Genomic DNA, 72,089 nt, shown 5'->3' on the forward strand with positions numbered 1-72,089 from the left:
CCCATGGGGTATTTCCTTGATGTGGTGCCCTCTCCCTTCCCCTAGGTGTGGGAGTCCCTGAGAACCAGATTACTGTAAATGTTGTTGCTCTTCTAGGTCCAGCCACCCAGTGGGGCTGCCACATTCCAGGCTGGTGTTGGGGAATGTCCTCAAGGGACCCAGAGATGTGACCTGTCCTCAAGTCTCCCAGCAGCAGATACCAGCACCAGCTCTGTTGGGGGTGGCAGGGGAGTGACATAGACTCTGCGAGATTCTTTTGTTATAGATAGCCTTGATGTGTTGGCTTTCTCAAATGCCAGTTGTAGAAGTGATGAACTGGTCATATGGACAGACTCAGGACCTCCTGGTTAGCCAGGGTGGTGCAGGCAAAGGTGATAGCTGAGGTCACACACAAGTTTTCTGCCTCCTGGGTGCTGTGTTGTTATACCTGGAGATACTATAATGGATTGCATTGGTTGGCTTCCAGCCAAGAGGTGGCACTTGCAAAACAGCACCAACTATGGTAGTAGTGGTGAGATTTGTGCTTGCCTTATGTTACCCAGGGACATAAGAGTACCCCGGGAAGGTACTCTGGTTTCTCAGGCAATGGGTGGGGCCATAGAGCTCTCAAAAGTTAGTTTTCTTTGTGTTAAGCTACCAGAGTGTGTGGAGGGGCAAAGCCAGGTTGGGGCTGGGTCAGTCAGGTTCATGCTCTGTGACAAGCAGTGGTTCCTGTTGGAGTTGGGGGGAGGTTTTCTGGCCGCTGGGGTAATGTTCCAAGAGCCTAGCTGCTTCTGCTGCGCAGAAGAGTTTGCACAGGGAGTTGGGAGTAGCAGGTGTCAGTAAGCCCTACCATGCTCCTACACACTTGGCAAGGCAAGTCTCACACCCACAGTTTTCCACTAGTAGCAGTGAGCTAAGTTCCAGGTTGTCTATGCTCAGAACTCACAACTACCCCAGGCCATAAACTTTCCCCCACAGAGATAGCAACCAAAGCTTTCAGACCACACCCCTCCCAGACACTCAGCTCCTACACTTGTGGCTGCAGCACACTTCCCACTTACTCCCTGGTTTTGGCCAAGGGAGTTCTTCTCTACTCAAGATTATGTCATGAAATTCAGTTGGGAGTTTCTTTTAACCTGCAGCCACTGCCTGAATTAGTTAGTTGGGAGACTTCTATGAAATCCCCTGTGAGGCAGAATAAGGAATGGCTTCTCTTGGTTAGTGCTGGAGACTGGGAACACATGCAAGGTACTTCTCACTGCCACTTCTACTTTTAAATTCTTTACCACTCACTAAACCAGTTCCAGCACTGGGCAGGGTTAAGGCTTTCCCTTGTGAGCTGTATTTCCAGGTTCCCTTGTGGGGCTGTATATCACTCTCTCACTCTCTGGGGACTTAACAGTTTTTTGCCTGGCTTACAATGTAGGCTGCAGCCTCCTCCTTTCAAAGGATCTGTGGATTTCAGTTTTCCTGTTTAGTGCCTGTGTTGCTTCTTGGAAAAAAAAGTTCACAATGTAAATATCTACACACGATTTTGTCTTTCTGAGTCAGGGAAGCATGCACACATTGCCTCCATTCCTTCATCTTGGAAAAACAGCAACAACAACAACAAGAAAATGGTTTTGTTCTTTATTTTATTCTTCTGCTATTGTTTTTTAATCATTTGGTAGAATTCCCATGTGAAGCCATCTGATCCTGAACTTTTCTTTCTAGGAAGTTTTTTTTTTTTTTTGATTACTAATTCAATCTCTTTAATCGTTATAGGTCTATTCTTGTTGAGCCAATTTTGATAGTTTTTGTCTTTCTAGAAATTGGTCCATTTGATTTAGGCTGTCTAACTTGTTGATATACAGTTATTCACAGTATTCCCTTAGAATACTTTGTATTTCTATAATATCAATAGTGATGCCCCCTCTTTCATTTTTAAATTTTTGTATCTTGAGTCTTCTCCCTTTTCTTCTTGGTCATTCTAGCTAAAGGTTTGTTGATTTTATTGATCTTTTTAAAATAACCAACCTGGTTTACTCTTCTTTTTCTAGTTTTTTTTCAAGTGGAAAAAAACTATTGATTTGAGATTTTTCTTTCTTTTTAACATAGTCACTTACAGCTATAAATTTCCCTCTAACTACTGTTTTACCTACATCTCGTAAGTATTGGTATGTTGTATTTTCATTTCATTTATTTCAAGGTATTTTCTAATTTCCCTTGTGATTTCATTTTTGGATTACTTATTATTTGGGATTGTGTTGTTTAATTTTTACATATTTATAAATGTCCCAAATTTCTTTGTCACAGGTTTCTAGTTTCAATCTATTAAAAGTTGAACATAATTTGTATGATTTCTACCCTTTTAAATTTAAGTGTTGTTTTATGGTCAAGCATATGGTCTTTCCTGGAAAATGATCAATATGCACTCTGGAAGAAAGTCTATAATGCTGTGGTTAGGTGAACATTATATAGATGTTTCTTAGTCTAGTTGGTTTATAGTATTATTCCAGTCTTCAGTTTCCTTCTTGATCTTCTGCCTAGTGGTTCTATCCATTATTGAAAGTGAGATATTGGAGTTTTCAACTATTATTATTGAATGTTCTGTTTCTTTCTTTAATTCTGTCACTTCATGGACATAGGGTCTTTGTTGTTAGCTGTGTATAAATGTTTATAATTGTTATATCTTTTTCTTTTTGTGATAGAGCCTTGCTCTGTCACCCAGGCTGGAGTGCAATGGTGCAATCTCAGCTAATTGCAGCCTCCACCTCTTGGGTATAAGAGATTCTACCGTCTCAGCCTCCCAAGTAGCTGGGACTACAGGCTCATGCCACCATGCCTGGGTAATTTTTATATTTTTAGTAGAGATGGGGTTTCACAGTGTTGGCCAGGCTGATCTCTAAGTGGCCTCAAGTGATCCACCTGCCTTGGCCTCCCAAAGTGCTGGGATTACAGGCATAAGCAACTACACCTGGCCTTGTAATTGTTATGTCTTCTTGATAAATCAACACTTTTATTATTTTAAAATATCCTTTTTTATTTCAGTAACAATGTTTATCTTAAAGTATATTTTGCCCAATATTAGTGTATCCATTCTAGCTCTCTTTTGCTTACTGTTTGTTTTTTAATTCTTTTACTTTCAATCCATTTGTTTCTGACTCTAACAAGTATGCCTCTTGTAAATAGCATGTAGTTGGTTTACAGTTTTTAAAATCTATTCTGTCAATCTCTGCCTTTTAATTGGCATGCTTAAACCACTTACATTTAATGTAATTGCTGATAAGGTATAATGTACATTTGTCATTTTGCTATTTGGTTTCCATATGTTTTATTTTCTTTTTGTTCCTATATTCTGCCATTAACTGGCTTCTTTTGTATTAAATAGATATTTTCTATTATACCATTTAAAAGTTCTTGTCATTTCCTTTTCTATGTAATTTTTACTTATTTTGTTGACATGGGGATTACAGTTAACATTCTTAACTCATAACAATCTAATTCAGATTGATGCCAACTTAAGTTGAATTGGATATAAAAACTTTTCTCCTAGTTCTGTTCCTGAATCCTGCTTTCATGCAGTTATTGTCATACAAATTACATCTTAGTACTTTATTTGCCCATCAACAAAGAGTTATAATAATTGCTCTTTACAGTTGTTTTCTTAATCAGATAGAAGGACAAAAAATATACATTTGTACTCCATTCTTATATTTATCTATGTAGCTACCTTTATTGATGCTTTTGATTTTTTTTTTCATGTGGATTTATGCTACTGTTTAGTATTCTTTGATTTTAGCTTGAAGGACTCATTTTAGCATTTCTAGTAGGGCCAGCCTGCTAGTGATAACTTCTCTGTTTTTTATTTTCTGTGAATGTCTTAATTTCTTCATTTTTGAAAGATAGCACTGCTTAGTATAGTATTATTGGTTGACATTCACAACCAAGAATATATAATTGTTAAATATGTTAAATTTTTATATGTATTATTATTAAATTGTTTTACATATGTTAACTTGTTACTATATTAAGTATTCTTGGTTTGAATGTCAACCAAGAAAACTATATTAAGTTTTTAGGTATTGGTTTTTAGGCTTTTTTTTTTTCCTTTTGTTGCAGCACTTTGTGTTTGTCATTCCACTGCCTCTTCAGGCAGCCATGAAGTTAAACAATTGCCCACAATTGTTTAGACAAATGCCCTCAGGGGAAAAGCTGTTTGCACTTGGGGAGCAATGAATTAGGTGAAATAGACAGCAAATGAGGTCTCCCAGGGAACCACTAACCAGGTCAAATGATAATTCTCTGGAATGAGGTTCAAAGGAACTCTAGCCCTGTTCTTTGTCCTCTGGTGACTGCCAAGTGCTAGTTTTCAACATGAGTTTGTGCTGTTAAATTTTCAAGGCTACTGTGGAGCTGAAGAGTAAATTATGGGACAAATTAAAACACCACAAAGCTCACTCTTCTTACTGAGATTCAGCTGTTTTTCTTGAATAAATGCTCCCAGATTGCTGCAAGCCTTTTGTTAATATCCTGATTTCTGGGAAAGTTGATTTTGGCAATCCAATTTTTGCCAGTTTTCTCATTAATTTTATGGATTAGAGAAATTTTGGAGATTTTTACTCTGCCATTTTCACTGACATTACTTGCTGTATGCTTTTTTTTTTTTTTTCAGGGTCTCACTCTGACACCCAGGCTAGAGGTGCAGTGGTGCAATCACAGCTCACTGCAGCTTCAATTTCCAGGGCTCAGGTAATTCTCCCACCTCAGCCTCCTGAGTAGCCGGGACTACAGGCACCTACCACCAGAGCCCAGCTAATTTTTTTTAATTTTTGTAGAGACAGAGTTTTGCCATGTTGCCCAGGCTGGTCTCAGGCTGCTCGGCTCAAGCATTCTACCTGTCTTGGCCTCCCAAAGTGCTGGGATTACAGGTGTGAGCCACTGCACACAGCCCACTTTGTGCTTTTGAACTCATTTTCTCTTCCTGGATCACCCTTCCATTCCTAAACTCCTGCACGAATTCTTTCCACATTTCAATTATTTGTCTGTGTCTTTCTCAACATTAAAATGAACGCTTTCTATTTTATGAGTTTGCAACTCTTCAGTGTGATGCCAAGTTTAATGTAAAGAAAGGTGTTATCAATGTTCTATAGCTTAAGTTAAATGCACACACCTATCTTGGGAGACTTCACTTAAGGCTTTAAAGGAGAAAATGCAAACTCCACTAACCAAAAGAGTAAAACTAAGTTATTGATAAACCTCTACATAATAAACAGATATGTCAATGATATATTCTTCTGCCTACCATACCTAGGAGTCTTTCTGGGTGTGGTTGGGCCTTAGACAATTCAGGGTTACAAACTATGTGAAGAAGAATCACTGTGTGCCCAGCTTGGGGATAAAAACTATTATAAATCCCTAGTAATTTCAGCTATGGCTGTGTAATCTCAGCCTGAAATATTTAGAGAAGATGTTTGGTTGAGAAGACTTCTAGAAGTGGTTAATCAAAAGTAGTTATGGTGAGCTGTACTGGGCAACCAAGCTAAGGTACAAAGAGCTGCAGATGTGGTTGACCTATATGCCATGTCTTTCATTTCCTTTTTGATATAGCCTTTAAATGACTTATTTGCTGCACAGTGTTATTCAATGTTACTTTTTAATCTGAAATCATTTTTATCTCTTTTAATGATTGAGGCAAAGTTAAACAGCTGGAAGCTGAGGATGTGTATAATCTTGCTCTTAATTGGATGTTACAGAAGAAACCAGAATCTGAGTAGTCCTTGGTGCCAAAAGCCTAGAAGCCTCCTGTGCTAATGACTGGCTACTCAGTGTTGTAATATGGCAAGAATTCACCAAGTGATAAGATCATTATTTGAAATAAAGCCACATGATCCAGGGATAAATGCCTGCTCTTTACTCCTGGTTGGTAGTGTCCTGGCTGCTTATGACTGATAGGGTTTCTCATGGTGATAGGGGGGAATGAATTGGGAGGTGGCTGTGATAGGCATTGCATTACGGAATAAGATAATTTAACCTACATATTATCTAGTAGGACTTTGTTAATAGCCTTTCTTTGAATAGGGCTTGAAATGTCAAGTTGCCCCTTCTGATACTAGAGTACAAAAATGAAGACAGTAAAAGTATCCTACAGTTCTGCAAATCAAACTTATCTCTATTTTTATGCCATTTTCTGATGACCCCAAGGAGGCTTGGGTACTGGGGCAGAAACTTGGTAGTGAGAAATATTGTAATGTTTTTATGATACATTTAGAAAATAAAGCCAAATGTAAAACAGCTATTTCAATTGGTGCCGGTCATTTGGCACTTTGTTTCATGAGTTATTTTTATGAAACGTTTAACAATACAGACTAATTGCTGTTTAGGTATCAAACGTCATTCATTTCTATTCTTTCCTATCATTGTTATTGTTGTGTCTGGATAGGTTGAACTTGACCACTTTTATTGATGGAGCTCCTGCCCAAAAGGCCAAATTTTATTTTCTCAACATTGATTGTAGATTATAAACTCCCATAAACCTATGGGAAAAAGCCATGTTCTCTTGGTATTTGGTTTCCTCAATCATGTTTCAAGAACAAATATTGTGGTTTCTGAATAGTGAAACCAAAATGTGGGATCTGAGTGTTCCTTTTGGTGATAGTGACTCCAACATTCACTATGAGAGGTTTTATTATTCTCCGAGGAAGGACGGGGTATTATCTCCAAGGTAAATTTTGTGAGCTTTTTTAGCTTCCCAAGGTCCTGAGGGAAAGCTTAGAAGAAATCTTTTGATTCCTAATTTGGATGCCTGAATCAGGAACTTTACGTTATCATGACTGATCACCAGGAGACTGATTTGAAGAGTACCTGCCAGGTCTTCTAAAGAAAAATAATAAAGGAGGAATTGAAGTGGTGGTAGTAATAGTTAGCTTCCTATGATACTAGGATTGAGACTCCTGAGTAAAGAGGGAAGATAAATCTGTCCCCAGCTTCTGGTGGGCGTGGGAAGTGTAGCAGAAACATGTCCTTAAAAAGCAAAGAACTCACCTTTCAGAAAATACCAGCTGAAAGGTTGTTGTCCCTGCCTGAGGTAATTGATTGGTGGGTGGTAAGGAGTGCAACAAAGGGTGGTACCATTAAACTGTCTTTGTCTAGCTCTGGGAAACCCAAGTGAATTCTTCAACAGAGGTATAGTAGTCTGTGTGGGCTGCCATAACAAAATACCATAGCCTGAATAACTTAAACAACAGAAGTTCATTTTCTTACAGCTCTGGATGCTAGAAATCCAAAATCAGGGTAATTTCAGGCTTGGTTTCTCCTGAGACCTCTTTTTTTGGCTTTAAGATGGCTGCCTTCTTGCTGTGTCCTCATGTGGCCTTTCCTCTGTGTACATGTGTGTCTGTCTTCCTCTTATAAGGACACCAGTTTTATTGGACTGGGGCTCTTATGACCTCATTGAACCTTAATTACCTCTTTAAAGGCCTTGTCACCAAATACAGTCCCATTCTGAGGTACTGGAGGTTAGGACTTCAACATATGAATTTGTGGGGACGTAGTTCAGTTCATAACAAGAAGAGACAGTAAACTTCACTACTGGGAGGAGAAAGCAGGGAGCACACAACAAAGGAGCTGTGATTGACGTGGGAGCTAATGACCACTGAAGTATAGTCATGAGATCTCAAGTGTAGGCAAAAGAACTGAAACCGGGCAGGTAGGTTAGGACCTTTATCCCAGTTTAGCTTGCTCCTGATGCAGCAGGAGAAGGGGACAGCAATAGTGAGCACATGATATAAGGAGAAAAGCTAATGGAAATGAGAAACCTGTCAACGTGTCCAATTAGCCAGAGATCTGTGGAGCACTCAGGAAAGTATTGAGAGGTGTAAGACGTGGACACAGACATCAGAGAGCACACAGCACAACGAGAGAACATGTGAAAAGTTATTAAATGCAGAGAAACGATCCAAATAATTACTGATGTTTTGTTGAGCCCTCTTTGTGCTCAGCAGTGGGCCAGGCATGGAAGTGCACTGGTGAGCCCACCAGACCTGGCTCCTGGCCTCTGTGGCCTCCACTCTAGGGGTGGGAACAGACCTTTGTCTAACAGCCACACAGATTATTTCAAATGGTGACAAGTGCTCTGAATGCAAAGGACAGTGTGACAGAGTTGAGTGTGGCAGAGAGAATGAATTCTGATCCCTCTCAAAGGAATTCTGAGGGACTGACATGTAGGTTGAGGCCTCACAAATAAGGAATAGTCAGTCAGGTAAGAATTGAAGGCACTCTGTTCCAGCAGACAGGGTTAAATGTGCTAAAGCATTAAGTGAAAACTAGCTTTTAAATAAAAGATGAGAAAGCTTTTCTGATTATATAAATGAGACATACTTATAGATAATGTTTTTTTACACAAGAAAGCATTTTAAAATTACCCGAAATTCTATTTTCTTGAGATAACTACTATGAGAATATATGCTGTTTTATGTGGCAATTAGCTTTAAGCCTTCTTTCCAGTTTCTTCCCATCCTTCCTGCCTCCTCCCTGTCTCCTACTCATAAGCCAATTGTGCCTCATTTCTTACTAATATTAACCATGTGTGTATATTTCCATACTTTTCTGTTATTATATATAATATAAAATATATTTATAAAGATATAACATTTATATATAAATATTTGTCTTACATGTAATAATTTATAAATATAGAAAATTATTTTTATAAACATTCAGATATATTAAATGTATAAATATATAATATATACATAAAATATATATAATATGTATATAAACTATATATACATTATATAGTATATATTGTATAGATATAGATATAGATAGATACATGCACAGATGAGTTTTTAAATATGTCATTATTTTTAAATATGTGATTGTATTATGTACCTTCTTGAGATCTTTGACAGTTTGCTTTGGACATTCTTCCAAGTTAACTGCCACATATCTAACTCAATGACTTCTGTCCTAACTGACCCTTAAACACTGATTTAATTGGTTTGGGGTGGGGCCTAAGCACCTGTGGTTTTCAGAAGCTCCCCAGATGATTCTATGTGTAGCCAAAGTTGAGAACCACTAATCCAAATCATTCTTTTAAACAGTTGCACAATATCACATTTTATTCAACCATTCCACCATTGATAGGCAACCTCTTTGTCTCTATTATAAAAAATGCTATAATAAATGTTACATATGTATGTCCTTGTACATGTATTTTAGAGCTGATTTGTAAAATGGAAAAAATAATAGTACTTATCTCACTGGGTTGTCATGTAGATAAGATGAGTTAATATTTGTAAAATATTTAAAACAGTACCTGGCATATCAAATGTGCCTAATATATATTAGCTATTATATAGCAAGTTTCATCATCGTTACTTATATCTGGTCGTTTATTTCTTTGGGTAGGATTCCCAAGGGTAGGATTACTGAGATAGATAGATAGATAGATAGATAGATAGATAGATAATCTCAGTGATCCATAGTGTGATTTTAACTAATTTTTTTCAAGAGTAAACACATATAATTTTGCTGGATATTGCCAGATTATTTCTGAACAAGGTAATAATGATTCACATTTATACCACCCGTGTTTCAGAAGTACCAATTCCCCTACATCCTTACCAGCAGCAAAATTTTCTACTCTTGAATATTTGTCCATCAGATAGGTGAGAAGTGATATTACTTCTTTAATCTGCATTTCCCATACCATAAGGGAATATAAACTGAACATTTTTCCTATTTTATTGGTCATTTTGAGGGGTGTGTTTGTGTGTGTGTGTGTTTGTGTGTGTGTGTGAGAGAGATTCTCCTTTTTTTCTTTTCTTTTTTTAATCTTTGATGTTTCTTTTTTAATAGGCCTAGCAGGAAAGTCTCATAAATATGCAGTCACTGTTCATGACATTGACTAGTCCTTGTTTTCTTGTCATCCCCTACAATGTCAAATATACACATAAGCAGTCCAAAGCTGCTAATCTCCCTTGTTAACAGCTTGTAATTTGGTACAGGTTTAATTCTATTAAGTCATTGATTGAAGGTAGATACTCATCTCTCTTAGCAATCCCTAGGTTGGTCTATATATATATATATATATATATTTTTATTATACTTTAAGTTCTGGGTTACATGTGCAGAACGTGCAGGTTTGTTACATAGGTATACACGTGTCATGGTGGTTTGCTGCACCCAACAGCCTGTCACCTACATTAGGTATTTCTCCTAATGCTATCCCTCCCTTAGTCCCCCACCCCCTGCAGGCCCTGGTGTGTGAGGTTCCCCTCCCTGTGTCCATGTGTTCTCATTGTTCAACTCCTACTTATGAGTGAGAACATGCGGTGTTTGGTTTTCTGATCTTGTAATAGCTTGATGAAGCTGGAGATTCTCCTCTTATGATCTTTTGCCTATATTTTCTATGGGAGATTTACCCTTTTTTTCTCATTTGTGAGAACTCTTGATTGGCACATATAGTGACCCTTTTTATTTATTTACATTATGAATATTTTATCCCGAAATATTATTTATCTTTTCACTTATGTGGTATCTCTTGTTCACATAATTAGTTGTAATGTTTATATTTTCAAACATATCTATCTTTTCATGCATAGCTTCTGGATTTCTTGATTAAGAAGTTCATCCTAATCCCTAGATTATACATAAATTATTTTACAATTTATTTCAAGATTTAAAATTTTCAAATGTATTTTACATTAAAACTATAGTGTGAGGTAGATTTTAACTAACTTTGCTTCAAGATGGACAGCCAGTTTTTATAGCACTATCCTTTCTAGCTTGATGCTTTTGGAGAAATAATTTTTTAAAAAAGGTCAATAGGTCAATAGGGCTAAAACTTTAGAGGTGTGGGGAAGATAATAGTGGGAGTTGAGAGTTGAAAGGCAGGCAGAAATCAAGTCATGAAGGGTGACGGGAGCATAGAAAAGGACTTCAGAACTTAACAGAGTAATTCCATTTAAGAGGCTTTCAGCAGGAGAATAACATGATCCAATATACATTTTAAGACTACTCTGATTCCAGTGTGAAAATGCTGCATAGACAGAAGTGAAGAAGTGGAGGGATACATAGAAGGCATTGCAATAGTCCAGAAAAGATATGATGATGACGTTGCTTTTGAGACACAATGGCTGTGGTGGTCAGGAGGAATAGATAGATACACTTAAGAGCTATTTTAGAGGTGGACAGGATTGAATGGAAGATTGAACGTGGGAGGCCTGAGAAGGACCCAAAGATGACTTTAATTTGGGGATAATGATGGTTTCTTGATCTTCATAAAACTGGAGGAAAAAGCAGACTTAGGGGAAAGAGCAAGAGTTTAGTATAAAAGAGATGAAAAGAATCATAAAGGAACATTGTGTAAAAGTCTATTGCAGTAAATTCGAAAGTTTATAGGAAATGGATGATTTCTGAGTCAAATATAAACTGACAACATTGATCCTAGAAGAGATATAAAACTTAAACATATCATTAGCCATGAGGATGTTCCAAAATAGTTGAGAGTTTTGATTTAAAAAAAAAAAAAAGGCCAAAATGCTTTAGCAGCTGAGTTGCATCTAACCTGTAAAGAAAAGATATTTCTAATGTTATTTACGCTATTCTGGATGATTGAAAAGAATAGAGTAATGGCAGCATTGTTTGTTTCCAGGCAGAAACCCAGAGGCAAAGAGCATGCTGATCAGAAGCAGAGTTAAGTTATGGCACATTCATACTATAGACTATTATATACCTATTTAAAGAATGAATTCTATCTATAGCTGTAGACATGGCTGGCTGAAGGGGTGGGAATTTCCATGCTATATTTTTAGGACGTGAGAACAGAGAGAGTATATATATAATATTATCCTATTTTTGTAAAACGAAACAACAAAAAGGAAACCTAAATGGAATGTGGTAGTGCTGAATTTTGAATTTTCAACTTATATTTTTATATCTTTGAGTAGCTTTTTTTTTTTTAAACAGAGTCTCACTCTGTTGCCCAGGCTGGAGTGCCGTGGTTCCATCTTACTGCAACCTCTGCCTCCCAGGTTCAAGCGATTCTCTTGCGTCAGCCTCCCAAGTAGCTGGGATTACAGGTGCCTGCAACCACACCCGGATAATTTTTGTATTTTTTAGTAGAGACAGGGTTTCGCCATGTTGGCCAGGCTGGTCTTGAACTCCTGACCTCAGCTGATCTGCTCGCCTCAGCCTCCCAAAGTTCTGGGATTACAGGCGTGAGCCACGGTACTTATTACTATGAGAGTTTTTTTATGATAAGAATAAAAAGCAATCCGTGAGGCTTTAGCCATGTTGATTTTGAGAAATCTTCAAGATAGTTAAATAGAAATGCTGAGTGGTGAAGATGCTGTAAGGTCTGATGTTTGGAAAAGAGGTGTGGACTAGAGTCATCCAAAGGAGTCACACACCCAGGGCATTTGAAGTCGTGGGAGTGGATGGCACCACGAGGTGGGATGTATAGGTGAGTGAAGTTAAACTCAGAACCAAACCAGGAACTCCAGCAGAGAAATGTTCAGTGGAGGAGGAAGAGCCAATGAAAGAGACAGAGATGGAGCAACCAGATATGCCACGGGGAAATCAGTGTTTCTGGGACAATAGATGTTAAGTGGTCCAGGGCTAAAATGAACCTCACCTTGCTAGAAGTGGTCTCCATAGATGTCTCAGAAGGCTGTAAGAGAAATAAACACCCTCTGCCTTCATTTCCTTTCCACCACTAGAGAAAATTAGCACTTTTCATAGCTTGTTTTTAAGACAGCATGAGGGCAGTTATTTATACGTACTATTAGCTCTTAGGCTTAAACATCATCAACTGGGAGTGGAAGAAACTGGAGCCAATCTATGGAGAAGCCAATGCCTATGGACAAGACTTTGAGAAGAGAATTTTCTAGCAGAGACATCATTGAGGAACTGAATGGAGCAATTTGTTAGAGAGGCCTGTGTTTATTATAGACAGTACCCAGCATCCTTTATAGCAGTGATTCCTGTTAAAATGCAAGGAGAATGTACATGTCTCTTAGACACTTGTCTTACTTTTCTCCCCTCATTTCCCACTGCCATTAGCCTAATTCAGTGCCTAATCTGCTCACCTCTAAACCAGTCCCCTCCCTGTGGTTCCTTAGGGTCTCAACCTAATGTTATGCAGGTTGCATACAGCACAAGGATGTCTGAGTGAGGAGCAAGTGGGGCTGAAATCTAACATATTCTGCCTGCCAACCCATGGGTGCTTATGTAGGCCTGTTGCTTCCTGGATAATTTTTCTCACAGGGGCGTGGCAAGCTCATGGAGCCTTGACCCTGCATGGCTAGGTTCACTCAGAGGGGTTGCTTTCACTATTGGCACAGTGATGTTGAAGTGGCTAGTAGCAGCCCTGAGTCCCATGGCAACAATGAACTAGACACAGTCTCTGCCCTCAAGATTGACAGGTTAGTAGAGATGGATAATTCCATAGACAACTATCTTCAAAGCAAATACTTTAAAGAACGATTGCTATCATATCAATCTTCTTTCAAAATGCTCCAAAGGCTCTCTATTGCCTTCCTTAGGCTGGAATTCAGAACTTTGTGTAATCTCTCCAAGATAATCTGGCATCCTCTACTTTGACCCCTGTCCCTGAGCAAGCCTCTATGCCTGTGCCCAGCTGTTATTTCTGGTTTAGGACACCCCTCCCACCCACCTCTCTGGGCAGTCACCTCCCCAGTGTGCACTCAGCCTTCCCGCCCATGCCTCCCTGAAGCAATTATGGCTTGGGCCAGTTGGGACTCGACCCATCATTACAAGGCTGAGGACACCCAATCTTTATGCTTTGGCCTTGACTCTCTAATTTTACCTAAAGTAGGAACCTACGGAATCAATAGTATCATTGCATTTTCGGCACCCACCGCAGGACTTGTACCAAGCAGGAGTGAAATGAATTTGGCGTCTAGTCTGAAGATTCTATAAACATTTTCCAATGTACTTTCAAATATTTCTGTTAAATGCTTGCCCTTGAAATTGTGTAGCTACCTTGAAAAGATAGATGTGTAATGTAAAATGATTTATGAGTGTTCTATTACTGCCTCTGACCTACATATATTTTTCTTTTTTATTTATATATTTTCTTCCTCAGCATGATACATCTTAATAAAGAAAGCCAACACAGAAATACATGCTTTACAATCATGCTAATAATACTTTTCTGCTTTCAGACATCAATGCATTGAGAGTGGGTCTGTTTTCTAATTATGCAGATGAATGTTGACAAAACTGAAAAGCAAATAAAAAGCATCAAGAAACGAGTTCATTTTATTTTATTTTTAATGGCATTTGTAGCATTTATACCTTTTTCTGGTTGTAAATAGCATATGCTCATTGTAGAACATGTATCGAAACAAATTCACACACACATAGCCATAATTATTCCACCATCCAAAGATAACAATTATTGATTTCTTTGTGTTCCTCTCTGTATAAAAGTTTTTCCTCTAAAATCCTTTTATAGTTTTATGTTATTCATTTAGATCTATGGGCTATTTTGAGTTAATCTTTATTAACTTCATATAATTCTGAGGTGTGAACTCTATATTAAGGTTTATTTCTTTTCCTGTGGATGACCAATTGTTCCAACACCACCAGCTGGAAAGGATAAGTTGCCTCCACTGAACTGTGTTTACACGTTGTCAAAGATCAAATGGCTGTATTTGTATGAGTCTATTATTGTACTTCCTCTTTTGTTTCATTGATCTCTGTGTCTATATCTTTGCTATGGGTCTTTTTAAATTAAAACGCAGACATATTTGTCATGTGTCATGAGCAATAGAGGCCAGGAGGAGAAAACGGTCCCATATGTGCCCAAGAATGGGCAACAATTACTTCCTCCAACCAGCTAGTCCCTACCACCTCCTGACTCAGACAACACAGAAACTGAGGTGAACAGCTCAATAAAGTTACCACTTAGATCCATGGCATAACAAATTAATAAAACCAAATGTCTGCTTTTTTTTTTTTTTTTTTTTTTTTTTTGAGAAGGAATCTCACTCTGTCACCCAGGCTGGAATGCAGTGGCACCATCTCGGCTCATTGTAACCTCTGCCTCCTGGGTTCAAGCAATTCTGCCTGCCTCAGCCTCCCGAGCAGCTGGGATTACAGGTGCCCCCAACCATGCCCGGCTAATTTTGTGTTTTCAGTAGAGATGGGATTTCACCATGTTGGCCAGGCTGGTGTTGAACTCCTGATCTCAGATGATCTGCCTGCCTTGGCCTCCCGAAGTGCCGGGATTACAGGCATGAACCACTGTACCCGGCTTTGTCTTCTTTCTTAAATGCCTTTCTCACTGTCAGTGTTTTTCTGGTGGTGTCAACTGAAAAATATGCCAGCCTCACACGGCTCAGGGCAGAGGAAAAGGAGTTTCACATAGACTTAAGGAAAAGTTTCAGATAAAAATACAACTCTTTTTTTTTTTTAAACCAGGAAGGAAAATGTGAAAATGGAAACACCTTTTACTATTTGATTTGAAAATAAAGTGTCATCCAAGCCATAGCAGAAGCTTCATTATTTTGACAACTGGTCTCTGTTAAAAATAAGTTTCCAGGTTGCCCTCCAGCTTGCACCATTTGAATGAGGAAGATCCAGAACGACATTCTAGTGCGTAAAAATATAGATAGGTGGACATGCAGAGAGATGGAAACAGATATAGTCTCCCCCCAGATGGAAACAGATATAGTCTCCCCCAAGCCCAAACCGATAAACCGAGATTTTTTTTCTTTTTCTTTTTTTAGACAGGGTGTCGCTCTGTCACCCAGGCTGGAGTGCAGTGGCACAATCTCGGCTCACTGCAACCTCCACCTCCCGGGTTCAAGCGATTCTCCTGCCTCAGCCTCCTGAGTAGCTGGGATTACAGGCGCCCACCACCATGCCCAGCTAATTTTTGTATTTTTATTAGAAATGGGGTTTCACCATGTTGGTCAGGCTGGCCTCAAACTCCTGACCTCGTGATCAACCCACCTTGGCCTCCCAAAGTGCTGGGATTAAGGCATGAGCCACTGCACCCGGCCCAAACCAGGATCTTCTATGATGTACGATTTTTTAACTAGAACAGGTCATCTTTGCTGCATAGAGAGCTGGCGTTGACAGCACTGGTTATTTCTCATTCTTTCCTGTTGACCACAGGCTCTACAGTGGTAGAATTGTTGGTGTTAAATAAACTTTTATTTTCTTCCTTCAGTCTAATATTGGGGAACTAGTCCTTTCTATATGTATTGTGATAATAATTACAGCTAAGAAATAATGTACTTTTAATTGAAATGGCCAGATGGAGCCATGACTTTTTCAAAGACATGGGTTTTTGGCTTCTAAGTTCTACACGGCATGTTCTAATTATTGGGCAGTTTTTCAACATTCCTGACACCTTTCGGCTGTGAATAGTGGCTTCCTTCAGGTACACAACATCTTATCCTGTTGTTTTGCACTTTCTGAGTTGAAATCAGCCTTTCCAAGGAAAATTTCCTTATTCCTTTTCTACTTTTGTTGTGTTCCCAAATGAACTAATGGGAGCTTACTCATTATTTAACTTTACTTTTCTCACTTTATCTTATGCCTGCAGATGGGAGATAGAATGGGATTACATTGTAGAATAAGAAAAGGGGCCACCGTCATTTAGTCATTAATTCATGCATGCATTCATTCATTTATTAAGCAGCTACTATATGTCAAATACTGTTTCCAACAAGGTAAATCTTTTCCTTCAAGGAGCTTTTGGTACCACAGGAGCTAGATACAAGCAAAGTAGCAAAATGCAGTATGAGAAGAGCTAAAGTAGGAGTTTAGCACTGGGTGGCCTAGAAGCATCGTGTAGAGTCCCCCACCCAGTCTTGAGAATCAGAGAAGGCCCTGGAGCAGGTGGCAGCTAAGACAAATCTTGGAGAACAAATAGAAGCCCAGTGAAGGGGTGGAAGATAAGGGGAGAGTCCAAGCAGTGAGCATTGTCGGTGCAAGGGTCCAGAGAAGATGGTGAGGGAGGGGGTCTTGCAGGGAACTGTAACTATTTTAGTATTGCAGGAGTGCAGAGTGCAGGGGTGAATCTTGTGTGTAGTACAGTGTTGCTTAAAAAAGATAAATTAAATAAACAAATAACCCAAACAAGTTAGAATATCCCAGATAGGATATATACTCTTGCATCCACCGCAGACCCCTATTGCTTTCCATTGTTCTACTCTATCCTGATTTATTTTATTAACCACCTGGCCTATGTAGGCATTTGTGTTTGGGATTCCCTACCTCTGAACCCAGACCAAAGATCAAATTCAAACTATCTCAGTTACCATGTCAGGTGTGAAAGGAAAGAAGACCAGCTTTTTGATGGAACTGTGAAGACCAACCCAGTGAACAATCCTACCCACCAGGTAAGACCAGGAGAATTACTCACATACATTAAAGGAAGGATCTTTCATATGGAACCAACCTAATTGTCCATCGACCAATGAGTGGATGAAGAAAATGTGGTACATATACACCATGGAATACTACTCAGCCATAAAAATAATAAAATTATGTCTTTTGCAGCAATTTGGATGGAGCTGGAGGCCACTATTTTAAGTGAAGTTACTCAGGAATGGAAAAACCAAATACCTTATCTTCTCACTTATAGCTGGGAGCTAAGCTATGGGTATGCAAAGGCATACAAAGTGGTATAATGGACTTTGGAGACTCAGAAGGGGGACGTGGGAGGGGACTAATGAGTAAAAAACTACATATTGGGTACAATGTACACTATGTGGGTGATGAATGCACCAAAATCTCAGACTTTAGTACTATACAATTCATCCACATAACCAGAAACCACTTGTATGTGAAAAGTTATTGAAATAAAAATTTAAAAACAACCAAACAACGCTTAATAAAAAGATCTTTTTCCTCAGGGAGTGAAATGGAGTATAAACACAAAGATTTATTGAGGTCTTATCATGTGCCAAGTACTATGCTAAATTTTTTTTTATATCAGGCCTTTCTATAAAAGAAGATAGCAATTTAAGCAGTCACAGATGCATGTATATAATTAAATTTATAATTTGTAAGGTGATTTTACACATCTTAAAATATATTTTATTTACTAGAATGTCACTTTATAATGTGACATTCTAATAAATAATGTCATTTTGCATAATGTTTAATGCAAACAAATAAGCATTCAGTAATGCTTATTGAGGGCCAGTTGTGCGTTAGGTACTGAGGCTTCTCTGGAGATACAGAACAGACTGGCCCCTGCCTCGGGTTGTTCACTACTGTGGACTTCAGCACATCACAGACGATTATCTCTGTCTGGTATTCTGCATTGTCTGATTCAGTCTGAGTCATCTTGGGATTACAGGAAATCTTTTAAAAAGTCAGAGTTTGTTCCTGGCTAATGTGGTGAAATCCCGTCCCTACTAAAATACAAAAAAATTGGCCAGGCGTGGTGGCGGGCGCCTGTAGTCCTAGCTACTGGCGAGGCTGAGGCAGGAGAATGGCATGAACCTGGGAGGCGGAGCTTGCAGTGAGCCGAGATTGCGCCACTGCACTCCAGCCTGGGCGACAGCCTGAGACTCCGTCTCAAAAAAAAAAAAAAAAAAAGTCAGAGTTTGTAATCCTGGCAAACTTTAACAAATTTGTATATTTAAGGTTGATTTTGATCAAGCTAACCTTCCTCCTTCTTGGAATTAAAATCTCAGACACTAAGTAAATCAGTAACAAACACTTCTGCTGGTAAACCAGGGCTAGCATTATCTCCCCGGGACTTCTCAGATTGGCAGCGTAGGGTTTTGAATGCCTTGTTAACCTGACTTGTAATAAGTTCTTAGTCTTCACAATGGAAACTGAGCCAAAGCAGGTTTACATTTCCGTACTTGCATTTGGTGTGAGTCATGAGAAAGGAGAATATTTATTTTCTGAGGAAGGAAGAGAACTTGAGCTAACTTTGAATTTCCTCAGTGGCCTAGCATACAAGTGCCTTAGGCTTACTGTAATTCAATCCTTTTGCGAATCCTATATCCAATTACCCAGATATCTACATCTAAAAAAAGCTTGTCTTCATCAAACTGTCAGACAGGAGCTGTCAGAGAGTCTATTTGTGGGACTGCCCTGTATTTCAGAGCATTTGCCCATAAGGAGCTAAATCATGGAGTAGGGAATTGGGTTGTGCCCCCACAACACACCTATTCCCTGGATATGACATCCTGGTAAAATCGGACTGTGTAGCTTCCCTGAGCACATGATTATTTCTTCGTTTCCCGATTGCTCAGTTGGCCCTGTTGGTTGCTTTCCCTGCTCACAGCCAGCAATTGTCGCTGGATCGTAGGGCAAGAGAATATTCCAGTTATAACATTTTGATCAGCTGCAGTACTGGAGCAATCAAGATAGGGCAGCCACAGGTGCAAAAATAATGAAAGTTTGTGCATCTGATGACAGGTGTCTGGGGTAACCCTCGAACATTAGGAAAGACCCCACCGGAGGAAAGGGACTCACAAGTTAATGATTACAGTGAAAGCAGAAGTAACAACAAAAATGAGCACATGAGAGAAACAGTGGGACTTTCGTAATGTTGAAAATGAGGTGGAGAGAGAATTCTAAATTGCAAGTTCAGAGAGAGAGGCTCTTGCTGTCTGTGAAAAACAAATAGTTTGGCACTACTATGATAAGAAAAGCCCAGGGAATAAGATTCTAAAAAATTTGGGAGCACTTGATATCAAAAGAAGGAGATTTAGAATTACATATAGAAGCAAATGGAAAATCAAGGCTGTTTTGAGGGGTGCTATCAGAGGGTCATTGGAGAGGATGTAGCTTTACAATATTTATATCAGGCTGTGCATTGGCAGGAGTTCTGTAGAAGCTGGACTGAAAGCTGGAGGTAATGACGTGGGTGGGGCACAGAGCAGCTAGGGAGCTCTGATGCGGCTTTTGCTTGGGGCAGAGTACGGGAAGATATGCAAACGCTGAGGCCCCAGATAGTGCAGTGGCCTTTGTGGGCAGCACTTACAGGTGGGCTTGGAAACACTTGCCTTTGGAACATTGTTTAAAAGTAAGCAGTGCTCCCAGAAGGGCTGTAATTTCTTTAGATTATCTGATAGCAGACTCCGTGATGTTTACCAGCTTCAAGGAGATCAGACCATTGTGAAATTTTTTTTTTTTTTTCTGTAGTAAAACTAGCCCCAGCCAGCCCAACTGGGAATTTACTGCCTGAGCTGTTTTCCAACATGAGTTTTGCTGGCAAAACCAGACGTGAGTGTTCCCTCGACTCTCAAGGGACCTGTTTACACTGACTTTATTTTTACTGCCAGCTTTCAAGTTGGAAGAGGGAAATTACGTTTAAAGGTCAGCAGGTGAGCAGAAGGATTCCTGACCAGCCATTCCTGTGGGTGTGTGCCTGTGTGCACTCTGCGTACGTGTGTGTGCCTGTGTATATGTGTGTGCCTGTGTGTACGTGTGTGCCTGTGTGTACGTGTGTGCATGCTTTTCTAAATGCCAACCGTTGTGCTCTGCGCTGACTGACAAGACCTGATCACTTGTTTGCGGGCATAATGATGGGTGTCAGGCTGGTTGTTGGGCAGTTTCCTATTTGTTTATTGTAAAGAAGGTAAATCAATCTGTGGGATTTTCTGGCTTGGAGAGCAAGGGGTGTTTACTGTCAACAGGATAAGGACCAGGAGATATAAGATACTGAGTTCCACCGTGCATCTAGTGTTGGGACAGGAGCATAAAAGGTGGGGAGAAGCCAACTACAGGGTATTTCTGACTTGGATGGCACTTTTAAGTACTTGGGTGGGAAATACAATTTGGAAAATTGCTCTCTGGTGAAAGAACCAGTCAATGTAGCTAACTAAGGTATGATTAGGTTGGACTCAAATTCAATTTTATCAACTCTTCTTTTTAAATTCTTTTTTCTTAATTTCCCAAAAGATGACAGATGGATTTTCACAATTTGGAAATAAAAACATGAGTGAAGGGTTCGGAAGGCAAGTCTCTGGTCCATTACACACTTCCAGAAAAACTTAGTACCCAGAGACTCACATTACTGAGAGTGCTATCTACTCACAAGTGTTGCACTCCATTGAGAAAAAAAAAAAAAAAAACAGGAAGTTGCTGTTCTACTGAGGACTGACCAAGAAGCCATGAAATACCTTACTGTGGGAGACTTAGAAGATTGCCTACTGAATAAGGTAAGGACAGACCCGGTCTCTCCCATGAACCCCCTCCCCATTCACACTACTTCCAAACAAACCTTCGTCCAGAAAGGATCTCAGGCTGTTTCTAAAGACACATAAAATGCTCCTCAGAAAACAGACTGTCACCCATAACAATGTTTGGGGGCTTAACATATATCAGCCTTACTTCTCTTTGAGGGTCTGGTGCCCAGAGACATGCTGGGTATAGAATATAGAATGGAGAGTTGGAACCTGGGGAATGAGGGGGAACTCCAGCTCTGCCACTGACACTCGTGTGGTTGTGAGTCACTTAACCTGCCTGAGCCTTGGCCTTCTTCTCTGTAAAATGGGAATAATAATAGGAGCTTCATGGGGTAATGGAAAAAGAGCTAATGAAATTAAAACAAAGCTTTTTAAAAACTGTGAAAGTACTAGGTTTTTAAATATTATTATATTTTTAGTACACATCAGTTAAGAACTTAATTTCTTCTAGATGGTCTAGATGGTCATGTCAAATGTTAGAACTTGAAGGAAACTTAAATGTTATCTAGTTTAAGCCTTTTCATTTACGGATGAAGCTACTAAGGCATGATGTTAATGTTAAAACCAAAATATTTAAATTGACTAAGAAGTAGGCACTGGTCTGCAGTTTTCATGCCTTTACAAGTTCAAAAGAGAAGATCATTATCATAGTGATAAGTAAAATGTATTTCTTAGGCAAAACCATTAAGAGAGATAAATAAGGAAAACCTGGGATGATAAAAACTAGAGTAAACAAAGTGATTTCCCATTAATTCCTCCCTTTGAGGGCTCTAAGTGGAAGAGATATTGGCTGGCATTTTTTTCGTGGGTCCTGTATTTTTTGTAAGAAAAAACTCCAAAATTTTTAGCGTGGTGTTCAAGTAACTTCAACTGCTCTATCTTTCTACCCTCCGCTCCCCCTGCATTTCCTATAGCAGAAATCCTAAACAGTGTTTGACACGTTGAATCCAGTGTGTGCTCATGTTTTGTTTGGCCTGTAGATTATTTCTAATGTTTTTTCACAAACATTTCAAAATAGATTTTGCATAGAAATCCAGATTTCTGTCTTTCCAGGGGAAAAAAATCAGAATATTTGGCAACTACAGGTCCCAGTTTCTTGCCTGGAAACCGTGTGCTGGGGCTGAGTGTTTGTTAGCCAGAGCACGTGCTGGCCAATTCTCAGGAGGCTGATCACTCCTGTGTCTGACACTTGCTCCTGGTCCCCGCTGCCTCTCTCACGTGTGTCCCCTACTCCATTCCTGTAGGTGGTTGAGTCTCCCATTTCTGCCCAACAAGAACTGGGCCCTGAGCAGGCCAAGGGCCCCAGCTCCTCCTCGCCACTTTTCTGGCTCATATTCATCCTTCAAACTCAGAGTCCACTTTCTCAAGAAAGAGTCCCTGACACCCCAGCACAAAATGATTTTGCTCACATATTCACTCCCATTATAATTAGTATTACTGGCACCATTTATTTGATCATGAGTTTGTATATTAACTCCTGACACTTTTCTATTATCATCTTGGTTGGCAACTTACATGTCATATCATTTCATTCTTTATAAATTTCCGGAGGGAAGAACAGTGTCTTGCATACCTTTCTTTCCTTTGACATTCAGAGTATCTTGCACATATATGATCAGAAATATTTTTAGAGTTCGTTAAAGGCAAGAGTGGTGTGGAAGGCGACAGGTCAAGGTGCATACAGGATCTCATTTAATCTAATCAACAACTATGTGATGTACATATTGCCTCCATTTTTACAGAGGAGGAAACAGAGGCTTGTGGAGATTAAATAACTTGTCCAAAGTTACACAGCTAAATTGAGAGGGTACTGAAGTTTCAGCCTCGTCTTCTTTACTCCAAAGGCCGAACGTCCTCTGCCAAACTCCTCTATATCTCTGCAAACACATACTAAGCACCTGCTTTGTGCAAAATACTGTGCTACGGTTTGAGGGTAGACCAAGGCCTGAGATGTGGCCTGCTAAATGAAAGAGAAATTTTGGTTTTGGTCTCTAGGATAGCCCTGTCCCATCTGCAGATTTTGTACATAACCCCAAAGGAAGAAGGAGGGAATTTCACATGCAGTCAGGCAAGTGCTTAATAGAATGCATGGTAGACTGTAAGGGATGCAGTAGAGATTTCAACAGATTGTTGGAGGAGCACGGTGCATTAGCTCTGATGGGAAAGGTGTCTTACAGAAAGAAGAGTAGAGACAAAGCCTTGGAGGAAGTGCAGGGTTTTAATAAGTGGAGAAGTATAGGAAAGGTCTTCCAGGCTAAGGGAACCCCGTTCAAACATTCAAGGTGTATTTCATTCCCAGTCACCTTTTTCTTTTGGGGAGGCAGAACAGGGCAGTGGTTACAAATATGGGCTTTGGAAGGCTGCTACCTGTGTTCTGTAACTTACTAACTTTGGGAACCTGGGCAAATTACTTAAATATTCTGAACTTTGGTTTCCTCATCTATAAAATGGGGATAATCATAGCATCCACCTTAAAGAATGATGGGTAGGCAGGAATGAGCCTACTCTTATAAAATGCCTTGCACACAGGAAGGACTAAATAATCTTAGTTTCACGGTAATGCTGCTGCTACAGCTTCTGCTACATTTGGGGGCTGCAAATATTCTGTGTGACCCAAGCATTTGATTCATGGAAGAATTAGTCTACAAAGGAAGGGATATGATGGTGGAAAGCCTATGGTCTCATGCGTATCTATCACTGGATTTAACTTTCCATTTCTTTACATTATTAGCCCCTGAAAGACAGAGATGATGCCAGTTTTTGTTTTGTTGAAATTTTTCTAACCAATGATTGGATTTCATGCAATTCTGGAATTAAAGGTCTGACTTCTTGTTTTCTGGAAGGAAGTCCTCAGCCTTTTCTTCTCAGTAACACTCATTGGGAATGACATACACATAGGCTGCATGGTCATGGGTGTGATCAGGCCTGTGTGACATTCCTGGCATGCTACTTAGCACCACCACTCTGTCTCCGTCGCAAGGAAGCGTATCGGAATGCAAGTGAGTCAGAGTGATATTATTATAGGGGATAACCTTAAATCCCCATAATTTATATTTGAAGCAGTAAATTATTCATGAACTTGAGCTATTAATAACAGCAAATGACTTGTGGGGCAACAATGAACCTGATGCTGTGGTTAAGGAGGAGGAGGGGAAAGCAGCCCAAAATGGGACATGGACCTGTGACAGCATGGAGACATGCCTGGGAAGAGCAAGGCCCAAACAACATTTGTTTCCATGTTTTGCCATGAACTAAGTTTGGTGACAAGGTTGCCTCAAGCCTGCCTTGAGGCTGCAACTGGTATCTTGCTGGCTTCCTAAAGTTTGAGAGGCAGTAAAGGAATTCCAGGGTTGGGCTTGCAATGGGTGTCTACTTGTGTTAGAGCCTCCTTCTTTAGATCACTGTACAGCTGCCCCAACCCCACTGCCTGCTTTTCCACACCCTGAAATGAACTTCTTGCTGTATCTGTCTAGGATGTGGCCAGAATAAGTGGAGAGAAACAGTCTGGGGGTTCCGTGTTGTCACATCATGAGGGTGACAAGAGGTGTCTGGCACTAAGCCTGGAAACCCCCAGCACAAATCACTTCTGGGGCTACCAAATAGCACGGTGATGCTGTCTGGGTAAGAACTTATTGCAGGAAGTGTAGCCAGAGATGTGGGGAGGGACGAGGCTGCTCACCACCTAGAGAAAGAGGCTACTGCTCAGGTCCCACAGCAGGAGCATCACTGTCTGGCCCTTGCTGCATGACCCTTTGTGCTTGTTAGATGCCACAACAGTTGCTGATGCCTAAATACATGGAGACCTAGGACTCCTTATTTCATGAGTCTTGACTTTAAATTGAAGGCATTTTTAGGTTCAGGAAGAGGATAAAGGGTAGGCAGTACTTCTGGTACATCAGTACTTAAGGGTGTGGCAAAGTGTGATGGAAAGAAGCGTTGGAGAGCCTGTCTAATTCTACATCTAACTGCCGGTGTGATGTTAGGAAAGCTGCCTTGTCACTCTGGTCCTCCATAAAGTCACACCAGACGAGGCAATTTCTGAGGTCTCTTCCATTTCTAAGATCCTGAATCTAAGTTGCAGCAGAAGTGATGGAGGAAGAAAATTAAAACTGGAATTTGTGGTTCTAGGTCTCAAAAAGCATTATCTTATTCTGACTTTCACCTTTGGTAATCAAAACAGGTCATAAGGGTGAACTAATAACCTGTGTAACTAGTGAGAGATTATAGTTGTTTTCCAGGAGTGTGTGATCTTGTCCTGCTCGGTAAGAATTTCACCATCAAATGAGGGCACAATTTGTAGAATAGATTTACAATGAAGTACTTTTTCCAATAGGCTACTCTTCACGTGTGTTATGTGCATACATACACACACATGTACATACATACACACATGCACACACACTCTTAAGCTTCTATTTAAAAATGATTTGATGGTGATGAATTTGTCATTAGTTTATTAACTCAGGAAACAAAATATACATACATATATATATATATATATATATACACATATATGTATAGTCACTGCTATGTTACTAACATTCAAGTTCTATGGAATTACATCCGTGGGGCTGGCAGATTCAGGAGGCTAGTCTTGGCCTTCAACACGTTCTGAGAACCTAACTATTAGAGAATACTATTTCTCAACCACTCTGCCTGCAATGTTCTATCTAGTTAACACTTGTATTACTTTTCTCCACTGTACCTGCTCAGACTTCAGGTCCCTGAAGTTGCCTAATGTTCCCTATTCTACCACTAGCTTTATCCGTTCTTTATTCCGGCTGGAAAATATAGCCCACTGCTGAAACCCTCTGTTGCTTTTTTATCTTTCTCCAGCTCTTGCCCAGCAAACTCCAATCTTAGCACCTCAACTCTTACCTTTGGAGGGCTAAGAGGTGGTGGAGCAGATCTCACTAACTGAACTTACTGATATCCCACAGCCTCAGAGACTCAGCCTCAGCCAAGTCTTGACACTGTCTGGTTATCTTTACTCATGTACCTAAACAGTCTCTCATTCCTTATAGCAGCTATCTCAGCAGTCTATCGCCTGAAATCTCTTGCCTTCCACTTCACTCTTAGCTCATTAACATCTCCCACTCTATAAAGAACATAGACATCAGACTGGAAATCTCTCTGATTTTCACTGCCCCCTACCCTTTTATCTGTATCTGCATGCACACTTTTCCCCTTCTTTCTTTCTGCCACACCAAGATGAATTCCTCACTCAGGCCTCTTGGATGTGCATGACTCCTTTTGGGTGGGAAATCCTTACAAACTGGTTTTGCTCTCTGCTACCTCTTCTTTCACCACTGACTCTTTTCTCTCAGCATTTAAACATGTTTACACCTGTGTGTCATTTGCAAGAAAAAAAAAACTGTTCGCATCCCTGTTGTTTTGGTTTTCCCCATAGTAAAATTCTTGGGGCCAGGCGCGGTGGCTCACACCTGTAATCCCAGCACTTTGGGAGGCCAAGGTGGGCAGAGCACGAGGTCAGGAGATTGAGACCATCCTAGCTAACATGGTGAAACCCCGTCTCTACTAAAAATACAAAAATTAGCCAGGTGTGGTGGCACGTGCCTGTAGTCCCAGCTACTCAGGAGGCTGAGGCAGGACAATCACTTGAACCGAGGAGGCAGAGTTTGCGGTGAGCCAAGGTCACACCACTGCACTCCAGCCTGGCGACAGAGCGAGACTCCATCAAAAAAAAAAAAAAAAAAAATTCTTGGAGGAGTTGCTTACCTCTGTCTTCACTTGGTTTTCTTCCATTCACCCTTAATCCACATTTAATGTGCACCTCTTCCCCACCATTAATGCTAGTGCCCAGTGTTCCCCCAACACAGCAATCCTATTCTAGCTGTCAGACTCCGTGGACACTTGGGGGCCTTAACTCACTCAAGCACTTACTGTTGACTTTGTTCTTGAAATTCTTCCTTTACTTTCAGGACCTCTCACGGTTTATTCTCCCACTTCACCACCTCTTCTAAGGCAATTGTGTTCTAAAAATATCACAGGAACAATTGCACAGGCATGAGGAGCACAAATTCTCTCTTTGTGCGCCTCAGGCCTGGCTCAATACCTGCTATTTTCTCATTCTAGAACAACTTTCATGCCCCCTTTTTCCTAGCTAACGCCTAGTAAGCTTTCAAGATACAACTCCAACACACTGTGCCTCCAGAAAGGCCTCCCAACCTCCAAACTGGATGAAGTATCCTTTTTCTATGTATCCATAGCATCTGTGCAAACCTCTACCTTGCACTAGATTGCAGTGATTTTAATTTCCAGGTCATTTGTCTTGCTTTGTCAAGTTATCTATAAACCTCGTGGCAACATGTATGCACAAAGCACAGCATAAAATGGATGTTCCACTCAAATTACTCAAATGGAATTGAATCACAACACAGATGGGAAGTCCTGTGCTGGAGAGGACCCTTAAGTTTTGGCTTCTAAAACCTTTATTTTTGTCATTTGTTATTTTTCCCATAATAGCATCCCACAATTGTATTCTGTGCTTACATTTGTCTTCCTCACTACTGTGAATGCGTGGCCGTGTCTATCTTGTGCATTGCTGTGTTCCAGCATGTAACAGTGCCCACCACAGAGGACATGCTAAACAAATACTTACTGATGAACTGACCCTATATGTGATATACAACATGTCTAACAATAGGTGCACAGTCACATTCTTATACTATGAACATATGAAGTTGGCTTGCTGGTTGATGAGAAGTATGAGTGAGGTCTCAGGTGACTGGCCTAGTTGATGACTTAGCTTAGGAAAACAGGAGTCTCTTTGACTTGGACTTTTTTTTTCTGGCTGTCGTGATCAGTTTATGGGTGTCTCAAAATGACTCTAGAATATGTAGAAACAGCCATTATACCAAATTCAGAGAGAGTATAAAGATTCATAGATGGGCATTAGATTGAGATGTATCAGATATTGCTTGAAATTGGCCCCTGGCTGAAGGAGCCTCTGAAGGAGAGTCTTGCTGTCATGACAGCAGCTTGTAGGTGCCTCCTGAGCAAGATGACAAAGTGCCCCCTCCATTTCAGAAAAAACTTGCAGACCCTTCCGTATCTTATTTGGATTTTTCTGTGTCTCTTCTGGAGTTTACTAAAAGTTCCTTTGTGTTTCCCACAAACATCTATTTCCCTAAACTTTAAGTATCTGATTAGTGTTGAGTTTTCTATGAGAATTTCCCAATTCTTCATAACTCACTGTGGTAACTTTCTGTCAGCAGAAACATGCCTTTTCTTAAGGGTCTAGAAGCAAAAGGCAGGGGTGAGTACAGAGGCAAAGAGAACCATCATTTACTGATGACATCAGTGGGAAGCAGGCTGCTGGGTGCTGATACATGTTAAGCGGTTTAATATTCACACCATGGGCAGCAGGCATGACAATACCATGGTAGAGTCTCACCATGGTTCACAAAACCCTGTGTGATGATCTGGCCCCTGCTTTCCTTTCCAAACTCACGTCCTATCACTTTCCTTTTGCCGGATCCAACCACAGTGGCCTCGCTGCTAGGCTTAGAGCATTGCCTATGTCAGAGGAAGAACATGGAATCTGCTCTCCTAAGCTGTCTTCAGCCTCACTCAAATGGCACCTCTTTAGAGAAGTCTTCTTTGTCCATTGCCCACCCTAACTCAAATAGCTGCCCCTTTATTCTCTAGTCCCTTATCATATTTTATTTTTCTTCATGGGACTTATCATACTTGATATTACATTATACACACACACACACAGACACACAGACAAACACACACACACATATATATATATACAGGAATACATATATATATACACATTTATATGTGTGTCTGTGTGTATAATATCAGGTATGACACTATATATTATAATATTGATATTATATGTTACAATTATATATAATATATTATGTATTATATCTACATTTATTCCTATATTTTCAGCTAGAGGGCAAGTATCTACATTGTTCACTGTTGTCTTAATCACTGTTGTGTCCCCAGCACCTGGCCTGGCACCTGCTACATAGTAGGTCCTAGATAAATATCAAATGAATACATCTGTTACAGAAAAGAACATTGAGGCACCACCAAGTGTCTTCTCAATGGAGTCAGACCTAAATTCATCTCCCCGGCATCTTGGGAAGGCAGGATTTTTGAGCTGAACTCCCTCAGTCACCCCTTGCTGTACCCTTGTCTCCTCACTCTCTTATGCCGGTACCTTGGGGCCCACAGAGGAAATAACCACCTTTGCTGGTCCCTCTCACACCCAGGTGGACTTGAGGCGGCAGCAGATTTCCCAGGCTGTGGAGGAGGTGCAGAAAGTCGTTCATCATTTGACCACAAACATCAGCAACCAAGACATTAGATTTCAAGCTGTGCCTTACTCTGACACGTACAATGAAAATATTAAGGTAAGCAAGTCTCGCTGTCTCTAAGTGCCACCAACAGAGCCAGGACACTTGGGCAGGTGAATCTCAGTGTGTGATAGATGCTTGCCTCACTCAGAATACTCATAACAACTCTTGTTTTCATAGGTACTCTTAGTTTTTACTATTTACAGTCTCATTTTATACATGTCATTTCAGCCAGCAGGGTGCCTTATGCTTATAATCCCAGCACTTTGGGAGGCCAAGGTGGGAGGACGGCTTGAGGCCAAGAGTTTGAGACCAGCCTGGGCAATGTAGTGAGATTCTGTCTCTATAGAAAAAGAAAAAAGGATAGATGTTATTTCCTTTGAGCCCCCACATTCCTAGATGAGAAAAACTAGGCTTAGAGAAGTCAAATGACTTGATCAAGTCATATCAGAGGCTTTCGATTCCAAAGCACATTCCGCTGTCACAATCAAAGCTCAGTTAAATACACATTCATTTATTAAGCACCTACTTAATAGATTGGGGGTGGGGTGGAGGGAACTGAAGGCATCCGTAAGAAGACAGTTGAAAGTCATAGTCTGTGGGTTGCAGATGGGGAAGGAAGAAAGTAGAAGAGGTGCCACTGAGAAGCTGCAGGAGCAGACTGGCAACCCCTCTCCCTGCTAAAGAATCCCACCCAGTGTAAGCCAATGGGTAACACCAGCATTCAGGCAACACAGCAGTGAGGGCAGAGCTGTACACATAGAAACGACCTTACTTAAACCTGTAAACCACCTTGTGGAAAAGACAGTCTGGTTATTTCCATTTTAGAGTTGAGAGAAGTGAGATTCTGAATCATTCTGAATCTCCATTATTCTTTATCTCGATTTTTATTATGCCACATACCTCTTTCACTTTGTATTAAATTTGTATGTATTCATGGCCCATTTCTCACAACAGACTGCACATCCCTTGATTGTAAGGACTAAGTTTACTGTTCGTTTTGTTCCTAGCACCCAGCATGGTGTGTGGCACATGGTAGACACTTAACGTATGTGGAATGAATGAATAAATGAATGAGCAAAAGAATTAGTACCTGAGCAAAAGACCATTGCTGGCCCATTACATCTCAAGGTTGGTGGATGCAAGAACCACCCAAGAGATTCTGGGATTTGTGGATTCTGAAACAGAGTCAGATTGTAGGAAATTAATCCCAGGGTGAAGATTATAAAACCAGACTGAATCCTGGAATGCTAGAATATCACTTGCCCAACTCTACCACCCAGGCCAATCTAACTTGGACACACATAGACCAGTGACTAGAAATAGAGATATTGCATTACTTTTCTTAGCACTATACCCAAGGAAATTTCCTTCAGTGGTCCCACTTAGAATTCATAGCTTAAAATATATCTTGCATTTATATATGTCATGTCTTACATATTAAGTTTTGAAAATAGCTACAGCATAGCATATAAAATTGCTTTTAACTTAGATCAAAATCAACAAGTTTTTGTTTGTTTCACTTTTTTGCTTGTTTTTTAAAGATAGGGTCTCATTCTGTCACCCAGGCTGGAGTGCAGTGCTGCGATCATGGCTCACTGCAGCCTCAACCTCCCAGGCTTAAGTGATTTTCCCACCTCAGCCACCTGAGCAGCTGGGACTACAGGTGCAAATGCCACCATGCCTGGCTAATTTTTTTATTCTTATTTTTTGTAGAGATGGATTTCATCATATTGCCCAAGCTGCTCAACAAATATCTACTAAGCACCACTTATATGACTAATAACATGATAGTTGTGCTTTTGAATTCACATGAAAGTGAATTGAAATAATGTACAGAGCTGAAATTCCAGGGACTTTAGATGTTTTTCCTCTTTTTAAATCCAGCTGCCTTTCTATGGGTACCAGAAGTCATGTGGATACATCATCTAAAACATCAAACTATTGTTTTCTTAGAGTTAGACAGAACCAGCTGGAGCTGATTAGGGCTTTCCCCACTCAATGGGTCAATGACTGGCCCTGGGCAAGAGTTAACCAAATTCCATGGTCAGAGCTTTACAGGAGGAGGAGGCAGCTGACTCACAGCCGAAGGCGTGCGTGCAGTGGGACATGGTCATAGTTCAAGCTCCTTTGACTGCTCTGTTTACCCACTTGTTCTATCTCTTGGCTGCCGGTCTGCCTGCTTTCCCCCAGTCGTTGCTTCACTGGTTCCTGGAGAAAGGGGTTAGGTAGATTCTGATTGTTTGCTTTTTTTCTTTAAGCTTAGAGTCATCTCAACAGCTCACATTGTCTCAACAAATAAGCTTTCATTTTGCCTTTATTTTGGAAGGGTTAGTCATGAACACTGACCATAGGTCATCAGTACAGGCCAAAAAAAAAAGGAGATATTTTACAAAATCTGTTACCTCCCCTCCTGTTACTTCCCACCTTTAATCTGTGTCAAAACATTCACCATTCCATGTCATTCATTGTTGGCTGAGTGCCAGCCCAGGGTAGAGAAATAATAACTGAACAAGCTGTCCAAAGACCTAAACTCAAATTCTGACTCTTCTACTTACTGGTTGTGTGTCCCTGAGGAGATCTCCAAGCCCCTCTGCATCTTGAATTCCTTATCTGGAAAATGGCAACAAAGCTCACCTTACTGTGTGACTGTGAAGTTGAAATGGTCAAATGCATTAGAATTACGGTGTTGCGTCTGCATGGAACTGAATGCATACTCATTCTTCTTTCTCAAACCTTAGGTCTCCTCTGGAGTTCCTGGTTTAGTTCACTGTCTTTACTTGTATATTCATGAGATAATAAACTCAGCAAGTTAATTTACTTGCCCGAAGTATTTACAATGATTCAGTAGCAGAACAAAGAGGTAATCCACTTGTAACACCCAGGTCGAGGTCTCCATGTATCTGGTCACACTGCTGAGGGTGGAGTGGTTAACAGAGCTGCCTGGCGAGACAGGTTGGTTCCCAGGACTTCCGTTACCTCCTGAATCTGTGAATTCATGCTTGTTTTCAATCCTTTCCTGTCCCTAGGTTTTGGCTCCCAGTCAGTTCCTCATCACAGTCCCAATAAAAGGCCTGGCCGGGTACAGGGAGGCCAGGGAGCAGCACTGGCGGTACTACACCCTGCAGGGCACCAGGCTGCCCTGCCCATTGCGGGACCCTGAGGGTCTGCAGCAGTGGCTGGAGGTGGAACAGTTTATGAAGAGCCTGTGGCAGTGGCATGAGACAGATGTGAACATCGACGGAGATATTGTGCCTGCCAAGGTCCTCCTAGTGTTCCGGAAGCTGGTGGAAAATGCAATTAGAACCTGTCACCTCTCAGGTGAGCTGATCAGGAACAAGTGCAAGGGTAATTGCTGGCATTCCCCTTTCGCTCTATAAAACCTCTGTTTGGGTGTTACCTGCAGCTCACAGCCTACATTTGAGAAAATAATCATGTGCTCTTCACATTTATTTAATCTTCATAATATGAATCAGCTTTATTTTCCTGCTGTTGATGCACAGAAGATTGGAATTCATACTAACAAAATAGTCTTGTGGCTTTAAGAAAGTTACTGTGCTGGCATAGATATAAAATGCTGTGGATTATGCACCTTAACCAGGCTTAAAAACTTAAGCGTATTGTTTTTTAAAAAAGCAAATTATTCACAAACCCCAGGTCTTCTTTATTAGCACATTTCTACTGCAGCACCTCCATCTGACTGCAGTACCACAGGGTGCTGAGATTCCACATTTGGAAACCACTAACTTGTACCAAAGCACAAAATCCAGGAGCCATAAAGAACTGACTAAGTTTGACAACTCCAAAGTCTTAAGCTACTGTACAGCATATGCACACACACACACACACACACACACTCCCTTTTTGTTCACGCAAAGCGAAAAGGTGAATTTCAAACTGGAAAGAAATGGCTAATTTTCTTAATTTATAAATCAATAAGAAAAAAGATGAGCTGACCAGTAGAAATAATTACCAAAAAAAAAAAAAAGAATCACAGAAAAAGAATACAAATGGCTTGCAAAAATAAGAAAAGGCATTCCATCTAATGTATATTTCAACATATATTAGAATATACCTAATGTTGGGTGCATTAAAATACCTAGCAAGCTAAAAGAAATGAAAAGTTTGATCATGCTTAGTGGCGAGTGGGCATGGTGAAATGGGTTTTCTCATGTTGTTATTAGAAGTGTAAATTGGTGTCTCCTTTTTAAAGGGCAAGTTGTCTATATTTTATTTTTATAATGTGCTTACTTGACAATTCAACAATTCCAGTTCTAGAAATATATTTCTACAAATACACAAAGAAATGTGCACCAGGATATTCTCTGCCATAGGTTTTATAGTAGTAAATAGCTAGAAGTAATCTAAATGGCTAACAAAGGAAAATTGGCTAAATTAAATTATGCTATCTCTGCCTACTGGACTACTATGCAGCCTTTAAAAAGAGCAGGCATATGCCCATGCATACATACAGAGCTATGAAAAATGCACGTGCTAAATAGTTAAGTGAAAAACCAAACGGCTAAACAATATGAGATTCCATCTGTGTGAAAATAAAAGGATGTATTCATACATACATTTGCTTGTCTAGACAGAATAGTTCTGAAAATGTCCATAATGGTAATAGTTTATGTTTAATAGATTTTTTTACTAAGTAGAATAAGTTTCATGGGTTATTTAATTTACTCCTCATAACCACACAATACAGTAAGAATTCTTTTCCTACCTGTTTTAGAGATGAGGAAACTGAGACTTAGAGAGATTAAGTCACTTCTGAAGTTCACACACCTCGTAAGCAGAGCCAGCTGCAGGGCAGGGTGTGGGCTGGCAGGGTGTGGGCCGGCAGGCTGGCTGCAGCATCGGCTCACCTCTTATGCTGTGTGACATTATTCATGGTGAAAGTGCAAAGCAGAGATTCAGAATGGGCAAGGTTTATGAGGCGCTTTTAGTAAATAATGCTAAAGTGCCAGTTGTCATGTTCCTGTCTGGGCAGCTCTGATGAGATGCAGACAAGCCCTTTATCCCACCCTGGCCAGGGAATGTTTCCCTTTTGAACAGCCTAACACAATTAATGTGCTTCCATTTTCTTCTCTGTGCAAGGAAATGCAAAACAATAGATTCCAATCTATTTCAAGAATTGGGATGAGCAAATAAGGATGAATAGATCCTGATCTATTCAAGACTGCTTATCTTTATCTGCAATGAAGGCAAACAAACAAAAACTGTACCTTTTGAAAGAAGAAGGAGCAAATTGGAAATGAGGAAATTATAGTATGTGAGCTGGAAAACTACTAGATGCGTTAGTTTTCTCTTCTCTTTGCCTGGTTGGAAAACGAGGCAATGGAGACTTCTTTCAAATCACTCAATCCTCTGAAACAGTGGCTGTGACGTGCTTTGATGTATTTTGTGGTTACAGGGGTTTCTGATGATAGATACCTCTGAGGCTCGGCTGGCTGAATGGATGGTAAAAACAAATACCATCTAAGAGACTGAGGCTCAGATAAAAGAAAGGTGAAGCCGAATTTCACCAAAGGCATATGCATAAATAAGGAGGCTGATGCTGTCCCTAACCAGTGTCAGAATATCTAGGTGAAGAGGGGGAAAAAATGGCATTAGCCTTCCCTATGTTTGCATTACTCTGAAAACCAACACTTAGATATTTGGGTGGAATGGAGAAGGATATAGAAAAATAGTTAGGTTTCATTTTACAGTAGCAAATACAGAAGGTCCCCAACTTGCCATGGCTCAACATATGATTTTTTTACTTTACAAGGGTGCGAAAGTGATACATGTTTAGTAGAACCCATACTTCGAGTACACATACAACCATTCAATGAATTCCATGAGATATTCAACACTTTATTATAAAATAGGCTTTGTGTTAGATGATTTTGCCCAACTGTAAGTTAATGTAAGTGTTCTGAGCACTTTTAAGGTAGGGTAGGCTAAGCTATGATGTTTGGTAGGTTCGGTGTATTAATACATTTTCAACTTAGAATATTTTCAGCTTCATCAGGATGTGACCTCATCGTAAGTCAAGGAGCATCTGTACTACACTTTTTCTTTTTATTCTATGGCTTTTACTTTCAGTTGAGCCTCCTGAAAAGAATCTATTAATTTAAAAGAAAAGGTACCCCAAAAGCCTTGGGGTTGGGGGAGAAAGAAAAACCCACCAGCAATGAGACTTCTTAGTAATGTTCCGACGCTGGCTAGCTGACTAACCATCTGGTTTTGATGTCAAAACCTTGACATGCTACAGGCATTGTGATCCTTCACGTGCTACAGACATTGTGAAAGTTGCCACACCAGTTGCAAGGTGCTGGTCAGAGCAACTGCTCACAAATTTCTTGTTTGAACGCTTGTAATGTGCAAACCTTTCTCTTCTCCTTATCCATTTGGTCATTTCCCATCAGGTAAGGTCAGCCTGCTAGGAAACCGCTCTGCAGTTTGGGTTGCTGTGGAAACATCTGCATATCAGGTGGAACTGGAGCTGGTCCCCACAGTGGAGATCCCCACCACCTGGTCCAAGAAAGCCCGGTGGCCTCGATGTCTGCAGCGCTGGCCTTCCCAAGAGAGAGTCGAGTGCATCAAGGTATCAGTGGGCGGGACCCAGCTCGCCAGAGCAGTGATGCCAACAGCTTAACCAGTCACAGCATTACTGACTGCCAATGAGTTTCGGAAGGAAAGTTGAGGTGTCACTAGATCAGCAGTTCTCAAAGTGTGGGCCCTGCAGCAGCGTCACCTGAGAACTTGTTAGAAATGCAGCTTCCTGGGCCCCCACTCTGGACCTGCTGAATGAGACCCTGTGAACAGGGCTCAGCAATCTGTGTTTTAAGAAGCCCTCTGGGTGATGTGATTCTGATGTATGCTCAAGTTGGAGAACTGCTGTAGGAGAGGAAGTGGGCACCATCTTCTAACTGTCCACATCCAAGGTGGCCTGTGGTCTCCCTGGCACCCCCTTCTCATCCCCACGTAGGATGTGCTGTCTGCCTGGTGACAAGTTCCCCAGACCAGCGGACTGCTTCAGAAGTGGCTTTCTACACCAGTGAGCATTGTTCTTATTTCCCAATATTTTTCTCTTTCTTCCAGTCGTTTGGGTTTAACTTGTTGGCCTGTTCAAATTATCACTGGCAGCTGAGCTTCCTCCGTGCTGAGCAGGTGTTACTGGAACAGCTGGATGAAGATGGGGGCTGCCGTAGGAAGTGTTTTCAGGTCATGAGGCACCTGAAGGAGGACATCTGGTGCCCAGGGAACAGGCCGGTTATCACGTCCCACCATCTGCAGGTGAGTGTGGGGCAGGTTGGAGAAGACCCAGGGGCAGCTTTGGATAGGTCATTCTTCCTGTGGCCTCTGTAGGGCCTGGCCAGAGCCACTCAGAAGGGGTGGCATGTGTGAAAAATTCAGGATGAGGCTCTAGTATCTATATTTGCCATCCAACAAATTACTACTTATTATGGAAATATGTAAACTAGCACCATATGGGAGTCCACAACACCCCTGCCCAGGGTAAAATTTCCTCCCTCCCTTCCCTTTTCCAATTCTCTTCTATCCCACTTTTCCTCCCCTCTCACTTTTATTTTACCCACCAAACCAACCTGAGTGCCCACTAGGTGCCAGAAACCCTGCTGAGGTTCAGAAATGAATCACAAAATGTGGTTTGTGCCTCACACTTTGATGGCTTTATGTTTGCGCCAGTCTTTAAACCCACTGCAGCCTACGCACACCTCCTCATGCACACAGACCCACTAACACAGAGGGGACCAGGAAATGCAACACAGAGGTTACCACACACGTAGTGCCACACACCTCTTTCCAGGGTCCAAATCACCAGGCAAGGATCTTCCCTTGCTCTGCCAGCCCCTGCCTCTCCTTGCCCTAAACCCAACAGTACACATTCATTCATGCCTTCACTCACTCATTCAGCAAGTGTTTATTGAGATTACTCTGGGCCAGAGGCCTGCCCCAGTACCTGCTGTGGGCTCAACCTCTGCAGGCACAAAGGTGAACAGACACAGATGTGTTTCCTCACTCATGGCACTTCTGGTCTAGCATAGGAGATAGACATGGGTCAGGCAAGCCAGTGGGTGCGTGTACAATCACACAGTGAGGAAGCACTGGAAAGGGAGGAGTGTGGCTCTGTGAAGGCTCAGAGCAGCAGAGCCTGACCTGGACTGGGCAGTCAGGGGGGCCTCCCTGGAGAGGGGGCCTTGGACCACCCTCCCGACTCCCTCTTTCTCAAATTGTGAACCACACAGAGTGAAGTGTACTCTCATGTAGCAGCTCTGTGCAGCCTGCTGGGGTAGGGAGGTAGGAGACTCTTGCAGGACACCCCAGCCCAGCCTAGCTAGTGTGGGTCTAGGAGCTTCAGCCCTCCTCCCTGGCCCCAGAAAGGATGGACTCCCTTTCTACTCAGGTAAGCACAGGTCCCTGGGGCAGTCACCTATCTGTGAGGTGCCTTCCTCACATACCTGTTCCTTCTCTCATTCGATGGACAAAACTGTCTTCCAGCCCCCTGTTACTCTGTCTGCTCTAAAGTAACTTATTGAAGGACAGATACCACATTGGTCTTGTCCACCTGGCATGCTGACCTAACTCGATGCTCTTATTCATTGGGAGAAGGTGAACAAAACCTCCATTATCTCTCCCAATGCTTTGTACATAGCAGCACATTAAATATTTGTTGAGCAAATGAATGAGTGGCTTCACATCTTACTCAACTTTTCTCTTTTTTTCACACAAAATCACTAACCTTGCTTCACCTTCTTATCTTTCCAATAACCTGTCCATTTTGACCTGTGGAAGAATCTGTTAACATCTCATTCACATGCACTGGGGCTTTTCTCTGGAGTTCCAACATTCTCAACGTGTCCCAAGCACACTTCCCTAAAAACACGCAGGCTGTTCTCCTGGATGGAGGGCATGTGCTTGCAGAAGATACTTTGATTCTTTCTGTGGATTTAGCTTCTCTTGCTTTCCTTTATACAGGCCACACTAGAAGAGGCAGAGCTGAGACGCAAACTCAAGTCTATCTCATATCAAAACCTCATAACCTTAACGATTGACTTCATTACCTCTCAATTAAGATGGATGGAAATACCATTCGGTGACAGGAATATTTCAGGCAGGATTGAATGGGGCCACCATGGATCTCCCAGCCCATGGCTGCTTGCAAATCTGTACTCCCCACAAGGGCTGACTTCTATTCTGATGGCTCCTACGTCACCTGGTGGATTTTAAGGCAACTCCTTAAGGATTCTCTGTTTCAATCCTCCCTGACCCACCTGCATGGCACAATAGAATTGGGCATCCTCAAGGATGGGCATTTTTTTTAAGTGGGCTATTTCTGGAGTAAGATAAACAGAAAGTGCTAACTGCCTTTTTCTCTGGTCTTCCATCCTTAGTCCACAGACAGAATTATCTCCCATTTAGGTATCCCTGCCCTTGAAATGAATGTGGCTGGTGATAAACGTGGTGCTAGACACCATCCCAGATGATGACTTGAGTGTGCTGGATCCTTGCCAAATCTTCATTTTGAGGAAAGTGGAAGAGGTTGGATTGCAAAACAGCATTAGGAAGCTGTGGCACTCAGCCTTGCCTCACCTTAAGTCTGACACTCTCTTACAAGGCCCTCACCTTCTCCCCAAAAAGGCTCTGCCCCAAGACTATTTCATGTGAAGCAAAAGCTTATCTTTTATTGCCTTATTTATTCCTAAAACCCACTCAAAATACATTGGCTTGCTTATAATGAGCTTAACTGCCCCAGTTTGCTTAGGGAGATAAAAGCTTAATTAACAAGAGGAATTAACATTTTTTCCGGTATCTAGATTATCTTCGCTTGCATGAAATTATCTCTAACTCATTTATTCATAATAATGTAATCTAAATACATAGTTGCTATGAACTTACAACTGCTCTAAAAAATAAAGACTGTATAAAAATAACTCAATATCTAAACCATAACATTAATGGATAATTCATTAATTCACTTATTCAATAAATGTTTATTAACTTCCTCTCATGGGCTAGCCTTTGCTGGGTACTGGGTAGCTTAATAGTGAATAAAAATAGGCATCATTCACTGCTCTCATAAAGTTTATAATCCAGTAGGGGAAATGATAAAATTAATCACATAAATATAAAAACTACTACTGTTGTCGCTGCTTCTTATGAGAAGTACATGGCTAAGACAGTGTGCAATGGGTGTACTAGGGAAATTTGATCTGATGGACAAAGAAGGGAAAGAAGTGTGCCCTATGCAGCCGAAGCAGGATGTGCAAAGGCTCTGTGGTAGAAGGGAGCATGAAATGTCTGGTGTCGCTACATGAAGAGAGGAAGGGAGGACACGGGTCAAGATGAGTCTGGAAAGGAAGGCAGGGACCAAACCTTATAAACCACACCAAGTTAAGGATGATGTTTTTAGCTAACAAACAATGGGAAGACCTTGAAGTATTTTATTTTATTTATTTATTTTTTTGTTTTTGAGACGGAGTCTCGCTTTGTTGCCCAGGCTGGAGTGCAGCGGCATGATCTCGGCTCACTGCAAGCTCCGCCTTCTGGGTTCACGCCATTCTCCTGCCTCAGCCTCCCAAGTAGCTGGGACTACAGGCGCCCGCCACCATGCCTGGCTAATTTTTTGTATTTTTAGTAGAGATGGGGTTTCACCGTGTTAGCCAGGATGGGACCTTGAAGTATTTTAGATGAGAAGGGAAGTAGATGTATATTGGCAGCAGTATGGATGGTGATAGTTTGGATGGTGGCAAGAACAGGGATGGACTGATGAGATCACTACTGCAGAGGTCCAGCGAGATGTGGAGGCAGTGTGGAGGGGGATGGTAGAATAATACTGGAGGTGAAGGTAAATGGGTAGACTCGAGAAATACTTAGACAAGAGGATTACAGGACTTGACTGGGGACGGTAAGGGAGAAGGGCGACTCCTAGGTTTTCGTGTTGCACAACTAGCTAGTTAAGCAACTCTGGAGGCAGATCAGGTTTGTGCAGGAAGAGCAGGGGTTCAGTTTGGACATGTTGGGACTGAGATAACTTTCAGATACTCAAGAGATACACGGTAAGCAGGTCAGAGGAGAAGTCTGGGCTGGAGACACAAATTTGCAAGTCATTCATATGTAGTGAGAATTAGAGCTGCTGTGGTGGAGGCAACATAGAGCTGAGGAATGAATGTAGACTGAGAGGAGAAGAGGGCCTAGAATTGAGCTTCCAGAAACTCCACTTCTCAAAGGCAGGCCAAGGAGTAAAAGCCTGCCAAGGAGGCGCTGTAATGCTAGGAGAAAAAACCCAGAGAGTAGATTGCTTGGAAGTCAAGTGAAGGATGGCTCAGGAGGGAGGGTGTGGGCGAGAGAACCAGGTCTACTGAAAGGTCAGGTAAGGTGCAGGCTGACAAAGGCCTATTAGATTTAGAAACGTGGAGATCATTGGGCCTTGACGAGAGGAGCCTTTGAGGATTAATGAGAGAAGAATCCATATTGGAGCAGACTGAGGCAAGAAATGGGAGGAGAGGAAATGACCACAAATAATAGAGCCGACTCTCCAGAGAAGCCTGGATTTGCAGAGGGAAGAGTGAGGGCAGGAGGCAGATGTGGGGTTGGGGTTGCAGGAGAGCTCTCAACTTGTGAAAAGCAGTTGAGGAAGAGGGTAATCAGTCATATACAGTTCCTGGAAGATGGGATCCGGGGCCCTGTGGAGGGATCAGCCCCACAGGCAGAAGAGGCAGAAGCAGGGAGGAAGAGAGGAGGGTGCCGCAGTAGGCAAGATCTGTCTGGTTTGGGAGGATGAGGGCTTCCATTTTCCCCGTAAAGTAGGAGGCAAAGACATTGCCTGGAGTAGTGACCATTGGAAATGTTGGAGGAGAGTGAGGGAATAGATTAGGGAAGAGGTGCGGGAGACCAGCTGGCAAACTGAAGGCCCACCTGAAGTTGGGGATTGTGAATTCATGGTAGATCCAGTCTGCCCAGGCAACTCTTTTCTCCCTCCTTCCAAGGCCACATAAGCTCAATAATTGTTTCCAAGCTATCCTCCTCAATTGCCGGAAACAATGTCTGACAGCACTTCTCCCTTCCACAGACTGTGCTCTTTTGGACCTGCGAGAAATATCCCCACTTTAAAGACTGGCAGGTCTTCAGCAAAGCATTTCTGCGCCTGGTGAGGAAACTGCACAAGTGCGTGAGCCAGCACTTCCTGAAACACTATTTCGTCCGGAACAGCAACCTCTTTCAGTGCACCAACCCGACTGAACTGGACACTGTGGCCCAAAAGCTGGCCACCTTCCTGAAGAACCCCCAGATCGGCCCGCTCTGATGGTTGCCCCAGGCTGGGAGGCTCTTGGACATTTTATTCTGGCTTAACCTTGTTCTTTGGATGGTTCCTCAGTCAGGTGCCAGGATCCTGCCTAGGAGAAAGGCCATGAATGGCAGCGGAAATTACATCAAACCAGTAACACTTCAGCAGGGGGAAAACTGTGCCCCAGGATGTCTGGCCCAGGCCTCCCTGGAGCCCAGCAAGCATTTCCGCCCTAGCTAATTCTCCTGGAGACAGCTCTCATCAGGCTTCCCCAGGCACAGATTTGGAACGGGTGACAGTTCTGAACTTAGTTTCCCTTGTTCAGGCTCTGATCGTCTCACAATGAAGATGGAGACAGAACCCCTGGAAGTCTGGACATGAGCCTGCTGGCCAATACTGTGCCCAGCCCACTGATCATGGGCACATTCTCCTGCCATTTGTAAAATGGGAATGTTAACGTGCCTACCTCTGAGCAGGGCTGTGTGCCTATGAAACTGTGCTGGCGCCTTTTCAAGGGGAAGGCATTGGATCAACACAAAGTGTTCCTGGTTGGTTGAGTAGCTGGTGTTTGCATCCTGGATCGGTACCCACAGCACTTACGCAAAATTGCACCTGATGAGTTAGTGAGCCTGTGCTTCCCTGCTGCCCTCCAGCTTCCTTAGCATGTGGGTCAGTGGCTCCTGATGTTCTGTCTGCTTCCCTGGTATTCTCTAAGCAGGGAGGGGAGTGGTTTTGATGATAAGTGTAAGTCAAAGATGAAAGTACAACTCTTGGCCTGATCCCAACCATAGCCCTCTCTTCGCTTCCCATGCCATGGGCCATGGATGGAACTTCCTTATATATTTATGTAAATAGCCTAGTACTATGATCTGCATGGAGTGACCTTAGGTGTCTGTTACTGCTCAGTGTGTTCCTTTGCTCACTTCATTCACTCACTCACTCATTGACAAATAATGCTCATTAGGCACTGGGAACACAGCAAAGAGCAAAGTGGATGAGGACCTCCCCCTGGGGATGCCACCTAATGGTGGAGACAAGAAGTGAACGACAGATAAACACGCACAGTTATTACAGATGGAAGCAAGTGCTTCAAAGGAAATAAACAGAATGTTGAAGTAGAGTCCACAGAAAGGTCCCTGAAGGGTGAAAATGCAAATAAATAGCTGAAGGGGAAGGAAAAGTGACCAAAGGCAGGCATGGTGGGGCTGGCATGAGTCAGAGCACCTGGCCTTGTAAAGCCAGGAAAGAATCAGTATTTTATTCTAAGATCAAAGGTGTGACATTTGGCCTCTCCAGAAGCAGAGGAGTATCACGATCTGACTGCATTTTAAACAATTGTTCTGGTAACTGCATGAAGAAGGTCTGGGGACTCACACAGGAGCTGGGCACTGAGTGCTCTTGAGCCACCCATTTGGAATTTCAGAGAGGCCCACAAGGCAACATATTCTGTGTGGCACAACCGATCAGGAATTCTAGGAGTTCTCAGTGAGATCAATGGTTTTTTTCTGGCGTTTATGTAATGCTTCTCAACTCAAGGGGCTCCTTTATTACTTTTGAATGTTTTTGCCCAAATGTCTATACCAAAGATAAATTTCTAAAGCATGAACTACCGATTTTGTTTTCATGAAAATTCACATTTGAAAATGAAAATGATTACTTTTCAAAAGTACTGTAAACGGCAGGAAAGATCCAAAATTGACACCCTAACATCACAATGAAAAGAACTAGAAAAGCAAGAGCAAACACATTCAAAAGCTAGCAGAAGGCAAGAAATGACTAAAATCAGAGCAGAACTGAAGGAAATAGAGACACAAAAAACCCTTCAAAAAATTAATGAATCCAGGAGCTGGTTTTTTGAAAGGATCAACAAAATTGATAGACCGCTAGCAAGACTAATAAAAAAAACAGAGAAGAATCAAATAGACGCAATAAAAAATGATAAAGGGGATATCACCACCGATCCCACAGAAATACAAACTACCATCAGAGAATACTACAAACTCCTCTACGCAAATAAACTAGAAAATCTAGAAGAAATGGATAAATTCCTCAACACATACACTCTCCCAAGACTAAACCAGGAGGAAGTTGAATCTCTGAATAGACCAATAACAGGATCTGAAATTGTGGCAATAATCAATAGCTTAACAACCAAAAAGAGTCCAGGACCAGATGGATTCACAGCCGAATTCTACCAGAGGTACAAGGAGGAATTGGTACCATTCCTTCTGAAACTATTCCAATCAATAGAAAAAGAGGGAATCCTCCCTAACTCATTTTATGAGGGCAGCATCATCCTGATACCAAAGCCGGGCAGAGACACAACCAAAAAAGAGAATTTTAGACCAATATCCTTGATGAACATTGATGCAAAAATCCTCAATAAAATTCTGGCAAACCGAATCCAGCAGCACATCAAAAAGCTTATCCACCATGATCAAGTGGGCTTCATCCCTGGGATGCAAGGCTGGTTCAATATACGCAAATCAATAAATGTAATCCAGCATATAAACAGAACCAAAGACAAAAACCATATGATTATCTCAATAGATGCAGAAAAGGCCTTTGACAAAATTCAACAACCCATCATGCTAAAAACTCTCAATAAATTACGTATTGATGAGATGTATCTCAAAATAATAAGAGCTATCTATGACAAACCCACAGCCAATATCATACTGAATGGGCAAAAACTGGAAGCATTCCCTTTGAAAACTGGTACAAGACAGGGATGCCCTCTCTCACCACTCCTATTCAACATAGTGTTGGAAGTTCTGGCCAGGGCAATTAGGCAGGAGAAGGAAATAAAGGGTATTCAATTAGGAAAAGAGGAAGTCAAATTGTCCCTGTTTGCAGACGACATGATTGTATATCTGGAAAACCCCATTGTCTCAGCCCAAAATCTCCTTAAGCTGATAAACAACTTCAGCAAAGTCTCAGGATACAAAATCAATGTACAAAAATCACAAGCATTCTTATACACCAACAACAGACAAACAGAGAGCCAAATCATGAGTGAACTCCCATTCACAATTGCTTCAAAGAGAATAAAATACCTAGGAATCCAACTTACAAGGGACGTGAAGGACCTCTTCAAGGAGAACTACAAACCACTGCTCAAGGAAATAAAAGAGGATACAAACAAATGGAAGAACCTTCCATGCTCATGGGTAGGAAGAATCAATATCATGAAAATGGCCATACTGCCCAAGGTAATTTATAGATTCAATGCCATCCCCATCAAGCTACCAATGACTTTCTTCACAGAACTGGAAAAAACTACTTTAAAGTTCATATGGAACCAAAAAAGAGCCCGCATTGCCAAGTCAATCCTAAGCCAAAAGAACAAAGCTGGAGGCATCACACTACCTGACTTCAAACTATACTACAAGGCTACAGTAACCAAAACAGTGTGGTACTGGTACCAAAACAGGGATATAGATCAATGGAACAGAACAGAGCCCTCAGAAATAATGCCGCATATCTACAACTATCTGATCTTTGACAAACCTGAGAAAAACAAGCAATGGGGAAAGGATTCCCTATTTAATAAATGGTGCTGGGAAAACTGGCTAGCCATATGTAGAAAGCTGAAACTGGATCCCTTCCTTACACCTTATACAAAAATCAATTCAAGATGGATTAAAGACTTAAACGTTAGACCTCAAACCATAAGAACCCTAGAAGAAAACCTAGGCATTACCATTCAGGACATAGGCATGGGCAAGGACTTCATGTCCAAAACACCAAAAGCAATGGCAACAAAAGCCAAAATTGACAAATGGGATCTAATTAAACTAAAGAGCTTCTGCACAGCAAAAGAAACTACCATCAGAGTGAACAGGCAACCTACAAAATGGGAGAAAATTTTCACAACCTACTCATCTGACAAAGGGCTAATATCCAGCATCTACAATGAACTCAAACAAATTTACAAGAAAAAAACAAACAACCCCATCAAAAAGTGGGCAAAGGACATGAACAGACACTTCTCAAAAGAAGACATTTATGCAGCCAAAAAACACATGAAAAAATGCTCACCATCACTGACCATCAGAGAAATGCAAATCAAAACCACAATGAGATACCATCTCACAGCAGTTAGAATGGCAATCATTAAAAAGTCAGGAAACAACAGGTGCTGGAGAGGATGTGGAGAAATAGGAACACTTTTACACTGTTGGTAGGACTGTAAACTAGTTCAACCATTGTGGAAGTCAGTGTGGCGATTCCTCAGGGATCTAGAACCAGAAATACCATTTGACCCAGCCATCCCATTACTGGGTATATACCCAAAGGACTATAAATCATGCTGCTATAAAGACACATGCACACGTATGTTTATTGCGGCATTATTCACAATAGCAAAGACTTGGAACCAACCCAAATGTCCATCAATGATAGACTGGATTAAGAAAATGTGGCACATATACACCATGGAATACTATGCAGCCATAAAAAATGATGAGTTCATGTCCTTTGTAGGGACATGGATGAAATTGGAAATCATCATTCTCAGTAAACTATCGCAAGAACAAAAAACCAAACACCGCATATTCTCACTCATAGGTGGGAATTGAACAATGAGAACACATGGACACATGAAGGGGAACATCACACTCTGGGGACTGTTGTGGGGTGGGGGGAGGGGGGAGGGATAGCATTGGGAGATATACCTAATGCTAGATGATGAGTTAGTGGGTGCAGCGCACCAGCATGGCACATGTATACATATGTAACTAACCTGCACATTGTGCACATGTACCCTAAAGCTTAAAGTATAATTAAAAAAAAAAAGTACTGTAACCAAATGGTGGGTTCCCTAGGCTATCGTTTAATAAGTAACGATTTTAAAATATTGAAAAAAAATTTCCAAACCAACAATGAGTTTACAATTTTTGAAAACATGAAGGCCTGGTGGAGCGGCTCATGCCTGTAATCCCAGCACTGTGGGAGGCTGAGACAGGAGGGTCACTTGAGACCAGGAGTTCAAGACCAGCCTGGGCAACAAAGCCAGACACTGACACCCTGTCTCTACAAAAAATTTAAAAATTAGCCGGATGTGGTGCTCAGGAGGCTGAGATGAGAGGATTCCTTGAGACCAGGAGTTTGAGGCTGCAGTGAGCTTTGATCGTACCACTGCACTCTAGCCTGGGTGACGGAGTCACTGGAAGGGAGACCCTGTCTCTAAAAAAAAATTTAAAAGGAGCACATAAAATGGTGAACAAACTAACATTTTGTTAAATCATCAAAAATTTGTATTCTAATTCTCATATTCTTGTATCTTAGGAAACATCATTTTTGAAAAGGTGGCAAAGGTAATAAGTTTTTAAATTTAATTTCGGCCGGGCAGGGTGGCTGAGGCCTGTAATCCCAGAACTTTGGGAGGCCTAGGTGGGCAGATCCCTTGAGGCCAGGAGTTCCAGACCAGCCTGGCCAACGTGGTGAAATCCCATCTCTACTAAAAATGCAAAAATTAGCCAGGCATGGTGGTGGGCACCTGTAATCCCAGCTACTTGGGAGGCTGAGGCAGGAGAATCCCTTGAACCCGGGAGGCGGAGCTTGCAGTGAGCGGAGATCTGGCCACTGCTCTCCAGCCTGGGCGACAGAGCGGGACTCTGTCTCAAAACAAAACAAAAACCATCTTAAGCAACTTTTAAAACAGCTACACATTCACGGAATGCTAAAAAGTGAAAATTGACTGTAACATTGGTTCAATATGTGTGTACGTTTGTGGAAAGGGAGGAACTGACGTGCGCCACAGTCTGATTCCGGTAGATTCTTTCCGTCTTTCCCCGGAGATCCGCGGGTTTTGCAGGAAGCAGGGCTACACGCAGTTTCCTGCGTATTCCCAATTCTTGCCAGCAGAGGGCAGCAAGGGAACACATGTGAAAGGAGCCAGGTCCCACCCATTCTCGTCCTCAGAGCCCAGCAGGTGTCACACTTAGCCCGTAACTTACACCTGGTCCCTCCAGAGCAAGGATGAGTGGATTCCAGCTCATGCCAAATTGTTGACCTTTCCTGCCATTTTAGCCGAGATTTACATCTTTCTCCTTAAAACTCAGATTTTAAAAGGGAGTCTATGAGAGGACCGTCCATCCAGGCTCCCGGGGCATTCAGCTCCATTCTGTTTCCTGGGACAGATTGCACAGCTAAGAAAAGCCAGAGAATATTACTCCTTTATTCTGTTCTGTTTTTTTTTTTTTTTTTTTTTTTTTTAATTCTCCAAAAGACCGTTCAATCCTTCTTCACTCTTCCAGGCCCAAGACTAGGTGTGTAGAGGAATGGTTGGTTTTCAGCCACTGCAGTTGACCTGCCTGCATCTGCATCCCAGTTCTGATGCCGAGGAGCTGCATGACCTTGGCAAGCTGTTTGACCTTTCTGTGTCTCTAGTTCCTTCTCTCCAAAATGGGCATTGTGATGGCCAGAATTGTGTCCACCACAATTCATAAGTTCAAGCTCCAACCCCCAGCACCTCAGAATGTGACTGTATTTAAAGAGGTGATTAAGTTAATAATAAAGAGGTGATTAGCTGATTCAGTCTGACGGGTGTCCTTAAAGGAGAGGAGATTAAGCACACAGAGAGATGCCAGGGATGTGCACACGCAGAGAGCAGCCACCCACAGACCAAGGAGAAAGGCCTCAGGAGAAACCAGCCTGTCCACACCTGCTTTTGGACCACCAGCCTCCAGAACTGGGAGAAAATACATTTCTGTTATTTAAGTCACCTAGTCTGTGGTATTTGGTTATTTTCCTATGGCCCTAGGAAACTGTTACAGGCATCATGAAAGAATATATACCTCATAGTGTTAATGAGAGCAACGAATGGAATGATGGATGTAAAAGGCTTTTAGTTGAGTACCTGGCATGGGATAACTGCTGAACAAATGTTTTCATTTTAGATGCCTACCCCTCGTGCTATTTGCCCATCTCTACCATTCCTGATAACTATACCAGACCACAGATAAATTCTTTGTAAAGAAAATATAAACCATCACAGGGGAAACATGAGAAAATTTCACTGCAAATTCTGCAAGGCCATTCTCCCCTTTGTCCCTCTTGCTAAAATATAGAAGGTATCTCCCTGAAAGGCCAATTTCTCCACATGTGACAGCTCAGATGCCTCCCAGCTCTTCAGTCTTTCCATCTATTTCTTGTAGTTTCCTCCACATCCTCCCGCAATGGCCACTTCACTCTCTTCTCCCCTTTACTGTCCAGCTTCCTGAGTTACTATACGTGTATCTCCACCTACTCGCCTCATTCACTCTTTTTGTTTTTTTAAATTGTGAAATATATTTATACATGTGAGAATCTAACCTATTTAAAGAAGAATAATAAAGCAGGCTGGGCGCGGTGGCTCACACTTGTAATCTCAGCACTTTGGGAGGCTGAGGCGGGGGGAGTCACATGAGGCCAGGAGTGTGAGACCAGCATGTCCAACAGGGCAAAGCCCCGTCTCTACCAAAAATACAAAAAATTATCCAGGCGTGGTAGTGCACGCCTGTAGTCCCAGCTACTCAGGGAGGCTGAGGTGGAAGAATAGCTTGAATCTGGGAGGCAGAGGTTGCAGGGAGCCGAGATTGTGCCACGGCACTCCAGCCTGGGCAACAAAGGGAGACTCTGCCTCAAAATAATAATAATAATAATAATAATAATAATAATAATAATAATAATAAACACCAATATACTGTACCTTGGTGAAAAATAGCACATTGTCAGTATATAGAATTCTCCTTGCTTCCCCTTCCTTCCTGCAGCCTCCTTCCTCCCAGACATAGGTAATCGTAGGTATCCCAAATTTTATGTTAATCATGCTCATGTTTTTCTTTATAGTTCTACTTCCTACCATATTTCATTGAACTTAAGCTCCCGACATTGTAAGATGCATTATTATTTCACCTCTAAGAAAGAGACTCACAAAATGAATGGTTTGGTTACAAAATTTTGGTTACAAAATGAATCTCAATTTTGAAGTGTTTGAAATGTCAAAAAAAGAGACATGGCTTAGAATCAACAAAATATGATCTGCATGCATACCAAATTGTGTTTTTAGTTTTGACTGTTTCATTTATCTAAAGGCTTTACATACATGAAATCATACTGTATAAAGTCGTCTGTGATTGTTTCTCATGGCCACAGAGAAACAATCTTTTGAGATTGTTTTTATGCTTTTGAGACTCCCATGTGTGTCTTCATGTAGCAGTCATTTATTCCTTTTAACCAATAAATAATATTCCACTGTGGGAATCTGCTGCTGCACTTTATATATTCTTGTTACTGTAATTGGACATTTGCATTGTTTCTAGTTTTTGTGATTTGAATGATGTTTTTATGCTCATTCTTATACATCTTCAGATGCACACAAGTCTTTTAAGGGTGTACACATAAGAATAAAATGTAGGTTCACAGAATACATGAATGTTTAAATTTACTAAATATTGTCAAAATATTTCCAAAGTGATTACGCCAATCTAAATTCTCCATTTTAATATGGGTGGATTTTCAGCAACTTTCTCCATTATAATGGAGCACATTTTGCATCTTGTTTAAGGAATCCTTCTCTCTTTTCAGGTCATGGGAGTGCTCCTATTTTCTCTAGAATTTTATAGCTATGGCTTTTAGGAGAAGTAGCTGTTCCTTATTTTTCCTATTCTATTCCAATAATATTGGGATAATCTCTTTGCTGGAAAGTTTGGTTTAACTCATGTAAAGAACTGGCTGGACCTTCAGTTTTATTGCCAGGAGATATTTTACTATTAATCTTCTTTTTTGTGGTAGGGGGGTGGAGGAGGGTATGGAATCTTGCTCTGTCGCCCAGGCTGGAGTGCAGTGGCGTGATCTTGGCTCGCTGCAATCTCCGCCTCTCAGGTTCAAGCGATTCTCCTGCCTCAGCCTCCTGAGTAGCTGGGATTACAGGTGCACGCCACCACGCCCAGCTAGTTTTTATATTTTTAGTGAGATGGGGTTTCACCATGTTGGTCAGGCTGGTCTCGAACTCCTGACCTTGTGATTCACCCACCTGTAATTACCCACTCACGCCTGTAATCCCAACACTTTGGGAGGCTGAGGTGGAAAGATCACTTGAGCTCAGGAGTTGGAGACCAGCCTAGGCAACGTAGTGTGACCTCATCTCTATATTAATAAAATAAATAAATAAAATTTAAAAAGAGAAATTCCTACCTTTTCTTCTCTTCTAAGTATAGAAATTTTTAAACGCCATTTTAGTGCAATTCCACAGGTTTTTTTTATAATTTTTTAATTGTCTTTAAGTTCTATTTATTTTCTAGTTTCTACACTAATTTTAAGAAAATTGTTCCCAAACCTGTTGGGCTTCCTAGTTATATTTTTGTTATTGATTTCTCACTCAATTGCACTGTAATAACAACAAGTGATCTGAATGACCCCAATCCCTTGACATTAATTGAGGCCAGCTTTTTAGCTTAGCACTTCTTCATTGTTCTATGTACATACAAAGAAGATACACAAGTTTAGATGTAATGTCTAATAAATGTCAGTTATATCCTACAGTGCTCAAATTTTCTATATTTTATAGATTTTTTTGGGGGGGCTGTATTTCCTAACATTTACTGAGAGAGTTGTTTTAAAATCTCTCATTATGATAATGGACTTTTCAATTTTTGTGTATGGTTTTGTCAAAATTGTGTTTAATGTACATTGAAATTATATTATTAGGGCTGCATGGTTTAGAATTTTTATATCTTCCCAGTTAATTGAAGCTTTTTCACTATAAAGTGACCTTTTTAAACTCTTGTAAACATTTTGCCTAAATATTGATTTTTGTCAGTTATTAATACAATAATATCACTTTATTTTGGCTAGTAGTTGCCTGGTATATATTTTTCCATCCTTTAACTTTCTGTTTGTATATTTATGTTGTTGATAACTGCATTCTTTATAAATGGCTGATTTTTTAAAAATCCGATCTGATAGTTGAGGTCTTTTGACTCTATGTTTAGTCCATTTATATTTATTCGAATTGAAAATACATATGGATTCATTTCTATTCTTTTATTATTTACTTTCTATTTGACCTATTTTATAAATCCTCCGCCCCCCACTTTTCATCTTTTTAAAATTAAGAGGTTTGTTTCTTCTTTTTAAATTTCTTTTTTTTCTTATTGGCTTGGAAAGTCCATACCCTATCTCTGTCCTTTTAATGGTTACCAAGACTATTTACACATACAGACTAAATTGTGTAGATTAAAATCTTAAGCTAATCAATACCTTCATTTTCCTTTCTGACAAGGACTCAAAGGCTTTGGCTGCTATCACTCTCCCTACCACATTTTCTGCTGTTGTCATCCTGGATTTTGGTTCTAGACTATTTGCCACACCCCTACACACATACACATAAATAAAATAGATATTTTTATTACATTATTTTATATTTCTTATTTTATGCACATATTAGCCATTATGTTAACTCACTACTCTTTCTTGCATCTCGGATTTTCTATTAGGGATCATTTTCCTTCTGCCTGGAGTAGATGCTCTACCGTTTTCTATAGTGAGAGTATACGAGAGTAAACAGTTTTCATTTGTTTGAAACTGTTCTTATTCACCTGTATTCTTGAAAGGTAATTTCAATTTTATGTTGAAAAACAATTTTTTCAGCATATTAAAAATTCTTTCACTGTCTTCTGGCTTCTTTTGTTGCTTTTTACAAGTCAGTCATTAGACTATTTGTTGTTTCTTTGTAGAGTACCTGCGTTATTCTATCTGGGCTCTTTTAATACTCTTTCTCTCTGTCTCTGTATCTCTTTCTCTTTTTTTGGATTTATTAGGCCTCCTGAATCTGGGGAACTATTTCCAGTAATTCTGGGGAATTATCAGCCCTTAACTTTAAATATTGTCTCTTCCCCATTCTCTCAGTATTCCATTGTAGAAGGAAACTCAATTTACATGTATAACACATTCTATCATTCTACCTTCTCTTTTACCTTCTCTTTTTAGAATTGGCATCTTTTTTTATCTCTCAGACCTGCATTCTTAGTAATTTCTTTGGATATAGCTTCCAATTGACTAATTCTCTCTTCAGCTGCCTCTAATCTATTGTTTAATCTGTCCACTGAATGTTAAATTTCTAACGTTTCAGTTCTCATTTTTAGGAAGTCTGTTTGGTTATTTCTTAAACCTGCCTATTTGTTCTTTAAGGTCTCATGTTCCTGCTTATGTTTGTATATAAACATAATAGATGTTTATGTTTTGTTTAAACATAATACAAAACATATTATGTTTTACATATATCTTTTACATATATATTTTACATATATCTTTTACATATATCTAAACAAAAGTTATAAAACATATATCTTTTGTTTAAACATAATAGATACAATTGTTCTACATTCCATATCTGAAAATTCTGTTTATTTTCCTTAAAACTTTATCAGTAGGAATTTGTTTGACATTTGATTTGAAGTTGAGGTATCTAAAAGGATTTGCTTTTAATTCTGCCAGTTACCCAAGAGCATACCAACTCGAGACCATTTAAATTAAACTTGATGTTTGTGGTTTTTCAGGCCAACAGGTAAATGAATCCAGATAGAAAACATTTGAGGCTATCTTGTGGTTAAAAATCCTTAGGGGATTTTTTTTCCCCCTCCTTCCAGTGCTAAGGTCAAGGTAAGCAAGATGACTTCTTTATAGCAGGTTTATTCCTCATTAACCCTTATTCTGAGAGCATGGGCATTTGAGCCAAATTTAGGCAGGGGAATCTTAGTCGATTCCCTACCCTTTGCAGGCCATAGACATTCTCATCTGTTCCCTAGACTAGTACAGCTGACCATGAAAAGTTCCAGATTTCTAGGATCAGAAAACCTGTCAGGGCAAAACCTAGTTTTGCTCTCTCCTCATCTAGGGTTCTTAATTTTATTTCATTTTTGGAGTCTGTGGATTTCTTTCCTTCTGATATTTTTCCTTCTACCTCAGAGACATATTTGTAAAGGTTTTGGAGTCCATATATTTAATAGCATTTTAGCTCTTTCAGTTCGGAGGTCATCCAGAGTGCCTAATCTGCTATACTGCTGGATACACAGGAAATTTCATCCAAACAAAACCTCAAGCCAGCTAGAAACTTCATTCAAACATAAACTCTTCCCACCTTATATGCAAAATCAAGTGCTACTTCTTGCTTCTCATTTTATACGATTTCTCAGAAGCATTCAGCAGTCAACCCCTCCTCCTTGCACCCCTGTTTTCTCAGTCCCTGTGTGTCTGGAATTGGTGGGTTCTTGGTCTCACTGACTTCAAGAATGAAGCCGCGGACCCTCACGGTGAGTGTTACAGCTCTTAAGGTGGTGCCTCTGCAGTTTGTTCCTTCTGATGTTCGGATGTGTTTGGAGTTTCTTCCTTCTGGTGGGTTCGTGGTCTCGCTGGCTCAGGAGTGAAGCCGCAGACCTTCACGGTGAGTGTTACAGCTCTTAAGGCAGCGCGTCTGGAGTTGTTTGTTCCTCCCGGTGGGCTCGTGGTCTCGCTGGCTTCAGGAGTGAAGCTGCAGACCTGCGCGGTGAGTGTTACAGCTCATAAAAGCAGTGTGGACCCAAAGAGTGAGCAGTAGCAAGATTTATTGCAAAGAGCGAAAGAACAAAGCTTTCACAGTGTGGAAGGGGACCCTAGGTGGTTGCCACTGCTGGCTCAGGCAGGCTGCTTTTATTCTCTTATCTAGCCCCACCCACATCCTGCTGATTGGTAGAGCTGAGTGGTCTGTTTTGACAGGGTGCTGATTGGTGCGTTTACAATCCCTGAGCTAGATACAAAGGTGCTCCACGTCCCCATAAGATTAGTTAGATACAGAGTATGGACACAAAGGTCCTCCAAGGCCCCACCAGAGCAGCTAGATACAGAGTGTCGATTGGTGCACTCACAAACCTTGAGCTAAACACAGGGTGCTGATTGGTGTGTTTACAAACCTTGAGCTAGATACAGAGTGCCAATTGGTGTATTTACAATCCCTGAGCTAGACATAAAGGTTCTCCAAGGCCCCACCAGAGCAGCTAGATACAGAGTGTCGATTGGTGAACTCACAAACCCTGAGCTAGACATAGAGTGCTGATTGGTGTGTTTACAATCCCTGAGCTAGACATAAAGACTCTCCACGTCCCCACCAGACTCAGGAGCCCAGCTGGCTTCACCCAGTGGATCCCGCACTGGGGCTGCAGGTGGAGCAGTCTGCCAGTCCTGCGCCATGTGCTTGCACTTCTTAGCCCTTGGGCAGTTGATGGGACTGGGCGCCATGGAGCAGGGGGCGGCACTCGTCGGGGAGGCTCCCGGCCGCACAGGAACCCATGGAGGGGATGGGAGGCTCAGGTATGGTGGGCTGCAGGTCCCGAGCCCTGCCCCGCGGTAAGGCAGCTAAGGCCCGGTGAGAAATCGAGCACAGCGCCAGTGGGCCGGCACTGCTGGGGGACCCAGTACACCCTCCGCAGCCACTGGCCCGGGTGCTAAGCCCCTCACTGCCGGGGGCCGGCAGGGCCAGCTGGCTGCTCCGAGTGCGGGGCCCGCCAAGCCCACGCCCACCCGGAATTCCAGCTGGCCCTCAAGTGCAGCACGCAGCCCCGGTTCCCGCTCACGCCTCTCCCTCCACACCTCCCTGAAAGCTGAGGGAGCCGGCTCTGGCCTTGGCCAGCCCAGAAAGGGGCTCCCACAGTGCAGCAGTGGGCTGAAGGGCTCCTCAAGTGCCGCCAAAGTGGGAGCCCAGGCAGAGGAGGTGCCGAGAGCAAGTGAGGGCTCTGAGGACTGCCAGCACGCTGTCACCTCTCACCTCTGACACCACTCCCTTCTTCTTCAGCTCCTTCTGAGTCTCTTTGGATTCCTTCTCTGCCCTCCCCTGAATCTTATCATCCTCCCTTTAAGGGCTTGGTCCTGGGCTCTCTTCTTTTCAGACTCTACTCACTCAGCCTAGCAATTTTTGCCACTCCTGTGGGTTTCCAGTACTATCCACACTCCAAGGATGCTCACATGTAGAGCTCCAGTCCGGCCTTCCTGTGCACTGCAGGCGGTTCCTATGAAATGCCACCACCTGATGCTTCACAAGCAGCTCCAACAAAACAAGGGTCAACCTGACCCCCAAGGGTGAGCACCCCTCACTTTGCTCGGACAGAATCATGTAGTTAAGAAAATTCCTCAAGCTGATACTCTACAGGCTGTCAGTAGCTTTAAAGGCAACATTTCTATCTTTTCTATCCCTAATTGTACAAAGGAAGCTCTTTTATTAGAATACCTAAGTACAACTTTCTCCACTGCCCACCATCTCCAAAGAGTGAAGACAGAAAGGAGGGAAATAGACTGGCTAAATGTGGAGTGGGAATAAAATGAAAGGAAAACTAAAAACCATTTCTTAATGTCTTTTTTACATAAAACATAAAATATGATGGTAAACATAGCCTAAAGAGAATTTTTTTCACCCACTGCAGACCTCCTTAAAGAAATTTTTTTAAAAGGTCAAATGTAACAAGTGGGTCTATGATATTTTTGTAATCTGAAAAAGGCCAGGGACATCACTGAGAGTCTATGTGAGGAGGTGGAGAGAATGTGTAGACTCTGTGATGTGCCACTCAGGTCCCTCTGGATGGAATGAAAGGCTTATTGCTCAGTCTGATCCCAGTGTCATTCTTCTTGGAGGATGACCTCACTGAAGAAAACCCTCTCAGCCAAAATTACTTCCCTTCTATGGGCAGCCAGACACAAAGACTGATTAACGTGGGTGTGTAAAGGCCCAGGCCCCTCACCCCAACTCAGGACAACTCTGAAGGCCTGTTCTTAGCTGTAGAGCTTCTTCAGGATTGGCTGAGGCCTGTGTTGGGCTTGCATCATAGCTCAGCTATTTCCTCAGCTCAACCCTGCTTCCTTTCCCTGCCTTCACAGGTGTTGCTGTTGAGGGCGCTCCCTACTAAACATTCTGCTACGCATCTTTATCACCAAGCTGCCTTCCAGGGATTTCAATTTATGGCACCGTGGACAGACAGTCTACAGGCATCCCTTTAAAATCCAGCTCTGCCCTTTAGAGTGTGGCGATCTTGGGCAAGTCTCTTCATTTCTCAAAATGCTTTTCCTCATCTGGATATCCTGCAGGATTGCAAATGCTGGTTGCCACATCTAGAGTCAAACGACCCAGGATTGGAATTCCAGCTCTGCCACTTACTAGCCAATAACTCACTAAATTTGGCAAGACCTCAACATACTTGTCTGTAGAACAGGTAGAGATTATGTCTTTTATCTCATTGAATTTCCAGTGTGTAGCACATAACAGACAACCAAAAACCCTTCAGCAGATAAACAGATGAAACTTCCAGCCAGCTGCACACCAAGGGCCAACAATTTTGTTTTAAGCATTTGCTGAAACAAATATCCCCAACTGCTTTAGAGCTTAATGCATCTTGACATGGCATCTGATATCCCAGGGATTCTTTTGCCCCCACGTATCATTTGGAATTTGGGTCTTCCTTCAGTTTTTCAGGTCATGTTACTCATCTGCTCGCAATCCTCCAGTCACTTCCTGCCTCACTCATACTACAGTCCCAAGGCCCGGGATGACCTGGAGCCCCAAACTCTCCAAACCCATCTTCTCCTTTCCCGGTTTCTCACACACATCCCTAATCACACAGGCTTTCTCACTCTTCTCAGAATATCGCAAACATGGCCCTACCTCAAGACTTTTGTGCTTGCTGCTCCCTCCCTCTGGAGACCTTCCCTAAGTTTCCCACGTAAAATAGTATCCCTGGCTCCATCCCCACCCTACCTCAGTCTTGATAAGCTCTACCCATCCTCTGCTTTATTCTTCTCCATAGCACTCAGCACCACCTGGACTTCCAGCTCTCCAGCTACCATCTGTCTCCCACCACAGTGAAGGCTCCACGAGAAGGGGCTTTATCTGCATTTTCAGGGTTGTATCTTTAGAGCTGAGGACACAGCCTGGCACATTAGTAAGTACACAATTAATATGTGTTGAATAAAAATGTTTGCAATACTTCTTCAAAGCTATCATTTTAGATCTCCAAGTTCTTGGACTTTTCATTTATTAGTTCTTTAAGGCAATAGAATCACAGAATTTTCTATCTTGAAGATACAGTAAAAGTGTTTAAAATTTTAAAAAAATGTAGAGTGGATATGATGAGGTCCATACAGACTGAATGACTATCTTGGGCTTTAGAGAGTTAGTGATGACTACCAGGCCAGCTCTCTTTCCACTAAGCCACAAACTGAGGTAGTTTGTAATTGAACGTCTAAAATAGTTTTCCTTTCAGATGCCCTTGAATCTTCTAAAATGCAAACCTAGAAAGTGTTGGAAATGAAGTTTAACTCAAACTGTTGCCAGTCACACATTTTGGGTCGTCCTTCCCTGCCTGTGTCCTCTGCCCTGACTGGCTCGCCTCGCCCTCCTCCCATGCTCTCTCCCTCATGGTTGTCAGGACATCAGCCTCTGTGGGACCCCTCATGGGACATACAGGCTTGTTTCATCTCTTCTTCTCACCCCCAAAGAGAATTAAAACAGTCCCATCCTTTCTATTCTCTGAATTCAGAATATATTGGTAGATTTGAAAGAACACAGGAAATTAGAAAAAAAAAAATAGCTCTAATCACCACAGAAGAGATGCTGGTTATCAACTGGGCCAACCCCTTCATTTTACAGATGCGAAGGCAGAGGTCCAAAGAGAGGAGGGAAAATGATTTGCTCAAAGCAAATGCATTATGTCCCAGGCTGAACTCCTGATTTTCCCTCTCAAAGCTCCCATCGCCTCAGTAAACAGTGTCACTTCAGCCACATGTTTCAGCCAGAGTCCCAAGAATTAGCCTTGAGGCCACCACCCACCATATTCAACCCACCAGCACATCCCTTGGCTCTCCTTTCTCAATGTAGTCCAGGTAGGCCTTCTCATACCCTGCAGGTCAGCCCACCCCAGGCCAGGTCATGCCTCTCTCTTCCAGACTGCTGCAGACCTACTCTTGCCCCCCGACCTCACACCAGTCCTCCCCACACAAGAGCAAGGGGGGCAACCTGCAAACTCAATCATGCTTATTTTCCCTGCTCTCATCCTCCCAATAGCTTCTCATCTCTTAGGGAAAAAAAAGGGAAACTCCCCACCAAGGCCCACAAGGATTATGTGATCTGACTTGGGCCATTCTGTCTTTCCTTGCCAACTACCACGCTCCTTCACACTGTTCCAACCATACCACACTGGCTTCCTTGCTTTGCTTCAGACACCCAAGCTCCGTCCTGCCCAGGGCCTCAGTACCTGTTTCTCCCTTTGCTCAGAAATCCCATGCCCCATGCTGACATGTCCCAACCCTCCCTGACCAGCCTAACACAGCTAGCCCCCAGCACTCTTGCCCTGCACCATACTTCACTCTCTCCATAGTGGTTTGCTGGTTCTCCTATTAGAATAAATATAAACTCTATGCAGGGAGAGAGCTTGTCTTATTCACTGTTGTATTATATCTCCTGCACTTGGAACAATGCTCAGTGGGTAAGAGCTCAATGAATAGTTGTTAAATAGATAATTGCATGAAGGAATGGATGAATACATGATTTTGCTCCATAACATGTATCTGCTTTGTGGCAGGGCTTGGATTTGAACCCGGGTCTTCTAATTCTCAGGCCAGGCTCTTTCCTCTACAAAGTAACATTTTGAGAGTCTGAAGAATCCCACATCTTTAGTTTTAGAGAAAGAAAAATTGCCTCTGGTTCCAGAAGCCTGTTTTCCCAGAAGGGCCTGGCTGTCCTCACTGTGCAGAACACAGCTTGATGCAGCAGAGCTTGAGAATGCACACTCATGCTGCAGAGGGGCCAGCCTGGCAGCTCATCACAGCAGCCACTGACAACTGTGGGCACTGGTGGATACTTTGTAGCAGGTGTTTGCTGGACATGCCTAGCTTAACTGGGTTCCAACGTGCAACATGTAGACTGAACAACACACACACACACACACACACACACACACACACACACACACACACACAGCATTTAAACAAAGCACATCAGAAAAGAGTTCAGGCTTTCACCCTCCCTTCCTGCCAAGCACAGAGACAAACAGTACTGGTCTTGGTTCTCTTTGTCTCTGAGTCTAGACCATTCATTTCCTCTCATTCAACCAGCTTTATTTTTGGGGATGTAACTTTCTTTCGTGAGCATATATATTATGTTCTCAGACTTTGTAACCTATGAATCTCCTGTGAGGACCGACCTACGAATGCTCAGAATACAAAGGCCGGAGTGAGCAGTGCTCTCTGTGAGAGAGAATGTTACTGCAAATGAAAAAACCACCTTCACCACCTAAGCAGGATTCTTGCTTCTAATGCAAAATGTAACCTCCCTCTATAGCATGGATAGAGGGATATTAGGTTGAGCACTCAACACACTGGGGTGCTTACCACAGAGTACCCCAAAGTGTGGTTTAGGTCTGAGGGACCGGGTGAGCAAGGAAGGCTGCACCGGTGTAGGGACAGGCACAGTCTGGGTCCTTTGGTGGCCGGGGGTACAAAGGAAGCAGAGCCTGGGCTCCCATCCTCTCCTGCTGTCACAGCCCCTCCATGGAGGCCCTGGCCCCTCTCTCCTTCTCTCTCCTGCCTCTTTCCAGGATGTTCTTTGCCCCACAGTGAGATGTGAGGGGCATCAAGAAGGCTCCCTGCCATTGACTCTCTCTGTCCAGGGACCGCCATATGTGACTTGTGCTGTCTGTGACCAGGACGCGGGCTCTTGAAGGAGCAGCGAGGAGCAAGAGAGAGGGGAGCGGACGCCCCGACTCGCGCAGGGCTGAGGCTGGAGGGGAAGACTCACAGGGACTACGGTCTACGGGAAGGCCGCCTTGCGCGCCGCGGCTCGGAAGCGGCAGGGGGCGCCCGCGGCTCCTCGCGGCCCCGAGCCGTGAAGGGCTGGGGAAATTCCTCCCACTGAAGGCAGAGAGCAGACTGGGACACTGCGGTTCCCGAGAGCCGCAGCCCCGCCGCCTCCGCCCACGCCGGCCCTCGGGAGGCGGAAGACTAGCTGACGGCGGCCCCCACACGCGCTCTGCAGCCCGGGGGTAACCCTCAGCCCACCCAGTGCCCAGCGAGGGGGCTCTGATCCACAGGCTCCGCCCAGCTCCCTGGGTCCTCTTTTCAGTGGGCCTCTTTTATTGCCTAGGACTGGGGATCGGGGCGGGGGGTGGACAGTTACCCCAGTATAGATACTGGCTCATCTGGACATATCTGTGCTGCTGCAGGGCACTCAGCCTCCTTCCCTGCAAGATTAGAGGGGCTGTGGAAGACAGAAGAAAGATGCTGTGCTCTTATGGACTCCTTTTCCTTAGACTAATGCCCACGGGGAAAGGAAAGGGAAGGGAAGGGGAAATTAAGCGCTCCATCACCCCCAGGCCAGGCGTCATGGTAGGAAGGTCATAAAGAGGGTGGGTGGGTCAGAATGCTCCAGGAAAGGAAAGGACAGGACACCAAGATTTGCAGATACTGCCTATGTGCCTGGCACATATTTTAGGGGCTTTGTGCTTTATCTCATTTAATCCCCTCGGCACTCTTTTGGAGTAGGTAGGCAGCATAAACCCATTTTGCCAATGAACACTTGGAGGCTCACAGAGAAAAAAGAACTTGCCCAAGGTCATGGGCTGGAGTGGACAGAGCCATATTCTTTATGCGTTTGTCATAATGAGTTCCTTCCAGTGCAGGTGACAGGAGAGCCATGAAGGCACAGCCTACCAGGACCAGAAGTCCAGGAGGAAGACTCAGTCCTTCTGCTGGGCCCTGCAACCCAATGAGCCTCGCAGGAACCAAGAGAGAGGGAGTTGAGCAGAGAGGGACCCAGAGGCACCCTCTGTGGGTGCTGTTCCCTGACCTTGACATAGAGGACATTCCCCAACATGGACGTGGGTCAAGGTCCTTCCCTGATGGTGGAATGGGTGGAGCTCGTAGTGTGACAGATGGTAGAGAAAGATGTTCTTACAGTTGCCCCTGGGCTAACATTTTCCAGTTGTACCTTTGAACGCTCTAAAAAATCCTAAAAATCACTTTCACAAAAGTTAATCATTCACTCCGCAGGCCAGATGACCTTTGCTATGTAGTTGGGGTTTTGTTTGCTTTTTTTTTTAAAGTCCTGTAGTTTGTAATTGGACACATATCCTTTAGGTGAAGAAGAAAATAATTTAGGGTCTAGTAAAAGGCTTGGTTTTCTTCTTGCCCTCCATCTCCCAGGAGTTTAGAAACATTTTCTCAGTGAGAGGCTATAAATTGAAGACTGAAAACAAATTAATCTTCCAAAGCTGTGGCCTTCATGGAGTACTATATACAGGAGACCCCAGGAGACAAAAACATACCAAAACCAAAAAATCAATAAAATCCAAGCCATCACCCACCCTGCACCTGATTCCTTAGGCCCCTGCTGTCATCTGGGTGGCAGCTAAGTTTACCAACAGAGAGGATTCTGGAAATTTCATTGGTACAGTACTCTAACCAGCTTTGCCCTTTGAGAAATGGACTTTGGAAATTGCATTGGTACAGTACTCTAACCAGCTTTGCCCTTTGAGAGATGGATTCTGGAAATTTCATTGGTACAGTACTGTAACCAGCTTTGCCCTTTGAGAGATGGATTTTAGAAATTTCATTGGTACAGTACTCTAAACAGCTTTGCTCTTAGAGAGATGCAAGTGTGGAGCTTTTCTATTTTAATATTTCAACCACCTAAAAGTTAATTGACCTCCTATAATAATTTGGGAGGTCAAATTGGCTATGTAAACTGGACAAGCCACCCAACTTCTTTAGGCCTCAGATTCCCCTTCTGTGCAGAGGCTGGGGAGTAAGCTCCAAGTTCTCTTCAAAGGCTAATGCTCTGCAGCCTGTAATCCTGCAGGTTGCCTTAACAGGCTCCCCAGCTCTGTTCCATTAACTATTTTTGGCTCAGTGATTAGAAGGCCTTGTTGGGCCACACCCTTACCTCTGACATTCTGACAACTGGCTGGACATTTTCACTAGGTATCCCACTGGGCACTCAAACTCAAGATGCACAAACCAAACACATCACCTCTCCTTTCCTCTCCTCCTCTCAGCCTAACTCTGACTTCTCTTTCTCTCCTCCAGGCATCTGAGCTGGGAACATCAATATCGTCTTTAATGTCTCGCTATCCAACAGCTTCCACATTCAGTGAGTTCCCGAGACCTGAATATCTGGCTGCGAAGAGCCCTCCTCTTCATAGTCCCACAGCTTCTGTCCAGCTCAGGCCCTTGACCCCCTCACATGGGCTCTTGCCACCACATCCAGCATGCCCAACAACCTCCCCTCCTTTTTCCTTTCTCTCCCCACTCTGACACATACAAAGTGTCACTACCAGATCATCGCACTCACCCACAGCTCCGGCAAGCCTCTCGCCTGCTACAGAAACTTGAATGGTTTTCTTTTGCCAGCTGAGCAAACAATTGCCATTCGGGACCTCCATGATATAGCCTTAACCTAACTTCCCTCCCGCACCCACTCCTTACACTTCAGCCAAACTCAGTGTCCTTCACACACAGGCCAGCTTTTCTCATCTGTCTCCATACTCTTCACATTCTCTCTGGAACATGCACAGCTCCCATACCTGCCTATGAAAACTCTACTTCTTCATTAAGGCCGAGTTCAAATGATACTTTTACCTTGAAATTTCCCAGGAGATCCCACTTAAGATCAATTTCTCATTTATTTTTTCAGCCAACAAATATTTATTGAGCACCAACTATGTGCCAGGTTCTGTTCCAGGCCCTGAGAATTCAATGGCGAATAGGAAGGATGCATTCCTACTCACAGGGAGCTTGCTGTTGGTGGGTGACAGAACAAAAGGAAGCAAACAAACAAATAAAGGGTAGATCCTAGTAAGGGCGATGGAGGCGCTCTTGGAGTGGTTGACCTTTATTACAGTCTACTTGTAGTATGCCTTTTTGCAATTAAATGCTACCTTGAACACCCTCTGAGGGAAGAATCTGAGTCTCATTTATCTTTGTGACTTCCACAGTGCCTGACATCACCCCATCCGTGTAATACCCCCTCAGAGTGCATTTGTGGAAGGAAGGGAAGAAGAAAGGAAAGAAGGAAGGGATGGAGGGAGGGAAGCAAGAAAGAAAGAGAAGGATTTGAAAAACATTTAAACAAATACTCCAGGTCAGGAGTGAAGCACCTATTAATATCTTACTAAATTAAAACACAAACGAAATTCTCATTTTGCATTTGTCAAAGGTTGTCAACTTTGCAATCCCTAGAGGTGCCTAGAGGTGTTTTTCTGTGTAAGAGCCTCACTCGAGATAGGAGAGGCAACGTGGGGCAGGTGAAGGGCACTGCATGGATCTGGGATTTAGTCCCTGCCCTGCCACATAATGGTTGAGAGGTTTTGACAAGTTCCTGAATCTCTCTGAGCCTTAATGTCCTCATCTGTAAAATGGGGATCATAAAACCTGCCTCACAGACTTGGAAAACTAAATGACAAATTCAGCACCCCAAAATCATAAAATTAATTCAGGAGTATCCTAAGTACTTATACTGGCTTTGTTTGGAGGACACGAAAGTAGGCTATCTGCCTCCAAAAGCAGAAATCTTTGGATATAGGAATATTTAAAAATATTATTTTTAAATCTCTTGTTCTGGATTCTTAAGGAAGAAAGAATCCTGGGCTCTCAAGATAACCTCACGCTACCTGAGAAGCAACTGTGCCCTTTCTTACTCTCCCATAAAAAATGTACTCCCAGAATTGCACTCCTTCCAACCATTAGAATTTGTTGCTTCAAGCACAGGAGTCATACAATTGCCTTCCCTAAAAAGCATCCTCTATTGCCTCCTGCTCCCAGAAAATATGGCATAAGATGAAGTCATCTCTTGCCCTTGGCTATGATTTGCTAGTGCCAGTGTGTGAAATGTGGCTTACCCATACCTTCTACTCACCAAATACAGATTGCAAAGATCCTGCAAAGGTCTCCCTTAGCCCACTGCCCTATTCCAATACTGTCTCAGACCCAACTTCACATCTTCTGTGCTTTCTAGAATTCACTCATCTCTGTACTCCCTATGTCAGACAGATTCCCATGGTGTCAGAGTGGTAGCAAATGACTTAGCCTCCAGATGTTTCATCCAGAATTAAGCCTCTTGAAACACATTATCACTCCAACATGATGTGCTTTCAATAGGGTAAGGACTATGCTGGTGACCGCTAGGAAATAAATTTGCCCCTTGCTTGTCCAAAGTGTCCGGATGGGCTCTAGAGTTTTGGCAAAAGTTCCTTGCAGCATCTTGAGCTGTTATTCCATTTTAAAATTAAGTCCCTTGAAAATGGCTCTTGGCCATTAAAATCTGCTTCTTTGACAAAGACAGCATATACACAGTTTCTTGGACATATAACCCACTGGATATTTGATGAGTGTTCACTGAACTAAAGAAGGGGGAGTTACTCACATATAAGCAATCTTTCATCAGCACATTCCTCACTCGAGTATTCCTAGAATATCACCCCTCACCCCTCCTGACCAGCTCAATTAACCAGAACCCCAGTGGGTATGTTTCCCAGTTTCTTGGTTTCCTTAATACATACATGATTTTTGTTTTAATTGGTGGGATTCAGAGGAGTAGGGGGTCTCTGAGATAAACATTTTTTTAACCTTTCCTATGGTGCTGATATCAGACAAATGTTTTAATGAAGTTGCGGAGAATTGGAGAGAATAGAATGGAATACTCTGGCAACTTTCATTCTTGCCTGAGAGTCCCCTTGCCCCTCCACTCCCACCTTTCACCACTTACTTCAAACATGGTAGAATAGCTCACACTCGTGGTAAGAGAGATAATCACAAAAGGAAAAGAAGCATCTGGAGAGCAGTTATCGAAGGAGTGGCGAAGACTTCTCTGCTGTGGGTGAACTGAACTCTTGATTTTGTGAAGGTTAACTGGAGCTGGAGCTGCAGAGCTGTGAGTTCCTGCTCCCACTGGAAACTTTCTCCAGTGAGGCCTGGAGCTGCTGCCCTTGGGTGAAATTGCTCGTGGGCTCACCTTCTATTCGGGGGACACAGAATTCCACTCTGTCACCATCTGGGGGCTTAAGGGCAGAGTCAGGGGAGAGTCAGTGGGAACTTCTGCTGGCAGGGGCCTTCCACTGAGGGCCTGGTCCTGTGGCATGGCTCTGCTCATTAGTACATAGGAAGCCATCTCAATTCTCTAAGGCAGTTTTCCCATCTGTAAAAATGGGATCAATAATACACTTCATATGGTTGTGGTTCAGTGAACTATGTGAAATGTATTTGAAAGTACATTGTATTGAAAGTGTAGTACAAATGCTAGTTACTGTCATCACAGAGATGACACATACAAAAACATAATTTTTTTGAACTTTATATTAAAAATTAACATATAGTAAAACTGATTGGTTTGTATGTGAACAGTTTTATGAAACGTAATACATGTATAGATTTGCATAACCATCACCACAATAAAAACAGAGAAGAGTTTTGTTGCCCCATTCATTCACTGAATAACATTTATTCATGGTGTATTATTATTTTATATATTATTGTTGTATATGTTTTATATTGCTGGATTCAGTTTGCTGTGTGTGTGTGTGTTAACAACATTCAATATGAAACCTACCCTCTTAACAAATTTTAAGTATATAATACAGTATTATTAACTACAGGCACAATGTTGTATACTAGAGCTCTAGAATTTATTCACCCTGTATAACTAAAACTTTATACACTTTGAATAGCAACTTTCTATTTCCCTTGAGGGATATTGTTTTAAAGTTTTCTTTTCTTGTACTGTGTTTGTCTGGTGTGAGGGTAATGCTGGTTTCATAAAATAAGCTGAGAAATATTCCTTTCTTTTTTCTGGGAAGATTGCTGTTATTTCTTGTTGAAACATTTGCCAGAATTCATCAGTGAGACCGTCTGAACCTAGAGATTTCTTTTTCAAAGAATTTTCAACTATGAATTCAATGTCTTTAATAATTATAAAACTATTTATATTATCTATTTCATGATGGCTAGATTCTGGTAGATTGAAATTTTCAAGAACTTGGTGCATTTTTATCTAACTTGCAGGATTTGTATGTGTATAATTTTTTGTAATACTCTGTTATTATTATTTGTTTTAAATGTCTGTAGGGTCTGTAGTAATACTCCTTCTTTCATTTCTGATACTGGTAATTTGTATCTTCTTTTTAAACTAGATGTTTACCAATTTTATTAATCTTTTCAAAGAACCATTTTTGGTTTTATTGATTTTCTCTATTGTTTTTCTATTTTTAATTTCATTGATATATATACTTATTTTGTTATGTCTTTCCTTTTGTTTACTTTGAATTTGCTCTGAATTGAATTTGATCTAGTCTTGTAAGATGGAAGCTAAAATGATTGATTAAACACCTTTCTTTTTTCCTAATATAAGCATCTATTCCTATAAATTTCCCTCTAAGAATGCTTTAGATACATACCATAAATTTTAATATGTTATATTTTCATTTACAATCAGTTTAAAATATTTTCTAGTTTCCCTCAAGACTTCCACTATGATCAAAAAATTATTTAATAATAGTGTTTTGTCTCAAAGTGTTTTATGATTTCCCCACATGTGCTTTTAAAACCGTTAAACCTAGGAAAGTTGCAGAAATCTAATGAAGCCATTATTTTACAAACTAAATAATTTATTGAGCACATTCTGTGTGCAAACCCCTAGGCTAAGTGCTGTTTAGGGTGTAAGGCTGCATGAGTTTTAGTTCCAGCCTTTGAGTAGTTGGAAGTCCAGGAGGGAAATCAAGATATCCATATAAACAAGTGGGGTGTATGGTGGTGGGTGAAACATGCTGTTGTGTGGTTCATGGTGCAGAGCAGCTCTGTAAGAGGGGTCTCTTCCAGCGGAGGTGCTCAAGGTCAAGGGTGTGAGGTAGGACTTTAGAATAGGTAGTATTTCCATAATGAAGGTTTTAGGGGAGGGCCTTTTCTAGTTAGTGAGAGCTTTGTCTGAAAGTGGCAGTAGCTCTTGCCCTTTGGGCACCTTTCCCTCCCAGTGCCCAGGCAAGCCTGCTGCTGCTTGGCACACTTGGCCTGCTCAATTACACACATCTTTGGAGTGAATTAATCAGTCTCACTAGACTGAGCTTTCCCAAAAGCCTTTAGAGAAATAGATATTTTTCACTGCTTTCTGGACCAGCAGAGGTGACGTTGGGAAAGGGGGACAAAAATAAAGCTAATATTGAAAGAGCATTCTACTTCCCACACATCCTGCAATTTCAGAGATAGAGTTTGTCCTTCTGCCTTGTCAGGAACAGAGCTAAGAATCAAGGATGCAAGATAATAAAGCAGCTCATTGGCAAAACCTGGAGCATGCTGCCACTTTGTGAAAGTAAATAAAATTAGCTTTAGAATTTTCCTTTGGCCTCTCTGGCCTCCAGAAGCAAGAGGAATATTGGGGTCATTGAGGCCAAAGGAGAGTGGAGTGGCAAGGAGAGGAAGAGGAGGTATTTGCTTAATCTCTGACGGCACTGGCTCATTGCACAAGGGAACAGAGTGGGAAATAAGAGGTAAAATTAGCTCCCATCCCTTTGAGACACATGACAGATCAACCAACAAGAAAGAATTCTAGGGAAAGTAAGAATTGACAAGCCAGAAGTCCTTGTAACCAAGTCTTTTTCATCCTTCCTGATGATTTTGGTCATATTTTACCTTCTTCCCATTTTTCTTCAAAATTCGACTTGCAGGATTTGCTTTCAGCACCTGAGAAGAACTGACTAAAAGCAATGCTTCTGAAATTTTTGAAACTTACATTTTTGTTACTTTTTTGCACTTGCATAATTTGATTTTTACTGAAGAATGATTTGTGTATATGTTGGTGACTTAACAAGAAAAAATACTGTTTAGGTCTTCTAGGAAAGATTTAATTTATAGAACACTAGAACTAGATTTAACTTTATAGAAAAGAAGATTTTTTAACGGTTACTTTCTCATGAAATTTTCTTGGACAAGTTACTTGAACTCTCAAAGTCTCAGTTGTTTTTTTTTTTAAATCTGGAAAACAGAAATAATAATATCTCCCTCATAGGGTTGGCATGACACGGGAAAGATAGCAATTTAAGAGTGTTAGCTGCAACTGGGCAAATGTAGATCCCTTGATATAGATATGGCCTGCATGAATAAATCAACAACAGAATAAATTAACCTAATGCTTTATGAAATCTTACCATGGAACTTCCAAACAATGCTATGAAATCAGAACTAATCTTGGTACCTTAGTGTCTGGCCCCAAAATGAAAGGTCGATATGACCTGTTTTCTCATGCAAGTAACTAATCTGTTCTAAAGAGGAATAATTCTAAAGCAGAAGGAAGTTTTGTGAAGAAACAGATTGTGATTTATGCAAAAACAAGACTTCCTAAGGGATTTTATATTTTTATGGTGCTTTATAGCTCATAAGTGACTTTAACCTTCCTCATCTCTTTTGGACCAAAATCACCCCCAGAAAAAAGCTGGAAAGGGGTCAATCACCTTGGTTTTACAAATGGAGAAATAAAGGCTTCAAAAGAGTAAAGAACTCATCCACAGGCCAGGTGCGGTGGCTTACACCTGTAATCCCAGCACTTTAGAAGCCTGAGGTGGGCGGGTTGCTTGAGTTCAGGAGCTCGGGACCAGCCTGGGCAACATGGTGAAACCCTGTACTTACCAAAAATACAAAAAATTATCCAGGCGTGGTGGTGTGCACCTGTAGTCCCAACTACTCAGGGGCCTGAGGTGGGAGGATTGCTTGAGCCTGGGAGGCAAAGGTTGCAGTGAACTAAGATCATGCTAATGCACTCTAACCTCAAGGCTAATAAAGGCTAGAAGTAGCCTCAAACTCAGTCTTCTATGTCCAGCTCTAACTAAGGTCACTTTGGTTTAGGAACTATAGTTAAAGATATTCCAAAGTACGATTGAACCCTTTTCTACCTATGGGTATATTTTTCTGTTTTCCTACATATAAAGTGGCTACAAGCACTTGAGTAAGGGTTTAGATGAATGTTTGATTAGTTTTTATGATGAAAGTATATAAAGTTTCACCAAAGTTCTTGAAGTACTCATGTGTGAATAAGCTCCCAATGTATAATGGGGTTGAACTAAACGAGAAAGAGATAGTCAAGTGGGCTATTCTGCAGGGTTGCTCTGAGTTATTGCATAGCATGCTGCTGTGATCTGAATGTTGGTGTCTCCCCCCAAATTAATATGTTGGGACTGAACACCCAACATAATAGTATTCAGAGGTGGGAAGTGATGACATCATGGGGCCCCCCACCCTTATAAATGGGATTGCTTCCTTATAAAAGAAGTGAATCTGTTGTGCCCCTTCCACCATGTGAGGACACAGTAACCAGGCACCATCTGTGAGGGCCTTCACCACACACTGAATCTGCTGGTGTCTTGATCTTGAACTTCCCAGCCTCCAGAACTGTGAGCAATAAATTTCTATTGTTTATAAACTACCCAGTCAATACTATTTTGTTATAGTGGGCCAAATGAACGAAGACAGTGCTAACCAAGCCTTTCCATTGCACCATTCCTGCTGTTTTGTCCTGCATTTTCAATGAAGCCTGCAGACATGCAGCTTTGTGCCTTTCAACATTCAGCATGGGACAGGACTTCCAGATGGCTCTGGCCTACCCAAGACTGATTTTGATCCATTTTAAGGGATCTCTATTTCAGTTCCAAGCCCTCAGGCTATCTTCCAGTTCCTCCCCTTCTGGCAACCCTACTGAGGCAACCCTACTGAGACCTCAGAACACACAATAAGCTACAGCAGGTCTTGTGGCACTCCACTTTTCTGCCAATCCTCAGCAGCAATGGTGGACAAGATTCAGGGACATGGAGGCCTCTGTGTGTTTGGCACTGTGCCAGGGACTCAGGTAAGAACCTAAGAGGGTCCTTGCCTTGAAAGCCCAAGGATGAATCCTCATTTCTTTTTATCCTTGCTGCCTAAACAACTGGATCTGTGAAGGAATTGTTTCTCTAATGTATTTTCTTTCAGTGAGTTCCCAAAGCAGTTTATTGTTACCAGAAAGTAGCACAAGAAAACCAGCAAACAGCCAGCCCATTCTCTTCAGTGAGTTCCTGTGGCAGTTTTGGGGGACTCCGCTGCACACTGCTACTTGTGCTTCCTTGGGGCACAGCATCCTTGGTTCCTGGGCAGTAAGCATTGCTAGCCTCCACCCCCATCCATTGTGATGACAAAAAACATACACCCATCTCCATACCCCTCAGTTTGAGAATCACTGAGTTAGTTTGACTAGGAATTGTTTTGTTTAGAAACATCTTACCCAATGACAGCGGAGTCAGCAAACTACTAACTGCAAGCAGAATTTGATCCAGAGCTGGTTTTATATGACTCTCAAGCTAAGACTGGTTTTTGTTGTTGCTGTTGTTGTTGCTTTTTAAAAAAAAAAAAAAAAAAAAAAAAAAACATTTTTAAAGGGTTGGAAGAGTAGGAGGAGGAGAAGGAGAAGAAGAGTTTGCATGTGGTCTGCAAAGTCTAAAATATTCTCTGGTTCCTTATAGAAAAAGTTCCCAAGTCAACAAACAATGACCAAGTGCCAAACTAACTACCACATACTGGTGACAGTGTGATGGATAAGACATCATTGTGGTCCTTAGGAAACCATAGTCATGTGTGGGAGAAAATAAATGCCCTGTAATAACACATGCAATGTGTGCAATGATTGGGTTATACAAATGTTGCCATGGAAGCACAAAAGAGGGGCACCTAATTCAGCCTTGGGGACTTAGGGCATGCACATCAGGGAGGTCTTCCAAGAGGAGGTGGCAGGTCAAATGAATCTGGAAAGAGAAGTAGGTATTAGGCAGGAGAAGGGTGCAGTGAAGCTGAGGGAGGATGGGGAGGTGAAAAAGACAGTGGAGGGAGATGGAGAGAGGTGCAAAGCTGTAACTGGAACACACGATAGGGCATGTCAAGAATGGAGGCCAGGGAGGAAGCAGAGGCTGCTGAAAAAGACTTTGCACCTCACAACCAGATGCTTGGACTTCACCCATTTTCAAATGCTGGCACCACCACTTAGTAGCTGTGTGGCCTAACACAAAGTATTTAACCTTTCTGTGCCTCGATTTCCTTATCTGTCACATGTGGCTAGGGTCTTCCTCACAAAGATGCCGAGAACATTAAATGAATAATACGTACAATGCATACAGAACTGTGCCAGCCCATAAATGTACTCAGCAAATGCTGGTGGCTGTTGCTGTCAGTGCTCTTACTATGCTATAAGCAACAGGAAGGTATTAAAAAGCTGTGAGCACCTACTATGTGCCTGTC

The 72,089-nt window shown here is 42.0% G+C and overlaps 1 protein-coding gene across 3 annotated transcripts; it reads left to right on the plus strand.

The window, feature by feature from the left end:
• Positions 1 to 19,539: 19,539 nt before the first annotated feature.
• Positions 19,540 to 42,682, plus strand: MAB21L3 (mab-21 like 3). 3 transcript variants are annotated; one of them, XM_063797922.1, is made up of 8 exons: positions 19,885 to 19,996; positions 20,116 to 20,297; positions 20,875 to 21,134; positions 29,417 to 29,557; positions 32,530 to 32,821; positions 35,914 to 36,092; positions 36,590 to 36,784; positions 41,580 to 42,682. In XM_063797922.1, exons 3-8 carry the CDS (start codon positions 21,087 to 21,089, stop codon positions 41,811 to 41,813), a joined length of 1,089 nt encoding a protein of 362 aa, XP_063653992.1. In that variant the 5' UTR covers positions 19,885 to 19,996; positions 20,116 to 20,297; positions 20,875 to 21,086; the 3' UTR covers positions 41,814 to 42,682. The 3 variants fall into 3 exon arrangements, with proteins under 3 accessions (XP_524811.4, XP_063653989.1, XP_063653992.1); XM_524811.7 differs by having other exon boundaries at positions 19,540 to 20,297; XM_063797919.1 differs by lacking the exon at positions 41,580 to 42,682 and adding an exon at positions 38,486 to 39,513 and having other exon boundaries at positions 19,540 to 20,297.
• Positions 42,683 to 72,089: the final 29,407 nt, after the last annotated feature.

This window comes from Pan troglodytes, chromosome 1 (genome assembly GCF_028858775.2).
Source record: "Pan troglodytes isolate AG18354 chromosome 1, NHGRI_mPanTro3-v2.0_pri, whole genome shotgun sequence".
NCBI classification, from domain to species: domain Eukaryota; kingdom Metazoa; phylum Chordata; class Mammalia; order Primates; family Hominidae; genus Pan; species Pan troglodytes.

Excerpts from the sequence above, each read along its gene's own strand:
- MAB21L3 (XM_063797919.1), top strand. The coding sequence starts at position 21,087 with ATGAAATACCTTACTGTGGGAGACTTAGAAGATTGCCTACTGAATAAG. Across the intron at positions 21,135-29,416 it reads AAGATTGCCTACTGAATAAG|GTGGACTTGAGGCGGCAGCA; the intron begins GTAAGGACAGAC and ends TCTCACACCCAG. Across the intron at positions 32,822-35,913 it reads TAGAACCTGTCACCTCTCAG|GTAAGGTCAGCCTGCTAGGA; the intron begins GTGAGCTGATCA and ends ATTTCCCATCAG.